Raw genomic sequence first — 72,089 nt, forward strand, 5'->3', positions numbered from 1 at the left:
CCTCACCCATTGCCCAAGGCACTGGAATACCTCCTTTGGGTAACATAAGGCAAGCACAAATTTCACAGCTACCACCACTGGTGCTGTTTTGCAAGTGCCACGTCGTGGCTGGAAGCCAACTGCCTCCAGTCTTTTACAACATCTGCAGGAACAATCACACAGAGCCCTGGAGAAAGAAAACTTTTGTGTGACCTCAGCCTTCACCATTGCCTGCATCACCCTAGCTAACCAGTAGGTCTTGAGTCTGTCCACATGCCCTGTACATTACTACTACTGCTGACATTTGAGAAAGCCAACACACTAAGGCTATTTATAACTAAGGAAATCTCAGAGTCTACGTCACTGCCCTCCTACCTCCATCAGAGCTGGTGCTGGTGCCCGCTGCTGTGAGACTAGAGGACATGTCACATCACTGGATCCCTTGCAGACATTCCCTAGTACCAGCCTGAAGTGTGGCAGCCCCACTGGGTGGCTAGACCCAGTAGAACAGCAGCATTCACAGCAGTCTTGTTCTCAGAGACTCCTACTCTTAGAGGGAGGGGGAGTGCACCACATTAAGGAACACCCCATGGGACAAAAGAAACAAGACTGCAGGCCTTGAGTCCCTGAACCTTCCACTTGTGGGAAGTTTCTTTCAGCAGAGGCACAGGTACAGTTCTGGGCTTAGTGAGGAAAGTCTGTGGCTCTTAACCCAGCAGTCAGGCAGCCCTTGTACTCATGAAGGGTTGTGGAGAAGGGGACCTCTTCTCCCTCTCATCTACCATTATAGACACAGCTGGGGCAACTCCTATGGGAGCATGGCATGGGTAGATCTGTAGACACCCTTTCTGGAACATTTCAGGACCATTCCTGAACATTTCTGGAGCATTCTTAAAGGAACATTCTCAAAGGAAGAGTGCCATCGAGGCTTGTTTGAAATGTAGAGTCACAAGCCCTCTCTACATGGAGCGTGAGCCTTCCTGCAGATGAAAAGAGGTGCCTGTCTGATGTGAACAGCTGGAACACTGAGTTAGGGGTGTGATGGGAAGGTGGATCACTTTCCTGCTGGCCTGGAAGCAGAGCTGTGGCAGCTCCCTATCTACCCTTGAAAAGACCTCAGTGCATCTCACTGATAACTTCCCCAGCCACTGCTGTAAAGGCTGGGATCTCTGCCTATACTGGGGTTTGTATTTATCCGCCTGCTTTAGCCATAGCTGGTTTTGACCTGTGGGCACCTCAAACTGGCCAGAAGCCTGAATTGTTCAATCCAGTGAATAAAAAATACTAGGGAAAAAAAATTTTCAGTGCACATCTCTGGGGAATGAGATAAGCTTCATGAGACCCCTGCCATTCCAGCCCAACAGGGGACAATGAACCTGCTCACACACCCAGCACGTCATTACGGCAGCCAGCATCGAAGAAAGCCATCACACAAAGATTCTCCATAACCAAGGAACTCATACAGAGTCTTCACCACTGAAAGCACTCAGAGCTGAAGCTAGGTGACAATAAACTATAAACATTAAAGTCACATCCTCAAGGGGAAACAAGAGATATAAAAAACCACGGTCTAATAAAAAAATAAATTCAAGAATAATAATAAATAGTTTACCCAAATAAGAAGGAACCAGGAAAATAATTCTGGCAATATAAATAAATAGGGTTCTATAACACCCCCAAAAGATCACACTGACTCTCCAGCAGTAGATCCAAATCAAAATGAAATATTTGAAATACATGACAAAGAATTAAAAAGGTTAATTATTAAGTTGTTCAAGGAGATACAAGAGAAACAAACATAAATAAATTAAATCAACATAAAGAAATTAAAACCAACTTAAATTTTAAAAGCCAACATAAAAAATTATAGAAAATCAGGATATAAATGAAAAATTTTCTAAACAGATACCTATTTTAAAGAAAATCCAATCAGAACTTCTGGAAATGAAAGACACATTTAGGAAACTACAAAATGCAGTGGAAAGTCTTAACAATAGAATAGACCAACTAGAAGAAAGAATTTCAGAGCCTAAAGACAAGGCTTTTGAATTAACCCAATCAGATAAATATAAAGGAGAAAAGAATTAAAAGCAATAATCAAAGTCTCCAAAAAATACGGGATTATATAAATTGGCAAAACCTAAGAAATATAGGTGCTCCTGAGGCTGAAGAAAAAGTTAAAATTTGGAAAACTTATTTGAGGGAATGATTGAGGAAAATTTCTCTGGCCTTGCTAGAAATCTAGACATCCAAACACGAGAAGCAATTTTTTTTTTTTTTTTTTTTTTGAGACAGAGTCTTGCTCTGTCACTCAGACTGGAGTGCAGTGGCATGATCTCACTGCAACCTCTCCCTCCCGGGTTCAAGTGATTCTTCTGCCTCAGCCTTCTGAGTAGCTGGGATTATGGGTGCCCACCACCACACGGCAAATTTTTGTATTTTTAGTAGAGACAGGGTTTCACCATGTTGGCCAGGCTGGTCTTGAACTCTTGACCTCAAGTGATCCTCCCACCTTGGCCTCCCAAAGTGCTGGGATTATAGGGCTGATTCACTGTGCCTAGCCCAGAAACTCAATGTCAAATGCAAATAGTCTAAATGATCAACTTAAAAGATACAGATTGGTAGAATGGATTCAAAAAGGGCATCACCAAGGCATATAGTCACCAGGTTATCCAATCAATGTGAAGGAAAGAATTTTAAGAGTAGTGAGACCAAATATCAAGTAACATATAAAGGAAAACTTACCAGACCAACAGCAGACTTCTCAGCAGAAACCTTATAAGCCATTAGGGACTGGGGTCCTGACTTCAGTCTCCTCAAACAGAAAAAAACTGTCAGTCGAGAATTCTGTATCTAGCAATACTAAGTTGAATAAATAAAGGAGAAATAAAGTCTTGCTTAAACAAGCAAATGCTGAGAGAATTTGTCAACAATAAACCAATTCTACAAGAAATGCTAAAAGGGGTTCCAAATCTTGAACCAAAAGGTGTATATACACCAGAATGGAAACTTCTGAAAGCATAACATTCACGGGGCTTATAAAACAATAACACAATTACAAAATCAACACATGGCTGGAAGAATATTTCACATCTCAATATTAATGTCAAATGCAAATGCCCTAAATGATACACTTAAAAGATAGATTGGCAGAATCGACTTAAAAAAATCAAAGACCAAATATCTGCTATCTTCAGGAGACACAGCTAACATATAAGGATTCTTATAGACTCAAGATAAAGGTGTGGGTAAAAGTATTTCATGCAAATGGAGACCAAAAGTGAGTGGGAGCAGCTATTATTATATCAGATAAAACAGACTTTAATGCAACAACAGTAAAAAAAGACAAAGAAGGGCATTATAAATTGATGAAAGGATCAATTCAACAAGAAGATATAACAATCCTAAATATATATGCATCTAATGCTAGAGCTCCCAGATTCATAAAGCAATTACTACTAGACCTAAGAAAGGATATACAGCAACACAATAGTGGGGGACTTTAACACTCAACTGACAGCACTAGACAGATCATCAAGGCTGAAAGTCAAAAAAGAAACACTGGACTTAAACTATACTCTAGAACAAATGGACCTAGCAGACATTTACAGAACACTCTACCTAAGAACTACAGAATATACATTCTTCTCATTAGCACACAGAACATTCTCCAAGATAGACCATATGATAGGTCACAAAACAAGTCTCAATAAATTTTAAGAAATAAAAATCATAGGCCAGGCACGGTGACTCACACCTGTAATCCCAGCACTTTGGAAGGCTGAGGTGGGAGGATCATGAGGTCAGGAGTTCCAGACCAGCCTGGCCAACATGGCAAGACTCTGTCTCTACTAAAAATTAGCTGGGCATGGTGGTGGGTGCCTATAATCCCAGCTACTCAGGAGGCTGAGGCAAGAGAATCACCTGAGCCCGGGAGGCGGAGGTTGCAGTGAACCAAGATCACGCCATTGCACCACTCCAGCCTGGGCGACAGGGTGAGACTCCATCTCAAAAAAAAAAAAAAAAAAAAAAAAGAAAAAGAAAAAAAAATCCTATCAAGTATCTTCTCAGACCATAGAGGAATAAAACTGGAAACCAATTCCAAAAGGAACCCTTAAAACTACAAATATACATGGAAATTAAACAATCAACTCCTGAATGATTTTTGGCTTAACAATGAAATCAAGATGGAAATTTAAAATTTTTTTGAAATGAATGATAAGAGTGACATAAGTTATCAAAACCTCCAGAATACAGCAAAAGCAGTAAGAGGAAAGTTTACAGTGCTAAACGCCTACATCAAAAATTATTAAAAGTCACAAATTGACAACCTAACATCCTAGCTAGAAGAACTAGAAAAATAAGAACATACCGAAGCCAAATCTAGTAGAAGGAAATGAATAACACGGGGTCAGGGGTGGTGGCTCACGTCTGTAATCCCAGCACTTCAGGATGACTTCAGCTCAGCAGTTTGACACCAGCCTGGGCAACATGGGGAAACCTCATCTCTACTAAAAATACAAAAATTAGTTGGGCATGGTGGTGTGTGCCTGAAGTCCCTGCTACTTGCTGGGGCTGAGGTGGGAGGATCGCTTGAGCCTTAGAGGTTGATGGAGGCTGCAGTAAGCTGAGATTGCACCACTGCACTCCAATCTGGCTCACAGAGCAAGACCCTGACAGAAAAATAAATAAATAAATAAATAAATAAATAAATAAATAAATAAATAAAAAAGAAAGAAAGAAAAGAAAAGAAATAACAAAGATTAGAGCAGAGCTAAATGAAATTGAAATAAAACATATACAAAAGATAAATGAAACAAAAAGCCGGTTCTTTGAAAAGATAAACAAAATTGATAGACCACTGGCTAGATTAACCAAGAAAAGAAGAGGAAAGATTCAAATAAGCTCAATTAGAAGTGAAAATGGAGACATTTCAACTGACACCACAGAAATACAAGATCATTCGAAACTACAATGAACATCTAAATGCACACAAAATAGAAAATCTAGAGAAAATGAATAAATTCCTAGAATCATACAACCCTCTTAGCTTGAATCAGGAAGAAATAGAAATCCTGAACAGACCAATCACAAGCAATAAGATTGAATCAGTAATAAAATAAATTGCCAACAACAACAAAAAGCCGACAGCCAGACAGATTCACAACCAAATTCTACCAGACATTCAAAGAAGAATTGGTACTAATGTCACTGAAACTATTCCAAAAGATTAAGAAGGAATCCTCCCTAACTCATTCTACAAAGCCAGTTTCACCGTGATAACAAAACCCAAGAAAGGCCATAATAAAGGAACGAAACTCCAGGCTAATTTCCCTGATGAATATAGATGCAAAAATTCTTAACAAAACACATGCAAATCAAATCCAATAGCATATCAAAACAAAAATAATTCTCCACCATCAGGTGGATTTCATTCCATGGTTACAGGGATAGTTCAACATATGCAAGTCAATAAATGTGATTCAGTTGGGTGCAGTGGTGCACACCTGTAATCCCACCACTCTGGGAATCTGAGTTTGAGACCAGACTGGGCAACATAGCAAGACCTTGTCACTACTACTACTACTACTACTACTACTACTACTACTACTACTACTATTACTCTTACTACTACTACTACTACTACTAAACTAGCTGGGTATGGTGGTGTGCACCTCTGGTCCCAGCTACCTGGGAAGCTGAGGCAGGAGGATCTTGAGCCCATGAGGTTGAGGCTGCAGTGAGCTGTGATCATGCCACTGCACTCCAGCCTGGGCAACAGAGTGAGACCCTGTCTTAAAAAATGTGATTCATCACATAAACAGAATTAAAAACAAAAACCATATGATCATCTCAACAGATGCAGAAAAGTCATTCAATAAAATCCAGCATCCCCTTGTGATAAAAACCTTCAACAATCTAGGCACAGAAGGAACATACCTCAAAATAATAAAAGTCATATATGACAAACCCACGGGCAACATCATACTGAATAGGGAAAAGTTGAAAGCATTTCCCTTAAAAGCAAGAACAAGACAAGGATGCCCACTGTCACCACTTCTATTAACATAGTACTGGAAGTCCTAGCCAGAGCAATCAGACAAGAGAAATAAGTAAAGGGCATCCAAATTGGAAAAGAGGAAATCAAATTATCTCTGTTTGAAAGTGATATGATTTCACACCTAGAAATCCCTAAACATTCCTTCAAGACTCCTAGATCGTATAAATGAACTCAGTAAAGTCTCAGTTTACAAAATCAATATACACTAATCAATAGCACTGCAATACATCAACAATGACAAAGCTAAGAATCAAATGAAGAACTCAATCCCTTTTAAAATAACTACAAAAAATAAAATACCTAGAAATATACTTAACCAACGAGGTGAAAGATTTCTACAAGGAGAACTATAGAACAGTGCTGAAAGAAATCATAGATGGCACAAACAAACAGAAATATACACCATGCTCGTGCATTAGAAGAACCAACATTGTGAAGATGACCATACTGCCCAAAACAATCTATAGATTCAGTGCGATTCCTACCAAGATCAGTTTTCACAGAATTAGAAAAAAAAAAAATCCTAAAATTCATATGAAACCAAAAAGAGCCAAATAGCCAAAGCAATCCTAAGAAAAAGAATAAATCTGGAGGCATCACAGTACCCAACTTCAGATTATACAAGGCTATAGTGAGCAAAACAGCATGGTACTGGTAAAAGATCAATGGAGCAGAATAGAGAATCCAGAAATAAAGACAAAAACTTACAACCAGCTGAACTTTGGCACAGTGTACAGAAACATAAATTAGGGAAAGGATACCCTATTAAACAAATGGTGCTGGGAAAATAGAATAGCCACATGTAGAAGAATGAAATCGGATCCCTGTCTTTCACCATATACAAAAAGTAACTCAGGATGGATTAAACACCTATATTTAACATCTGAAACAAACAAACAAAAAATTCTACAAGAAAATCTAGAAGAAACTCCTCTGGACATTGGCCTGGGCAAAGAATTTATGATTAAGACCCCAAAAGCAAATGCAACAAACACAAAAATAAATACATGGGGTGTAAGTAAACTAAAAAACTTCTGCATAGCAAGAAGAAATGATCAGCATAAGCAGATGACCTACAGAATGGGAGAAAATATCTGCAAGTTATGCATCTGACAAAGGACTAATATCCAGAATATACAAGGGACTCAAACAAATCAGCCAGAAAAAACAAATAATTCTGTAAACAAGTGGGCAAAGGCCACGAATAGACATTTTTCAACAGAAGATATACAAATGTCCACAAACATGAAAAAAATGCTCAACATCACTAGTCATCCAAGGAAATGCATTTTAAAACTACAATTAGATACCACCTTACCTCAGCCAGAGTGGTCATTAAGAAAAAGTCAAAAAAAAATATATTTCCATATGAAAATGGAATGCTTATACACTGCTGGTGGGAATATAAATTAATACAACCTCTACGGAAAACAGTATGGAGATTTCTTAAATAACTAAAAATAAAACTACCATTCAATCCAGAAATCCTACTACTTGGGTATTTACCCAAAGGAAAAGAAGTCACTATATCAAGAAGACACCTGCATGCATATGTTTATCACAGCACAATTCATAATTGAGAAGATATGGAATCTAATATATATTATATTATCCACTATATATATATATATATATATACACACACACACATATATATTATATATATAATATCTCCCATGGAATACTACTCAGTCATTAAAAAGAATGAAGTAATGTCTTTTGCAGCAACTTGAATGGAATTAGAGGCCTTATTCTAAGTCAAGTAACTCAGGAATTGAAAACCAGATACAGCATGTTCTCACTTATAAGTGGGAGCTAAGCTGTGGGTATGCAAAGGCATACAGAATGATATAATTGACATTGGAGATTCAGAAGGAGGGCAGGATGGGAAGGGCATTTAGTGTGAAAAACTACCTATTGGGTACAATGTGCACTACTTGGGTGACAGATACACTAAAATCTTAGACTTTACCACTATACAATTCATCCACGTAACCAAAACCCACTTGTACCACTAAAGCTATTAAAATTTAAACAATTTTAAAAATGTTAATCTCATTATTATTTTGATCAATTGTATATTAATTATTTTAACTATGTCAGATCCACTTAGACCTTATGAAAAACAAAATTCAAAATTCAATGTGTGTGTGTGTGTGTGTGTAGTGTGTATACTTGTTGCAGAGACCTATAATCTTAAAATTCACAGAAAAATATTTAGAATAAAATTCTGTAGAGGAAGCAATTATGAGTTAAATGATAAAACAAAACAATACAAAATTTCTGACTCTTGAGAAGGACCATGTTCTCGAATTTTAAAGTGGTTCATAAAATGGTTATAGTATTTATCATCCATTGGACATTTTTAAAGCCAATATTGAAAATATACAAAAGTAATTACTTTGTCATGAATTTAAACTTATATATATCATATTTAAACTTAAAAATATGAGAGGGGTATGGCAGAAATAGCCAGCTCTCCACCAAAGATAAATACTTACCTTTCCAAAGGGTAGCGCTGTTGCTGGAAAGTGGGTTTCCAGGCAGAATTTACATTTCCCAGCACTAGAGCCCAGCCTTGCACCCAGGTGGGGCCGTTTAAGCAGCTCTACGAAGGGTATCTGCACCCAGGTGGGGCCGTTTAAGCAGCTCTACAAAGGGTATCTGCACCCAGGTGGGGCCGTTTAAGCAGCTCTACAAAGGGTATCAGAAAAGGCTGAAGTGATTAAGGAGCAGGTGTGCCTTGTCCGCCCTCTGAGTAGATCCCAAGGCTCTGAATGATAGTGGAGCTATAAAATGTAAAGGACCTGAATCTTTCAATCACCCACCTTGGAATGCTGCCCACTCTACACCTGCATTGAATTCTTGCATCTGAGAGTAATAAATTTTTATTTTGTTAAGCCCCTGCGATTTGGGGAATTATCTCCTATAATACCGAGCATTACCTTAGCTAATACAGATTGATTCCAGAAGTGAAATGCCGCCAAGCAACAACAAACCTAACGTATCCGGCATTGGCTTCCCAGGTGAGTTGTGGGCAGTGAGGCTAGAAAAGTGGAGGACCCTGTTAAGCAAAGATAAAACATTTGGTGAGTATGTTACCTCCCATGCCTATCAAGACCAACTCCTCTGTGAAGGGGTTCAAAGATAGAATGATGATGGTATGTTTTGGTGTTCTCTGATTACATCTAGCAAATTATAGAACCAAGAGGTGAGCTCAGGCTGGAATTGGCTTGTTTGCAATTAAAACTTAAAGAAGAGATAATCCAAAAATGTGGAGCTTTTTGGGTTGGAAAAGTCAACTGCTTCTAGTCTCTAAGCACAGAAAGATAAGACTCAGAAATGTTTTCCGCATGAATGATCCATTAACCCTTAGTTATGACACAAATTGCAAGTGTGAGTTCTATCCAAGTCTGCTTTTCTCAGTGTACTCCCATTACGTTGAAAGAAGAGAGGAATAATGAGTGGGTAGGGTGCAAAATAAAATATCAGGCTTGAAAATTATGACTATTAATGACTTAATTGTGACTTTAAAAATATTTCAGGGTTTTAAAGCAAATGAAATTCACTAGAAGTAAACAGATCAGAGCCTACTAATTTTTTAATACGATGCAGAGCTGAAGAAATCCCAAGTCAGAATTTAAAAGCTTTTAACTAGGCCCGGTGCGGTGGCTCACTGCCTGTAATCCCAGCACTTTGGGAGGCCGAGGCGGGCGGATCACAAGGTCAGGAGATGAAAACCATCCTGGCTAACACGGTGAAACCCCGTCTCTACTAAAAATAAAAAAAAATTAGCCCGGCGTGGTGGCGGGCGCCTGTAGTCCCACCTACTCGGGAGGCTGAGGCAGGAGAATGGCGTGAACCCGGAAGGCGGAGCTTGCAGTGAGCCGAGATCGCGCCACTGCACTCCAGCCTGGGCGCAGAGCGAGACTCCGTCTCAAAAAATAAATAAATAAATAAAAATACAAAAATTAGCTGGGCCTGGTGGTGCGTGCCTGTAATCCCAGCAATTTGGGAGGCTGAGGCAGGAGAATAGCTTGAGCCTGGGAGGCGGAGGTTGCAGGGATCAGAAATCGCGCCATTGCACTCCATCCTGGGCTACGGAATGTGACTCCGTCTCAAAATAATAATAAAAAAAAAGCTTTTAACTGTTTAAGACTTAAGCCTTGGGTTTCAAAGCAACTTGCAATGATAGGACACAGTATGTGTAAACTCCACAACTTCCCAGAAGATTTGGCACCAAAAGATGGAGGATAAGAGACAAAGAAAAAATTCACTAAGTTAGAGAGAGAGGCTCCTGGGCACCATGGTAAAATCACGAATCCCAAACTGAAGATTTCAATATCAGCAAGGAAACTCCCCACTGCCACGGAAGAGAGACCTCATAATGCCTACAAGGTAGGACTGTCTCATTGCTATTGACCACAGACTGCTGTGTATCCCATTCTTTTCTTTTCCAAATGAGGTATTTTACTGCAGTTTTTCTCTTCTCGCTCATCATTAGAGTGTCCGTGTTTGTGTGTGTGGACACACATAGCAGATAAGATAAATTGCCTTTTAAGTTCATAGGTCACTAGATCATGAGAAGCCACGTGCATCCTGACAGGGAGGACTGTGCATGTGTTGGTGATTCTAAATCTAAATTGAGGATAGTAACTACATAGGATTTTGGGATGTTACCCTTGAGTAGGAGTAAAATGTATTCAGTGTGAGGAGCAAGGGATTTATAGGGATATTAAGTGTGGCAAAGACAAATGATTTGTCGATCAAAAACTCAGCCTCCCTGTAGTGTGTAGAGTTGTTTCTGGGAGGCATCACCCACAGTTTCTACATTTCCCAGTATCCCTTGCATTTAGATAGGGCCATGGGACTAGTCTCACCAGAGGACTATGAGTAAAAATAATGCATGTTACTTCCAGGCTGAAATGTTCAAGAAGCAGGTATGCCTGCCCCATTCTTTCTTCTTCAGTTCACTGGCTGGAAGTAAATGATTCGAAAGCTATAGACAGGGGAGCTACAAGGTAGAAGGATCCTGAACAACCTCATGAAAAGCTGCTCACTGAATACAGCACTACATTCTTGTGTGTGTAAAGGAAAAAAAAACTATTGTGTTAAGCCATGAATTTCAGGGGTTTATCTGAATTCTCTGCTACTCTTACTCAATGATTACAAAGAATACATAGTTATAAAAATTATTTTGTGGGTATAGGAGCAAAACATTTGAAAGCCATTGATCTAGTTCAGTTCTACACACACACACACACACACACACACACACCCCACACACGAATTTAGGGGCAAATAAAAATTTAAGTAAATGTATACATTAAATTTTAAATAATGGTATATCATTAGCATGAAATTACTTTAGGGCAACCTAAATGCAGGAATTTACCAGTTTATCCTCTTTCGATTTAAACCTAGCAGATTGAGCTTAAAAATGTAGTAGGATCTAACAAGACAGTCAACATGTTTTATTTATTTATTCGTTTATTTATTTTTGAGACAGGGTCTCACTCTGTCACTCAGGCTGGTGTGCAGTGGCGTGATCTCAGCTCACTGCAGCCTCTGCCTCCCAGGTTCAAGAGATCCTCCCACTTCAGCCTCCAAGTAGCTGGGACTACAGTCACACACCACCATGACCGGCTAATTTTTCTGTATTTTTTGGTAGAGATGGGGTTTCACTATGTTGGCCAGGCTGGCTTCAAACTCCTGACCTCAAGTGATCTTCCTGCCTCGGCCTCCCAAAGTGCTGGGATTACAGGCATGAGACACTGCGCCCAGCCCAACATGTTTTAGTAGCCTTGTTTCCTTCATAGCACTTGTAAGTGAGAATGAGACAGTGTTTTTTTTAACACATACTTAAAGTCATGGTAGTAAGACAAATGATTTTAAGGATTAGTGATAGGAATTAGTAATAAATCCATACATCTGGATAGCAAAATGCATAGGCTGTTAGTTACATGCAAATGACTACATGACCATTAGCTACTGTGGGACTAGACCCCAGAAACATCACACCATTGAATAACTATGGAGTTAGAGTGATATCTTTACTCACGATTCCTAAAAACAAGCTTTAGGCTAGGCACGGTGGCTCATGCCTGTAATCCCAGCACTTTGGGAGGCCAAGGTGGGTGGATCACCTGAGGTCAGGAGTTCAAGACCAGCCTGGCCAACATAGTGAAACCCCATCTCTACTAAAAATACAAAAAATTAGCCAGGTGTGATGGTGGGTGCCTGTAATCCCAGCTACTTGGCAGGCTGAGGCAGGAGAATCGCTTGAACCCAGGAGGCGGAGGCGGAGGTTACAGTGATCACAAAGGCCAAGATCACACCATTGCACTCCAGCCTGGGCAACAAGAGTAAAACTCCCTCTGAAAACAAAAGAAAACGAAAACAAAAACAAGCTTTAGAAGGGAGTAAGTGGCAAGTCCAAATCCTTATTGTAGCAGGGAAAAATGTAAAATGTAAGTCATCTGCCTGTTTGTTCTCAAATCCACAGCCTTCCCTTGTGCTGCTCTGCTGTGTAACACAAAGGGCTGGCCCTGAAAATGACGTTTTTCGTAACTCCCTTCCTAGCTGAGAGATACTTAATAGGATATTGCAGGGGGAGATTTCAGGGTATTTCCTCCCCCTCCACTCTCTTGGGGTGGCATCTCTGACAGTGGCTGTCTCCTCCAGAATTCCACCTCCCACCTGACAGCCCCTGCTCTGTAGCCCCAGCTTTGATTGGCAGCCTCCCATCGGTTCCTTGGCACTGGTAGTACCCTGAATTGCACCAGTTCTTGAGGTGATAGAGCCTTCCTGCTTTTGCTGGGTTGCCTCATTACCCATGTTTGGCTCTTTAGCTCTTCCAGGATCTTTGCAACTATTAATAGTTCCCCATATTACATTTCTTCAGGACTCAAATACTGTTTTCCATATTGGACCTAATAATTGATACATGTCTGCCCTAACATCTACATAGAATATAATATACTTAAACATGTATATATAAATTTACCAACAACACAATTTCTCAATAATTATTTGTGTTTGTTTTGTTGTTTGTTTTGAGACAATCTTGCTTTGTTACCCAGGGTGGAGTGCAGTGGTGTGATTTCGGCTCACTGCAGCCTCCACCTCCCGGGTTCAAGCAATTCTCCTGCCTCAGCCTCCTGAAAAGCTGGGATTACAGGCACCCGCCCCCACATGCAGCTAATTTCTGTATGTGTTTGTTTGTTTGTTAGTAGAGACGAGGTTTCACCATGTTGGGCAGACTGGTCTCGAACTCCTTGCCTCAAGTGATCCACTTGCCTCAGCCTCCCAAAGCGCTGGGATTACAGGCAGAAACCACTACACCCAGCCAATTGTTATTTGTTGAATGAGTGAATGTTATGTGTGGAAATATTACTTGAAAACTGTGGGGAAAAGACAGTTTCATAGTTCAAAGATAACCTTAGAAATCTTGTAAAATTTAATGTAATTGTCAGGCCTCTGAGCCCAGGCCAGGCCATCGCATCCCCTGTGACTTGCACGTATACATCCAGATGGCCTGCAGTAACTGAAGATCCACAAAAGAAGTAAAAACAGCCTTAACTGATGACATTCCACCATTGTGATTTGTTCCTGCCCCACCCTAACTGATCAATGTACTTTGTAATCTCCCCCACCCTTAAGAAGGTACTTTGTAGTCTCCCCCACCCTTAAGAAGGTTCTTTGTAATTCTCCCCACCCTTGCGAATGTACTTTGTGAGATCCACCCCTGCCCACCAGAGAACAACTCCCTTTGACTGTAATTTTCCATTACCTTCCCAAATCCTATAAAACGGCCCCTCCCCTATCTCCCTTCGCTGACTCTCTTTTGGGACTCAGCCCGCCTGCACCCAGGTGAAATAAACAGTCATGTTGCTCACACAAAGCCTGTTTGGTGGTCTCTTCACACGGACGTGCATGAAAGTAATTATATGCTGACAATGAGATTTTAGTAAGAAGAATTAGAAATGGTACTAATACCAAGGCAGGAGGATTTTTAAAAATACACAAAAACTAGCCAGGCATGGTGGCGCACGCCTGTGATCCTAGCTACTTGGGAGGCTGAGGCCAGAGGATCACTTGAGCTCAGGAAGTTGAGACTGCAGTGAGCCGCATCATGCCACTGCACTCCAGCCTGAGTGACAAAGTGAGACTTTGTCTCAGAAAAAAAGAAGGAAAGAAGGAAGGAAGGAAGGGAGGGAGGGAGGGAGGGAAGGAAGGAAGGGAAGGAAGGAATGAAGGGAAATGAAAGAGAGAAAGGAAAGAAAAGAAAAGGAAAGAAAGAAGGAAAGAAAAGGAAAGAAAGAAGGAAGGGAGGCTAATAAGCTTGAATGTAATGGTAGAATTAAGGTGGTCATATATTCAGAATCTCAAAAACAAAGCAAGTCTAGAGGCAATGATTGCAGTTTTGCAGTCAATATTAAATCAAGTAGCTTTTGAACCTTTTTCGCTGTGATTCACAATGAGAAATATATTTTATATCAAGAATGAGTACAATCATATATGCATGAGATGCCTCCTATACTTTCCATTCATTGTCTCCTCTTTTATCATATCCTATCCAGAGTGATTCAGTTTTTCACACACTTTGAAAACATGGATCTAGGCATGTTATAGGAACCAAGATAGCTTGCAAACTTATCCAAAGGATTAAGACATAAGTCATCTTTTATCACTCTGTCTTTCTCTACAGTGGCTATTGTTTTTGTCACCTCAGCATGCATTCACCTACTTTCTGGTAATGACAGCATAATTTTCCTTTTGGAAATTTTCCTTCTCCTTGTCTTAGTCCATATGACTCAGGTCAATGCCCTGCCCACCTCTCCTGTCTCCCTCCCACTCCATAATTCTGCCAGCTCTGGGGAGGCATGCCATCTCCTTCTGGGCAGGCAGAGTAGCTATCTCTCTGACCGCAAGGACTGTCTCAGTAGTGGGCATATAACCTAGGCAAGGCCAAATCAGTTCTTGTTTTGGTGGACTGCAAGCTGCTGGGAATCAGGCCTGTAGATCCGGGAAGTGATCATGTGAAAGAGCTGCCTAGAAGGGACACTAACAAGAGAAAAGGAGATGGAGACCTTATGACAGCAACTGTGACCCTGGATCCAATCACCTTTTCCTATGCACCAGTAAATTTCCCTTTTGAAATTCTAATTTAAGAAAAACCATCTGATGATGTTTAGTATGTGAAATACCTTGAATATTTTTCAAAATTTGCATTCTCAGATCTCTTCAGTATGCTAAATTTATAGAGAGCAAAAGTAAGGAGAAATTGTCATATAATCACTTGAATGTTAAATGATATTACAAGTGTCTAAATTTATTTTTACATGAGAAAATAAAATTTGTAGGACATTTCAATGTCATTATCAAGTCTTGACCTTTTTCTCAATGTCTACGTATTTCTAGTGTTGCTGTTCTGAGAGTACCAACTTCATTTTACTAAGAAAAACACATTGGAAAAATATATATACCATTTACATTAGGATATTCACTGACAAATACAAGAAACCAAGGTCCCCCTCCCCTACACTTCAATTTAATTATTTTTTCATCAGTATACACCAGAGATATCATATAACCATATGAATTTATTTAGAGCTACCTATAGAAGGTAAGATTTAAAGTAAGTTTTTAACTTATGTAACTCACATTTTTCAATTCTACTCGATATTTGATTTTAAATGTCTACATAATTTATTGATTTGAAAAAATTAATTCAAAGCAGAATGTATATTGAAGGCTACTAGTCCAAAAAATTGTCCATAAATGAAAAGCTTATACTATTTGCACGACAGAGGAAAAATACAGAAGATAAGTGATACTGGGCAAACCGACATCATTTACTGATTAGTCACTGCCAGAACATACAAACAAGCTTATGCCTGATTACAATTTATCTCTATCAGATGTTCATTGATGTTCACTACTTTGTCTTTAATACATTATATGAAAATCTAGACCAGAGTTATTAATATTCAAATTACTCCTTAAAAGTGAAGGCAATTGTTTTCTATAGCAGAATTAAAATAGGGCAAGATATGACAACATTCCAGTACTTCTAGGAAATCCATATCAATCTCACGTGGAAAGATTTTGCTTCAAGCTGGGAGGTCTGGAGTTAGCAGACAGGATGAGTCACTTATACGATATTTTTTTGAGAAAACGACTGATTTGGAAATCTTGTGCTTTCACTGTTACTAGTGTTAATTACTGCTTGCAAAGAGTGTTACCCAAAGCAGGTGTATTTAATGATCCTTAAGATAGCTGACAACAAAAAAAGCAAAACCTCACAGCTATTTTTATGTCTGTGTTGTTACGAGTTTCAGCATGGGTACAAAAACATTTACAGTTGTGGCTGTGGCAAAATTGGTTTCGTTTCCTTGATAGCTATACATAGAAGACTAAGTAATTTATGGAGATCAGAATAAAAAAGTTTTATTGAAGGGTAGGCACTTTTGAAATTTGGACAAGTCAATAAAGAAGTAATTTGAAAAAAATATTACATTTGCATTTTTTTCTTGTTGAGCATCTTAAATATAATATTTTTGGAGTACTAACTATTCTTTATTGCTGTAACTGTTAAAAGTTTAATTCCTGAGATTTTTGGAGTCGGTAAAAGTTCTTAAAGTGAGCAGAGGAAAGAAATGTCTTTCCCAGATAGGAGGCTGAACTGTGAATCAACAGTGTCAATCAGTTACTTTCTGTCATTTTTCCATACAGCAGTTTTCATCTGGGATATGTTTACACTGTAGTTTATTCCTTAATGACTGCCCCCAAAATATACTACTCTAAGAAGCTCTTGGAAGAACTGAAATGTTCAGTTGAAAGATGGTATATAAGTAGAAATTATTATTGTGAAATATTTGTCATTGTTAAGTAGCTTTCCTCTTTTAAAGTATGAACTTGTATGTGAGTGTTTTACATCTGGTTTGATTTAAATAACAATTCAAGTATCTCCTTTAAAATGATGTTCTGAAGAACATTAATATTTATGAAGCACAGATATAAATACACTTTCTGAAAGGCAGAATATTGAATATTCCTTGAAAATCATTTGTTTTGATCATTTTTTAGACTATCAAGATTATAACCTAGCCTTTGGTCCACATCACATTTTTAATAGTTCATAACTTTTTATCCATATACTTAACTAAAAATTTAGAAAACGTTTATCACCAAGTGCATGAAGGAAAACTTCAAACTGTAACATTTCATTTAAAAGCTATATTCAAATGAAGATAGGATAGGATCTGATAGGATCTGTGCTTATTTTCAGCTATGGCTAACACATAAGCTGTTCATTGGGTTTTTGCTTGAAATGGAGTTGTATCATAGTCTTGAAAATGAATTCCCTTAGAAGTTGTGATCTTCATAATAGCACCATTTAAAGCATCATCTTCAATGAGTGTTATCAATCCATTGGCAATCAATGGTGGGCTAAAAATAAAGAAAATAGTATTTTGAAACGAAAGAATGAGGCATATTACCACTTCATTTTAAGTTATTTTCTGAAGAATCTATTAAGTTAAACATGTTATAGGGAAATGTGTGTCATTAAACTATTGCTACTTCCAATTTTTATTTAATTCCATATTAGATATCTAGATTAGATATCTTATTTATCTAATTTATTCAATTAGATTTCTTTCAATTGGATATTAACTAAATTATTTGATAAATTTAGCTGTAACCTTCCATCATTTTGGCAGGAGGAATTTATACTCATTATTTTCACTGAGCAAATGATCATTTTCTCATCTTTATTGTATCAGTAGATCTTAGACTTACCAGATATAGATGTTATTAGTGTAGAAATATGATTGGTAACAGCTAGCGTTTCCTGAAAATTTTATTTTTTACCAGTTACCGTTTTAAGTACCTTGTACATATCATTTTACTTAAGTTTTTCAAAGACCCTAAGTCTGTTGTATTATCTCTATTTTATATGTGAGAAAACTGAAGCATCTAGAGGTATGATGGGTAAGTTCATGGTTAGTGGTAGAGCCAAGATTTGATCTCAGGTCTGATTCCTTCAACATGATAACTATGATTCATGAAATCCTCAGTTGCTCGAATTCAGACATAATTCACTGAGAAAGTATGTGTCCATGTATGTGTGTGTATCAACTATTTCTTATAAAAGTGGTTGAAGTCATGGAAACTTGCCATATTTCACAGAGTATATTTGAATATTGCTTGGAATTTAGGCAGAGAAGGTATCATTGCCTTCAAAGGTGACTAAATATCAACTTTATGACTGAAGGTAGTAATGAAGCATTTTACATATTTCAAAGCAACATTCATAATGTATAAACTTACATTCTATTTATAAACCCAGGAAAACATATTTTCTCCCAGAGAGTTTGCCAAACCAAAAGTTTGAAGCTTTTGTTCATTTCTCAACTGTATAAGCTTATTTCTTCCCTTTTTATAGCTTGTCTAAATAATGCTTTGCTTCATCATTTAAAAGAAAATAGATATAGTTTTACTTACTCCAAAATTCCATAGTATTTAATCATATCCTTGATATGATCCTTATATTCTATATATTGTCCCATGTTTTCTTCTTTTTCAATTGATTCAAGGATGGCTGTGTTAACAAAGCCTGGACAAATGGCATTCAGTCTCACACCACTGTTCATAAGATTAGCAGCCAACTGCCAATTAGAAGGTTGTAGGTTTCAGCAGTTTCATAAACATATAGCACAGGACAAACTGATCATTAAAGCATCTTACAATTTTCTGATGTAAAAAATACTAATTAGATATCCTCCCAGCTATGTAACAATGCCTGGTAAATAGATAGTAAAATAACACATACATAAAGTATTGTATTAATTCCTGAAAGTCTCACCTAATTAATTTTTTTAAAAATCAGTATTACTGGACAACTCCTGGAAACAATTATGTAAGCTTCTCTTATCTACTGAACTCTGCAGGAGCCTGAAGCTAAGCAGCTGAGACTTAGAATTGATATCCCAAGTGTTCTTTCAAATATGGTGGTTGTATAACAATACTTAATTAAAAAGACTTTTAGTGAAAATGTTTAGAACTTTGATTCTAAAGACACTCTTAATAATCTGTCCTATCTGGAAGACAATTTAAGTATTTTCAGACTAGCATTATTTGGCTTAATTTACAAACTATTGATTTTATTTGCAATTATTAAAAAATTAGTCAATTCTCATTATTCATGGATTACATATAAACAAATTTGTTAAATTTGCTTGCTAAAATTAACTTGTAACCCTGGAAATCAATACTTGTGGAGCATTTGTAGTTATTTGTGGACATGCACAGGGCAGTGAGAAATTTGAGTCACCGATGTGCATGTTCCTGCTGAGGTCAAGTAAGACTATACTATAGTATAGTCTGTCGTGCCATGTTTTTCTAATTTTGTGCTTTTTTATTGGTGATTCTGCTGTTTAAAATGGCTGCCAAACCCACTGCAGAAGTGTTGTGTAGTGTTCTTTAGTGTAAGAAGACTGGTGTCCTGTACAGAAAATATTTGTGTTAGATAAATTTTGATCAGGCATGAGTAATAAGTGCTTTAGTAATGAGTTCAATGTTCATACAACATATGATAAATAGGGTTCTTTAAACAGGAATACACATAAAATAAGGTTATGTATTGACTGGTTGATTGGAGTTTTGTGACCAGAGGCTTTCAGGACCTTAACCCTCTTCTTCCCCTGAAAGCAATGGTTCAGTAGTCACTAATGTAGTGTTTGCAAGTGACTTCATGGAACATAACTACCATGCATACTGAGAATTGACTGTAGAAGTTTCCAGTCTTGTAATTTTAAATATAAAATTTCTGGTCTTTCAGGTTTACTTTGCTTTGTAAGAGAGCTTTATGTGTTTATAAGAAGTCTGTCTGAAGATTATGTCTTTGCAAATTAAGCAATAATTTCCAATAAATTTAAGAGTGTGAGAACTACTTATCTTCCATTTTGACTGAACAGTTAACATTTGTGCATCTGTTTTCTCTGTCTCCTACTAATTCTTTGATTACTAATATTTTTCTCTTCATCTCTCTAGCTGCTCTCTTTGTCTCTCCTAGATGAACCACCCAGAGACCCCCTACAACTGTTCTTTCCGCTTTTACACTTGTCTTTTGTAACACAATTTGCAAAAGCAGACAGAATGGTCTTCTTAAAAAGGAAATCTGATCTTATCACTCCTGTGTGTAAAAGCCCCATGGACGGTTGCCCTTGAAATAAAATCCAAGCTCACAACAGTGGCCCATAGCTGCTTTTGGTCTAGCTCCTGTGCTGGTGTCTTGAGTCATACCTCAAACTACATTCCCTTTGCTTGCCAGGCCCCTTTCAAGCTGCTGTTTTGTGAGTTATAAAAAGGCAGGCATTCTCACCTCATGCTGTCAATGCATGTGATCAATTAGGTCTAAAGTATTTTTCTAAGGTCTGTGCACCTTTCACCCTAGGCCTCCATGGAGACATTATCCTTGACCACTCTATCAAGTAAATGCCTGGCCCCACCCCTCCTTCCAGCTCCATGTTCTCACTCATTTTCATCGTATCTCTGGTGACAAATAATGGCTGGGGCCTTTTGCATCTTGCATTTCAGAAAAGCTGAAGTTAATAATATGTCCATTTGGGGTCATTTTTGGAAATAAGTACTATCGCCCCATTACTTATCCTTAATACATTTTTTTTAAATAACACATCTGTATTTAGAATCCACTTCATTTAAAAATGATCTGTTATTTATTTGGTTCTTTACGTGATCTGATAACTTTTTATAATTGAGATGGAGGTATGTTATTTTTCCACCTTTCATCCAAGTGATTTCTCAAGTGATTCCTCTCTACAGAATTCATGTTTTATAAATGTGTACAAAGAGAAAATGAGATATGACGGTTGTTGTAGCCTCACCGCTGCTGAGCGTGTGAATCCAACTATGCCATGCTTTGAAGCACAATAAACCGGCTGCTGTGCAACGGGCATGAGTCCTGAAACAAACAAATATAATATTTAAATGCTTTGATGAAAAAATAAGTAGACTATACCCAATAATGAAAATGCAAATGAATATTTTGTGATAATTTCAATTTAAGATGAATCTGAGTAACACAGTAACATAAAACCAGATAGCTTTGTAAAACTCAGTAGCCTAAGTGTAGTTTATTTGCTCCATGACCCACGCCGTCCAGAATTTATAGTAGCTAAGTTACACTGAGAGATACAGCCAAGAGTTATATGTGTTTTTCTGCCTCCCCAGGCCTTCTGGAAAGTCAAGGAAAGTAAATGGTATCTAAAACACAAAGAAAATCATCTTTAAAGTCAGTAAATTACCACCTAAGTTTCCATTTTTAAGTCTGGATTTTAAAAAGTATATATCCTACATTTTTAAAGCTTCCTAATGGCTGAAGGAATTTGAATCTTCAGAGAGTCTTGGAGATTATTAGTCTTCACTACAAATTAGTATGCAATTTCCTGTCACCAATCTGTCTTGAACAATGCCTCCAAAAGTGTAAGAAAATTAAAAGTTAACTTCTTTTTATTTGATCTATTGTAGATGCCTAGATCTTTTTGTCCTATGACTTAGGAAGACAGAAATAAACATTTGTGGTCCTATTTTATTTCCTTTCATAATTATGTAGTCAACTATGAAATTCAATCAATTACAGAATGTTTTATTTTGTAATTTTCCACATATGCACAACAGTAACTGATTAAATTCATGGTCTGGAGAGAAAAAGCAGTATTATAGCATATACCTATAGCATCTCTTCTCCCCCAACTCCAGCCTAGCTCAGCTCTCCAAAAAGACACAAAACAACAACAATAAAAACCTATTTTACTGTAGTAACTATTATTATCAAGCTTATTTCTCATAATTGTTAATTATCTAATCAGCAATGAAATTGAACCAGAGTCATTCTTGTATTTGTTTTTAACTAATTTGGATTAACTTGTTTTAATGCTTTTTAAGTTTGTGACTTCTCTGAGTCAAGAAACAGTGATCCCTGATTATTATACTATATTTAATATCAAATGTCATGCTAATAATACCAAATTATTCTGCTGAGACACGCTCATCTCCACCCAGCTAACTATTCCCAGAATGCCACCAATCATTTGAGGGTGTTGGGCCAAAGTTCAGCAATAAATGCAGACCATAACCACTCCCTGGGTGCCAGCCAGGTTTCAATTTATAAAGTATGTTTGCACAAGGGCAGTTTAAATCCCTGAGGATGGTAGATCACACCTAGTGTGTCCACCCAATGATTTCAAAGTATTGTTAATATGTTGCTTCTCTTGTTGTCATTGTTGTTGTTAAGTAAAATGTGTAAGTTAATTAAGTTTGTCAGTGTCAGTCAACAAGAATTTATGATGTTTCCACAGGCTACATAGGTATACTAGGAGTGGAAGATAAAGGGAATAAAAAAGTATAACCAGGAGTTGCTGCTTCTGGTTCTTGTTAGTCCCTGCTTTACCCATTCCTTAAATGTTTATGAGACAAAGGCAGTGGTTTCAGGACAATGTTCATATATAGCAGGAAAGGCAGCATGAACCTTAATCAGAGATAAACTAGTTCACACAGCCGCAAGAACTACAAAGACATTGTTCATAAGAGTTGTCAAAGATGAATTTGAAATGAATTTTTGTTGCATATGCAGAGGTGATGAACTTTGGAACCCTAGCTAGTTCAAGGTGTCATAGCGGCGAAAGAAATATACTGCTTTGTGGGTTCTGGTAATAAGCAAAGACAACATACATACTTTCCTTAAAGGTAGATTCGTAAATGCAACTGGAATGTGAAAGAAATTGCTTGCAGTTTTTAAATGGCAGTTGGTTTTATGAATCTTGTAACATTCTAATCACATTTTCACTGCTATTCTGCAAAATGTTTACCCTTGCATTGCTTTCACTTTCTTTTTCTTTCTTTCTTTTTTTTTTTTTTTTTTGAGACAGAGTCTCACTCTATCAACAGACTGGAGTGCAGTGGCCTGATCTCTGTTCACTGCAACTTCCGCCTCCTGGATTCAAGGGATTCTCCTGCCTCAGCCTCCCAAGTAGCTGGAACTACAGGTATGCGCCACCATGCCCAGCTAATTTTTGTATTTTTAGTAGAGATGGGGTTTCACCATGTTGGCCAGGATGGTCTCGATTTCCTGACCTCATGATCCACCTGCCTTGGCCTTCCAAAGTGCTGGGATTACAGGCATGAGCCACCATGCCCGGCCTCACTTTCTCTCTCTCTCTTTCTCTCTCTCTCTCTCTTCCCCCCTCCCCATACCTTCCCTCCCTTCCTTTCTGCCCCCTTCTCTCTCTTTTGAGACAGAGTCTAGCTCTATTGCCCAGGCTGGAGTGCAGTGGCAGGACCATGGCTTACTGAAGCCTTGACCTACTTGGCTCAAGCAATCCTCCCATCTCAGCCTCCTGAGTAGCTGGGACTGCAGGCATTTGCCACCACGCCCGGCTAATTTTTGTATGTTTGATAGAGATAGGATTTCACCATGTTGCCTAGCTAATCTTGAACTACTGAGCTCAAGCAATGCACCTGCCTTGGCCTCCCAAAGTGCTGGGATTACAGGCCTGAGCCGCAGCACTGGCCCCTCACTTTTTAGTATTAGATGAAAGCCTACACAAATCAATTTCAGACATTCAGAAACCAAGTTTCCTTTTTTCATTTTTTTTTTACAGCTTCATGGAGATCTAACTGACATACAATAAAACTGCATGTATTGAAAGTATACAGTTTGATAAGTTTTGACATATGTATATACCAATGAAACCATGACCAGTCAAGATAATGAACACGTCCATCACCCTAAAAGTTTCCTTGTGTCCCTTGGTAATCCCTTTCTGTTGCCCCTCTCCTCCCCACAGGCAACCACTGATCTGCTTTGTGTTACTATACTTTGCATTTTCTAAAATTTATATAATGTAATCATATAGTATAAATTATATTGTTGTCTGACTTTTCACTCAGGATAACTGTTTTGAGATTCATCCATGTTGTAATGTGTAAGGAACATTCTATTTTTTTCAATTGTTTCATTTAGTCAAGTTGTTAATTGAACAGTTTTTTTTTTCTTTTTTTCCCTAATATAGGTAGATTTTAACTGGTGCTTCTTATGTTTTGAACAGGCAGGGTGGATTAGTGATTTGCAGTGCTTTCTCTCCAACTTGCAAACTGACTCTCAATGTAGAAATTTACTACCTATACTTCAGTTTGTTGCTTTGAAAATGAAGCTGAAATGGAGGGAGAAAAGCTCTTGTTGTTTTATTATTTTTGACAATGATTTTAGTTGGGGGTGGACATTTTTTAGGAATCCAACATTTTCTACTGCATCTGATTCATTTTTCCTCTGTAGGTATAGTATATTGCTATTGTGGTGTAGCTTCAGGATTGGTTAACCATGCTTCCACTACTTACTGTAGGCCCACAACACCAACATAGAATTTGTTTCCATGTGCTTCAAATAAAAATTGTGTTCTGGGGCTGGTAATAAGGGTCAGCTCATAGAGTTAGACTAAGTGTGCACGGTATGACTCTGGGGACACAATTTACAAGGTAGTTGGTGTAAACTGTGCCCCTTATGTTCCTACAATTTACAACCTGCACAACTATACATGGTAGTCATCTCTTGGAGAGGAGGTGACTGAGCAAAAGGACAGAATAAACCAGCACAGGTAGGAAGAGAAGCAATTAAGTGTTGTGTAACAGAAATTAAGGATGAAAGTATTTTAAGAGACTTAAAATGGTCACTGATATCAAGTGCAGAAACAGAATCACTCTGAGATATAAACATATCTCAGTTATTACCCATCTAAAAATAATACTTTTTTCTCCAGCTACCACCTTGTTTCTCTTTTCAATGGAAAGTCCTCAGAAGAGTTATTATATGCCTTGCATTGTCTCCACTTTCTTGACCTCCTATTTGCTCTACAACTCATTCCAATCAGGCTTTCATCTGATCACTCCAGTCAAACAGATCTTGTGGAGGTTGCCAGTGAGCAATGGCTTGCTAAGGCTAAATCTCTGTCTCATTTTCCTTGATCCCTTCCTCAGCAGCAACTAGCACAGCCATGCTTTCCTTGAAACATTTCCTTCTCCAGGCTGGTCTCCTATCTCACATTCACTGGCAGCTTCTTCTTCATGTCTTTGGCTGGCTCCTCTTCCTTGACTAGACCCATAAACATGCTGGAAAACTCCAGAGATATACCTGGTCCTCTTTGCTTTTCTATGAACACTCTTTCCCTACATGATTTTATTCACTCCTGAGGATAAAAATTAATTCTCTCAATTTGTCTCTCTCAATCTTTGTATGACACACACACATACACACACACACATACACACACACACACACACTCAAATTTAAAATACTTATCTCAAGCCAAGACCTCTTACTCTGCCTTGAACTCTAGAGAGGGAGCCTTGGGTTACTTCTTGTAATATTTCCTAGCAGTTTTCTCTCCTTAAACTATAGTGGGTGCTCAGCCTGGGCAACACAGTGAGACTGTCTCAAACAACAAACGAAAAAGAAAATATGATAAATATCGGATGTTATAGGAAATTTCAAATTAAAACAACAATGAGATTCTACTACACACATTAGAATGGCTAAAATTTAAATGCTGAAGACACCAAATACTGATGAATATGTCAAGAAACAAGAACCCTAATTCATTGCTGGTGCGAATGCAAAATGGCACAGCCACTTTGGAAGACAATTTGGCAATTTCTTTCAAATGTAAACATGCAATACAATCCAACATTTAGTTCCTTGGCATTTACTCAAAGAACTGAAAACATGCTTGCACAAAAATCTGTGTGTGGATGTTTATAGCAGCTTTATTAATTGCCAAAACTTGGAAGCAACCTAGTGTCCTTTAGTAGTTGAATGAACAAATAAACTGTGGTATATTCTGATAATGGAATAATATTCAACTCTAACAAAGGGCTATCAAGCCATGAAAAGATATGGAGGAAACGTAAATGCATATTACTAATGAAAGAAGCCAACCTGAAAAGGCTACATACTGTATGATTCTAACTATATGACATCTGGAAAAGGCAAAACTATGGAGACAGTTGAAAGATCAATGGTTACCAGGAGCTGGTGGGAGGAAGGGATGAACAGGTGGAGAACAGGGTTTTTAGGGTAGTAAACCACTCTGTTTGATATGATAGTGGTAGATATATGTTATTATACCTTTATTCAAACCTATAGACTGTACAACATCAAGAGTTAACCAGATGAAACACCTCAAATAATTATTTTATTGACCTATTTGTCGGTTCATCCACATTGTACTTTTTAATGAAAATGTATCTTTTGCACTAAAATGCCACAAATCTGGTATAGTGTCCTAACTTGGTTTGATTTCTGAACCTTGGCAAACTGGACTGTTTCTAATCCTAAATCAACAGGCTCTACAGAAGTAAATTCACATAAGAACTATGTGTTTAGTTCCTTTTAAATGCAAAGTATAATGAAGTAATATTTTAAATATACTCAATTGAAATGTGTAAAACCAATGGGAGGACCCCTGTTGCAGGACGAAGGTGGAATTTTACCGGTTGAAGAGCCAGATACCAGTATAATGACTATAGGACCAGTTACTGTAATGAATATGGGTTTTTTTTAATCTTGCAAATTAATTCTCAAAATTAGGGAGCACATGGAAATATTCTGTCGCAACATTAAGGGATTTAAGAATAGCAACAACAATAAAACAAAGGATTGTGACCATGTGAGAGCAGTCTCTGCTTTTAAAGAAATGGCATTTTGTTTAACATTGTGAGAAATCCTGTGTGCTTAAAAATAGATACCTTATATTAAAACAGTTAAAAACAGTATTTTTCAGTACCTCTGATAGGCCCACCATTGTGCAAGTTTATTTATAGAAATACACAATGGCTCTTTTTAAAATATACCAAGTATAATTAGTAGCAGATTTATGTCTGTCATAACTGTAAAGTTACAGAAAAAAAAATCAGTAGAGGGAGAAATTCTACCCACAAAACAAAGAAATATTTTCTAAAACCACTCAGGATAATAACACTAAACAATTAGACTGACGAGATAATATATATAGCATTTAAAATACCTGAAAGCATTTAAAATATCTGAAAATTACATGTGTACTAATAGAACAAAGAAAGTCATTTAGAAAAATAAAATGTAAATTCCATCTCTACATTAGTTCTTCTATTCTTCATAATCTTTCTACCCATATTTACAAAAGGCAGTTTTAATCTCTTCATTTCACAGAAGGTAAAAAAGCTCAAAAAGATTTTTTTGCAAAAACAGAAATCTCCTCAGACAGGGCAGTCATACTAAATCCACAAACAGGATTTGCTTTTAAGGAGAGAGAAACCATGTAAAATGGACTATATAAAAATGCTGAAAATTCAACTTAGGGAAATAAATTGTGAATCTAAGGATGCTGATCCTCGTATGATAACCTGGAGTTCTATAACTACGCTAAAAAAGCAGGAATCTAAAGCTGTCACATTTTCTTTACAACCAACAACAACAAAAAAATGTGTACCCGTCTGTCTGTTTTAACCACCACTTCTCCAACTTGAAGAAAAAAGGGAGAACTAGCAAGAAATATTTATTTATGATTCGTGCATACAGCTGACCAAAGTAACTGGTGAACTTACTCATTTGTGATTTTCCGCATAATGGAACACCTTATCTGATGGCTGTTTTTTTTCTCATTCTTATGGGTGCCATTAAGTTATGCTTTAGAGTGTGACACGACATTAAAAAGTGACACATGCGGCCAGGTGCGGTGGCTGACGCCTGTAATCCCAGCACTTTGGGAGGCCCAGGTGGGCGGATCACGAGGTCAGGAGATGGAGACCATCCTGGCTAACACGGTGAAACCCCGTCTCTACTAAAAATACAAAAAATTAGCCGGGCGTGGTGGCGGGCGCCTGTAGTCTCAGCAACTCAGGAGGCTGAGGCAGGAGAATGGCGTGAACCCGTAAGGCGGAGCTTGCAGTGAGCCGAGATTGCGCCACTGCACTCCAGCCTGGGCGACAGAGCGAGACTCCGTCTCAAAAAAAAAAAAAAAAAAGTGACACATGCTTTCATAAAACCACTATATATTCTATAACAAAAATCTTCCCAGAAAGATATATTTAATAGCAATTCCTAGTGACTCAGACAGTTGCTACTAGTGTTCAGTCATTGCCTAGGCTGTGGTCAGAGGAAACTGACAGAAGTTCCCTTACCCATTCAAAGAATATCCATCCCTATGCATACTAGTGGCTGGCTTCTTAAAGTGTGGTTCAAGGAGCGGTATCACCTGGGAGCACAATTTCAGGAGCCATCTCTGTCCTACCGAAATCAGAATCTGCATCTGACAAAGTCCCTAGACATATTAAATCTGAGAAGCACTGTTCTAGAAGACTATTCGTTTCTCAGTAGCCCTCTCATTCCTATGTTAAGAAACCTCGAATCTCTCATCTATCCTTCAAATTGCCTCATTTACAAATATTTAATCATTCCTACTGATTACTTCTACTATGTGTCTTTTTAACTATTTTAAGCCAAAAGAGAGCAAAATGGACTCTGCAGAGTCCATTTGGGAGAACTTTGCCAGCACTAAGCAGGAAGGGTGGCTCCCATACTCATGACAGTTGGCATCTGAGCACTTATGAATCACAGCATAGGAACAGTACATCCACTCTATGACACAGGCTAAAATGGAGCAAAATAAAATTGCTTTTATTACCACTGCTAATTCCCACATTCTTCAAGATCTGTTTGAGATTCACTGTTCAACTGTAAATTGGAGATAATTAAATTGACCTCTATTGTAGAGACTTGTAAAAGTTAAATGTGGATGTCATAAAGCCAAAGTTTACCACAATGCCTGGAGCTTGGCAATTGCTAAATATGTGTTAGGCCTGCTTCCTTATCACGAGAGCAGTAGTGGAGGGTGGTGCCATGCGATTTTCTTACTTTTGGCCCAGAGATAGAAGAAGATGATCAATGTTTTATTTCACCTGGAATTTCTGGATATTCTAGTCCATTCTTCGGCTATTGGAGTCCCAAGGCCTTGCAACTTAAATATCATGCTTCTGGGTTTTTTGATTTTTTTTTTTTTTTTTTTTTTGAGAGACAAGGTCTCACTATATTGCCCAGGCTGGAGTGCAGTAGTGCAATCATAGCTCACTGCAGCTTTGAACTCCTGGGCTGAAGAAATCCTCCCACCTCAGCCTCCTGAGTAGCTAGGAACACAGGTATGCACCACCACACCCAGCTAATTTTTAAAATTTTTTATACAGATGAGGTCTCATTCTGTTGCCCATGCTGGTCTCTAACTCCTGGCCTCAAGTGATCCTCCTGCCTTGGCCTCCCAAAGCATTGTGATTATAGGTGTGAGCCATGACACCTGGCCAATGCTTCTGTTTAAATAGTTTATGTCATGGAAATTATTTGGTTCTGTCATCTTGATAAGAGACACTGATATACAGCTCTTGGGGTAGAAACTTTGCCTAGTTACTTTAATATCTCCATTTCCCTTCTGCAAATGCTCAACATATGTTTGATTAAGTTGAATTTTTTATTTAAGGTAGTAATTTTAGCACTTCTATCTTAACACAAACTATAAGCTAATTATATTATTATAGATAAAACTTATAGCACAAGAGGATATGCCACTGGGTTGTTACTTAAGACATGCTGAAAATTTTGTATGATTTTAAAATATTTTCTGGAGACTCCAATGTTTTGACTTCTGAGTAAATAAGACCCTCATGGTATCTCTCACAAAATGCTACTGAGTGACAGCGCATGTCCCGAGTGAACACCACAGCCTCACTAACTGAATATGTAGCAGGGTCATTAGGTAGGCTCCTTTTCCTGTGACAATAACTTTTCCTTTCCCACAGTCTGAAGCAATTAAATACTTAAGAAGTGCGCCTGTAATCCCAGCACTTCGGGAGGCTGAGGCAGGCGGATCACCTGAGGTCAGGAGTTCGATACCAGCCTGGCTAGCATGATGAAATCCCGTTTCTACTAAAAATACAAAAAAAAAAAAAAAAAAGCCAGACGTGGTGGTGTGCACCTGTAATCCCAGCTACTGGGGAGGCTGAGGCAGGAGAATTGCTTTAACCTGGGAGGTGTTGGTTGTAGTGAGCTGAGATCGTGCCATTGCACTCCAGCCTGAAACTCTGTCTCAAAACAAACAAACAAACAAACAAACAAAAAACGGAGTGCATTTGACTCATGAGATGTTTTAATGGAGCATAGCTGTTTGATTATCTGCATTAAACCAGACTTCGTTCTTCTATTGTTCCTTCCAACTTTGTTTTAATAGTTCAGGATGGATGTGGCAAAATTAGTGTCTGTTTGTATATTATGTTTATAAATAAAAACTGGTGTAGAAAAGTCCATGTGGGTTAACCGCACTCAGAACAACTGGTGGAACTCCAGACTAGAGCATACCCATCCCATAATCTGCTGAGGAATCATTGTCTACTTAACTACTCCTGTTTATTAAACCTATTAATTGCATTTGATACTCTGTCTGCGTCAGTGGTCATTACTCATTAACTTCTCTACTCAAACCAGTGTGCCAACTTAAGGTTTTACTGTGACAGTGAAGGACTCCACTGTATCCATGCTAGAGATCATGAGGATAGGCCCTGTTGAGTTGAATACTGAATATTACCCACAGCCATTCCTTCAATAGAGTAAGCAGTACAGAGAAAAACAGGAAAAAAAAATCTGTGAGGAAGCAAGGTTTGGAAAACACAGAGTAGGCAAATATTAGAAGTACTCTGATAACTCCTTAAAGATTACTTTTGTGCTCTCACCTCTTCCTACATGCTATGACTCAAGGGCATAAAATTGTTGATACCATTTCTGAGGGAATGATGAAGATGGAGGGGTCCTCTTTTGCCTTCTCCCATTATTACAATATCCTGAATTTTTATCAAACTAATTTCATTATGGGAAGAATTGGAGGCTGTCCGTTGGTGGATAAAATACAAGGCAATTCATTTTAAGACTTTGTGAGTTGAAGGCATGTTAGTGGGAGCCCTGGATGGGAAAGGAAGTAGACTGTCCACACTGGCCAGTGGCAACGAGGAAACAGTATAAACACAAGAGGTGCAGAGGCTGGAATTACGAAGGGAGGGTGCCAAGGACAACTTCTGCAAATGGAGAGAGTAGTAAGCCAAGCAGAGGGAACAATGACAAACTTAAGCTATTTAACCATTTTACATAGTGTTGCCTTGTACATGTGGAGGAAAATCAGAGGGAGAAGCAGTTTGTAATGCAATATTATTCATTAAATTGTACCAGTGCCAGGAAAGTAATTTAAAACCAAAGCAATCTCATCACTGAATTTATATCAAGTCATCGTTTTATCTGCATGAATAGAGAAATGCCCACACATGATTGCAAATGTCGTATCTGACATAGGTAAGAAGAGGATTAACACCCGGGGTTGGGGGGAGGTGGCGGTGAGCAGGATGACAAAGCAAGCTCCTAGCCAACAAAGCAAAGTGGACACCAAATTGCAAGGCTTAAACTGCTCTGCTCAATGGCATGTTTTGACTTGTGACACTGGTAAGCTCCCCAAATATTTTTAGGACTTTACTGGAAGTGTCAAATGGGGCAAAAGCTTAAGATTTCACTGAAGGTTTAGTAATGCAGCCATGAGATTAGAGCTGTGCCCATGAAGCCTGAAGAGACTAGCAAATTGCAAGGGTTTATTCAATTGAAACGATTTCAGTTGCTTTTACTTTTCTGTTAGGCTGGGATAAATACAGGTAGATTAACAAATAAATGCATAGATATTAGAGATAGATAAATAATCTAGTGGTTAAAATTCTAAGAAGACTTGTACCAGGCTATTTGCATGTGAATTCCAGCTCTGAGGCTTACTTGATGTATAAGCTTAGGCAAGTATTTCACACTTCTCCTGCCTTAGTTTCCTCATTTTCAAAACGGAAATTATAGAATTTACCTCACAGGGTTGTTGTGAGGATTAAATGAGTTAATGTACAGTGTTTAAAATGATATCAGGTAAACAGTGCTCAATAAATGATATTATATATTTGAATATTTTAATCAGATAAAAGGCAGTAATTCTACATTGCATTTCTTTATTCATGCTCTTTGGGGCAAGGAAGCACCCTCTTATGGTAAAGAAATTCTCCCAGATTGTCCTAAATTGATCCAACTCTGAGGCTTTCAGCCTTCCAAAGAGTGAAATCAGTGCCTCCAGTGACATAAAGGCCAGGGGCTCCCTGTAGAATATTCATGGTACTCTAGGCTTTGCTGACCCTCTTAGCTTTATAGAAAGAATACAGAGAATTATCAGTCTTGATCACAGCCCCAGGTTTTTAAATATTTAAACTAAATATCTCTTTTTAATTCTCCAGTCACTTGTTTTTTTCTTATGCTTTTATTTCAAAATAGTATAGATTTAGCTTTGCCAATTTGCTTTTAGGGTTTCAGTCTCCCACAGCCTAACATTTGGCCCTCTCTGGAACACATATCCCTTTCAAATATTGCCCGTGCGCTCACCTTTTAAAGTATCATTAGAATTAAAATGTTATAATTTATAAGTAGTTGTACCACTAGGAAAAAGAATCTGATTACCCTGAAAAATGTATAGAATTAGCTTTGTAACAGCTTTAGGGACATGATTTTGACTTTAAGAGACCCGGAAAATGAGATGCTAGTCTATTTTTGAGAACTTCTAAAGGAGATTTCTAAATCTCCTCTGGTGGCAGCTTTACAGTGATATAAAAGAACCATTTGATAATCATTCCTAGAGGGATGAGACAAATGCTGAGAATCAGATAGTGGTTCGATCACAGGTACCTCCAAACCCAACTTCCCAAATCACTGGAGCTGAGATGCCAAGGTTGGGGTGGGGCGTGGGGCTGAAATTTCTATTCTGAAATCACCACATTAACTAAAACCAAACAGATAATTTTTTAAAGTCTCACTTTTTTGGACAAGATAGCTTAGATTTGCTGTCCATATTGATCAGACTTCCTAAACTTCACAATTTCACTTGAACTATTCAAGAATCATTGATGATTTTTTCCTAGAGTTTTAAAAAGTAAAGTCACTTGACTCAGTTGCTCCAAAAAGTCCAGTCAGAGGTTTAAAGCTAGTACTGAAGGATAAGATATCAGGTGATACTAAATCATACTGCGCTGAAAATACTATAGTTTAGGATTGCATGCTGTGGAAAAGATGATTAGCTGCCCTCTGAAATCCATTCTTCTCTTAGGCACACAGCTAGACTGCATTTCCCAGACAGACTCGCTTATAGTTAGGTGAAACATGAGCTCAAGTTCTATATTGAAATGTGAGCAGAAGGTCTGCCATTATTGGGCTGGGGTTCTTAAAAGAGTAGCCATGCCTCCTCCATGTTTTTTCTCTTTCTGCTAGAGAAAAAGGAATCCAGCAGTTCTAAAGCAACCCTGGGAGCTCCCTGCTGAAAACGGCAGAACTTCTGCCAGCCAGGTTTTCAAATGTCTGCATACATAAGAGGTACCCGCAACAAGGATCTTGCCTCGGACTGATATACGAGTAAGGAATATGCTTATACTACATGTAAGTTTGGCTTTATTTATTAGTTTAGCATATCTTAACATTATATATATATATATATGGCTTTATTTATTAGTTTAACATATCTTAACATTATATATATATATGGCTTTATTTATTAGTTTAACATATCTTAACATTATATATATATATGGCTTTATTTATTAGTTTAACATATCTTAACATTATATATATATGGCTTGATTTGTTAGTTTAACATATCTTAACTATGATATATGCCATATTTTAAAATTACACACTGTTACTAAAATCACATGGGAGCAGAGACATCTTAACTTCACTTCAGTGCTTTTTACTTTGCCAAAGGTGCTTTCACATGCATTATTGCTTAGGAGTCTCACCACAACCTTTGAAAAATATTGGCTCTAAAAAAAATTATATATATTTTTTCAAATATTACTGCAGTAAGATAACTTTAAAAGCCACAAGTTAAATTAAGAGAAATAAACATATTTTTCAAACTTTTGATATTTTGCAATAGAAAATTCCATGGAACTATAAAACAATCAGATTTTTAATTTCAAACTTGAGCTGATAATAAATATGCTTTGAAGATTTGTTTTTGTGGTCCAAATTACCAATAAGAAAATGTTACATTTAATGTAATAATTGCCCTTACCTGCTAAAGATGACATATTGATAATGATGCCGCCTTCACCTCCATTTTGCTTACTCATGTAATCCAAACCAAGATAGGTTCCACTGATAACAGAAACCTAATCCAGAGGCATAAGTGAGAAAAGGAATACAGTCATTATCCTTTCCCATATTTTCACACACCAAAGTTTTTATAGCTATTCCAGATACCTAGGGAGATTTCTGCAAATATTATCAATGAAAGGTTTTAAAAGAGCTTTGTTTCTAAAGTTAGTCATTAAACCTGGATTCTTTGGGTTTGCCTAATCATTGTGGAGCTTGTCATATATCTGCAAAACTTCACTTAGTTGCCCAATATGAGATTTTATGCTACAGGTTGTATTCCAAAAATGTCTATTACTTTCACTCAATTCTCAACATCTTCAATAATTCCATATATTCTTTCTGTTTTCTAAATGTTGGATGCAAAATTTATTTACCCTTCTTCTCTGCATATGGTTCTCATGTCTCAGTATTCCACACTTAACTACTCTGTTTAATTCTCTTGGATCTTGGAATATAGAATAAAGCTTACTCTTGATTTCCTAGAGGTTTTATTTTCTCCTTTTTTCTTTCTAATAAAAGTTCTATTTTGCTCCTGTATCTACCTCCTCTCCATATAATACAGAGGAAGGTGATCTCCCCAAATTTAATGTAGACACTGATTAATTAATTTAATTCTGTCATGGAAATCCCATTCTCCTTGACAGTGGCTGGTTTCAGAGCCAGCAGGTGACCCAGTTTTGGTCAGTGAGACCTGGGAGGCAATCAGCTAGAGATGGGAACAGGATGGATGCTGCTGAGAAATTTTTTGTTGCTCTTAAGAAAACCTGAAGAAATGGTTACATTGCCTGCTTTATATGAATGTCGTAACTTAAACGGACAACCCCTATTTCCTAGTATCCTGAAGATGAAACCAACATAAAGAATGGTCGGTGGGAGGGATGACACAACCCTGGGCCCGATGATATCATTGACCTGTAAGATCAAGCAATCCTCAACTCCGTGTTGTGTGAAATCACATAAATGTTTTATCCAGTTTAAGTGGTGATTGTCAGTTAGCTGGACATCTGGTCTTTAGTAATGTCTATAACTAAATTTTATTAATCACTGCTTACAGCTATCCTTTTGATAGTTCACTGTTTTGCCACTTATATCCATGTGTAGGCACTTTGCCTGTTTTTGTTCAAATCACTACCAAAAAAAAAAAAAGAAAAAAAAAACCTGTGCGATCAAATTGATATTTCAAACCTCACTTTTCCTTTTGGATTTAAGAATTCCTATCCCTTCCAGCTCAGACTTTTAAAAAAGGAAAATTCTTTTTTGACATCTTAATTCCTATTTTTTTCATGCTTTACAATACTGCAAAGAAAACGATACAATAGGTAATGCATCTGAAACGGAGGTTACACATGTATTTACCTTCTTTTTCTCTTAAAAATTTCCTTTTGAAGTTTTCTTTTTTTTACAAGGATTCGGATATACTTCTCCTACCTAACAGTAGCTCTTGAACAAAAAAGGAAATTGGAGGTTCTATTCACTTAAGCCATGTGTCAGTTTGACAGTAAGTAGGCTTAGGGAGAATGAATAAAATCTCCACATGATTTTCTTTAGAAAGGAAAATCAAAACATTGTTTATATAAGAAGAAAAAGATGTAGATGGCTGAAATTAATGAAGCCAGTTAGATTCTGTTAGTTTCTGCAGAAGGCTTCAGCATGTCTGAACAGAATTTCTGTTCATGCGTATTGACACTATGCTTTTATTCTCAGGTATTACAGCTTTGCTGACACCCCACTGTTGTGTTTTCGACATGAACAAGATGAAGCCAGATAGAAAATTTGGGATTTTTTAAGATTTATTTTTAATTTTTTAAAAAAGCAATATTTATCTTTAGGTCTTTGGTGGAGAAAGGCAAGGGATTATTTTTCTCATCCATTATCAGGTTAAGAACTGGGTAATTTTTCAAATGAAAGAGTTCAAAAGATGAATCTACAAGACAGGGTCTAATGCTTTGGCTGTGTAGAAATGATATTTTTCACTTTTCCTCCTTTACTATAACAATGTAGTCCTTATTCTAGATTATATATGCATGTGCGTGTGTGTCTATATATTATATATTTCACCATGTTGGCCAGGCTGGTCTCGAACTCCTGACCTCAACTAATCCGCCCACCTCAGCCTCCCAGAGTGCTGGGATTACAGGCCTGAGCCACCGTGCCTGGCCAGAAAATGTAGATTTTGATGCTCTGGAAGGGAAGTGTAATTTATTGAATAAATTCTATGCAGTGGCACTGTGCTGGATATTCACATAAACTATGGTTTATTTAAGCGTAACAGTCCTTAGAGATACGGAGTTTACCTTCCTCCCTGGGAAGCTCAATATGAGAGAAATAAAATAACAGTTTATAAATTACAGAGTCAAGACTGGATTCTAATTTTGACTCATCCCAAAGAAATGTATTTCCCAGGGCAAATCTTTAGTCAATAAGTGCATTTCAGAAAAAAAAAAAAATGACTAGCAACATTCATTTATTTTGTTTAAATCTTATTTGAATATATTGACCCACTTATACCTAGTGTTCCATTATTGGAATACTAAGCACGTGAGAGTTATTTATATCCTACTGTTCAAGGTCATTGCCAAGGTCTAATTTTTAACTCATGCAAAAATTCAAAATATTGCAACCTCTGGCATAAATGGGTTAAGGAATTCAACATATATTAGTTAAATGTCAAAATTAGACTGTAAGTTCCACATCAGTGGGGATGAACATATTTAAGTTTATAGAAACTAAAGAAAGTTACAAAACTACATGACAGAATTACCATTCCAATCAATATTCAAAGTTAAGTTTACCTCTGCCCAATTGCCAGCATGAGTGTTGATAGTTTTGCAAAGACTCATTCTTTCCTGAACATTTCTTTTTTTTTATTTTATTTTGTTTTTGAGACAGAGTCTCGCTCTGTCGCCCAGGCTGGAGTACAGTGGCGCAATCTCGGCTCACTGCAAGCTCCGCCTCCCGGGTTCACGCCATTCTCCTGCCTCAGCCTCCCGAGTAGCTGGGACTACAGGCGCCCGCCACCACGCCCGGCTAATTTTTTGTATTTTTAGTAGAGACGGGTTTCATCGTGTTAGCCAGGATGGTCTCAATCTCCTGACCTTGTGATCCGCCCGCCTCGGTCTCCCAAAGTGCTGGGATTACAGGCCTGAGCCACAGCTCCTGGCCTGCTGAACATTTCTTCTGTGTTCTGAACAGCTATAAATAATGCTGCTGTTGTTGGCTTCAGACTAAGGAGGAAGTATAAAATAGCCTAATGGAAACCAAAGACTGGGAAAAGGTTTAGTGGGAAGAAGGATGAGATCAGCAAAGTGAAAAGTAAGGAGTAAATTTGATAAGGAGTAAAAGTAGAAGGTCAGATGATACTGTTTGGAAGAACTAATGTATTTGGAAAGCAATGTACTGAGACATAGAAGTGAATACTCTCATGTATGCAAAATATCATATACAGGTAATGGCAGGTGACCCAGTAACTATTAACTAACATCTGTAAGGACACAAGACAATAGTTTTCTGCCTTGAAAGAACTTGTGGTTTACTAGCATGAATAGCATGAATTATGTATATATTAAAATAATTCTAATAAAATTAAAAAACTGGTAAGCCCTATGAAAATGGTATAAATATGTTGTATAATATTTTAGAAGAAGGAGAGATATATGGTAAAGTCCTTTAAGAGGTTACTCTCTGACATGAGCAGTAATACAGAAAAACATGCAAAAGAACAAACATGGAATTGTATAAGACCCAAGGAGGCAAATTAAATCCAGAGCAGAGTTTCAAAAAAGAGTTATATAAACTACACACAAATATTTGCATTACAGTAACAGAGATAATTAAGTTGGAAGTTAAATTATTGGTCAGATTCTACTCTTGCAACGGGTTTAGGTAGGAGGGGAAGTAACATATTTTTAAGTAATACATTGGTAACAAAGGTTCCATGATGTTTTCTCCATGTAAACATATATCATCAGTTCCTGATGTTAAGCTAAAAAGTGGCCTATGTCAGCAGAGTCCCAAGAAAAATAAAGGCTGGATAAATTTCAACGGAGAAGGAACTAGGCCTGTTAGTTGTAACTAAAGGATCACAATAAAATTCCCCTGGTCTTCCAGAATTTCCTATTTGCCCATGATATTGGCACTTTCCAGCTCAGAGCAGGTATTCACACAGGCTACATTAAAGCAAACATGCCCTCTCAGCTGGATGAAGACATCAGTCGAATTCTGTAACTTTGTAATATTTGCCTCAATATTTCCATGTTTCTTTACGTTAGCTGTAATCATTGCACACTGTTTCTGACAGCTGATTTCTCAGAGAAAAGACACAGCAAGTGTCCATTAGGAAGTCACCAAATACAGGAACTATATACTCTATTAATTTTGTCTGTAAAAATATCTGTAGATATTACCGATGAAGCTATTACAAATATCAGTAGTAATGTTAAAGAGAGAAAGCTGTTGTGCAATTTGTGCTTTTTCACTGGGATAGCCTGGTTCAAAGAAAATCTCATCATTTAATGTGGTTTTGGAAAGTGGCATGAGTCTATATTCTTAAAAATCCTTGCAGTTCCCAATTAGCTATATTTTCAAAATTTTTGTTTTATCAGGCTACCAAAAGATGTAATGAAATACAACTCTTAATAAGTCAGGGGTATCCTCCAAAGAGTAAATATAAAATGCATAGTTTTTTTTTTTTTTACCAGCATAAGAAAATTAAAGCTATATAATGCATTTAGGTAAGGAACAGAAAAAGAATAAAAACAAAAAGAAAACAGTAAATATTAAAGTATAAAACGGAAGAGTAAAAATAAAGATAAATGGCTTAAACTCACAAATATTAAAAAGGCAGATGTTCCCAGATGTGTCTAACTACAGATTAAAGGATTCTAAGATCTCACAATAAACCATCAGCAACAACAAATTTAACATAAAAGGTTACTTATATTTTTAAAATAAAGTAATGGAAAAAGGTAGGTGAATGTGAATCCAAAGAAAATGATAGGGTACTAATTTTATATCTGAAAATATAGAATAGATTAAAAAATCACAGACAGCAAATCAGAAGTTTAACTTTAAAAAAAATTTAAAAATCAATAAATTGCAATCATTAGCAACTTATGCTCTGAATATTATAGATTTATAATATATAGAGTCTAAACTTACAGAATTACTAAAAGAGGTAGGCAAACTGACATTTGCCATTTGAGATAAGAATGCCTCTGTTGAGAAACGAACAGATCAAGGACATAAAAGGAAGCCAAGATATAGATGACACCCAAACCAAATAAGAACATTATAAGAAAAGAAAATTAAGGATAGTACAATTTATAAGTACAGAAGCACAAATACTAAATTAGGAATTAAAAAAATTCAATGGTATATTAAACATTCATATACCATAATAATGGAAGATTTAGCCAAGAGATGTAAGTATGATTCACAGACAGAATATCTCATTTCAATACATTTCTACCCTAAAGTAGAAGAAGATCACAGAACTGTCTCAACTCAGGAAAATCAGCTATCAGGTCTCTCCAAACACACGTATGTGTATTTGCAATTAGAATCCCAAAAAGATTTTGAGGGAAGCTTGACAGTTTCAAGTTATTTTCAAATATAATGAAAGAGGTACACTGGAGAAAAAGTTTTAAAAGAACTGCAAGGAGGGTATCCATACTGTAAAATAGAACCTTCTTTCTTAATTAAAAGATTTTAGGTAAAATTCAACATCTTTCCATGTTAAAAAATCCTCAACAACATAGGCATCGAAGTAACATAAAGCAAACATCTTACTGAGTGGGAAAAAGCTGGAAGCATTCGCCTTGAGAGCTGAAACAAGACAAGGATACCCACTCTCACCACTCATATTCAACATAGTACTGGAAATCCAAGCCAGAGCAATCTGGCAAAAGAAAGAAATAAAGGGCATCTAAATAAGAAGAGAGGAAGTCAAACTATCTTTTTTTGCAAACGATATGATTCTATACATAGAAAACACCATAGTCTCTGCCCAAAGGTTCCTAGAACTGATAAACAATTTAAGTTACGTTTCAGGATACATAACCAATGTACAAAAATCAGTAATGTTTCCAAACACCAATAATGTCCAAGCTAAGAGGCAAATCAAGAATGCAATCCCATTTACAACAACCACAAAAAGAATAAAATACCTATGAGTACAGCTGACCAGCAAGGTGAAAGATCTCTACAATGAGAATTGTAAAACACTACTGAAAGGAATCAGAGATGTCATTATTAAATGAAAACACATTCCATGTTCATGGATAGGAAGAATCAATATTGTTAAAATGGCCATACTGCCCAAAGCAATTTACAGATTCAATGCTATTCCTATCAAACTACCATCATAATTTCCACAGAATTAAAAAAAACTATTTTCAAACTCATATGGAATCCAAAAAGAGTCAGAATAGTCAAAGCAATTCTAAATAAAATGAACAAAGCTGGAGGCATCACACTACTCGACTTCAAACTATACAAGGCTACAGTAACCCAAACAGCATGGTACTGGTACAAAAACAGATATGTAGACCAATGGAACAGCATGGAGAAGCCAGAAATAAGGCTGTACACCTACAATCATCTGATCTTTGACAAAATTGACAAAAACGAGCATGGGGAAAGGATGCACTATTCAATAAATTGTGCTGGGATAACCAGGTAGCCATATGCAGAAGATTGAAACTGGACCCCTTCCTTACACCATATATAAAACCTAAAACTATACAAATTCTAGAAGAAAACACAAAACACCCCATTCTGAAGACATGCCATGGCAAAGATCTCATGATGAAGTCTCCAAAAGCAATTGCAACAAAACCAAAAATAGACAGATAGGACCTAATTAAACTAAAGAGCTTCTGCACAGCAAAAGAAACTATCAAAGCAGTAAGCAGATAACTTACAGAACTGGAGAAAATATTTGCAAACTATGGATCTGACAAAGGTCTAATATACAGATTATATAAGGAACTTTAGCAAATCAACAAGCAAAAACCAAACAACCCCATTAAAAAAAGGGCAAAGGACATAAAGAGACTTCTGTGAATACTTCCCAGAAGAGGACAGACACATGGCCAACAAACATAAAACATGCTCAATATCACTAATCATCAGAGAAATGCAAATCAGAACCACAATGAAATACAATTTCACAGCAATCAGAATGGCTATCATTAAAAACTAAAAAATAAATAAATAATGGATGTTGGCTTGGCGAGGTTGCAGAGAAAAGGGAACACTTACATGCTGCTGGTAAGAAAGTAAACTAGTCAGACACCATGGAAAGCATTTTGGAGCTTTTCTCGAAGAACTTACAACAGAACTACCATTCAACCCAGCAACCCCATTACTGGGTACATACCCAAAGGAACATAAATCATTCTACCAAAAAAGACACAGCGCTAATATGGTCATCACAACACTATTCACAATAGCAAAGACAGAATCAACCTAGATGCCCATCAACGGGGGACTGGACAAAGAACATGGGTAGGTATACAGCATGAAACACCACACACCCATAAAAAAGGAAATCATGTTGGTTGCAGCAACATGGATGCAGCTGGAGATCATTATCCTAAGCAAATTAATGCAGGAACAGAAAATCAAATACCTCATGTTCTCACTTACAAACAGGAACAAAACATTAAGCACATATGGATACAAAGGGGAACAACAGTCACCAAGGTCTACTTGAGGATGAAGGGTGGGAGAAGGGTGAGAGTGGGAAAACTATCTATGGGTTGCTATGACCACTATCTGGGTGATGAAATCATCTGTACACCAAACCCCAGTGACACACGATTTACTCAGGTAACAAATCTGCACATGTACACCCTGAACCTAAAATAAAAGTTGAAAAAGAAAAACCAACAAAAATAATTTAAAAATTTAAAAAATTAAAAGAAAACTGTATTTTAGTTATCTGTCAAGTTTAGGGAGCAATTTTGTACTCTTCTCAAGGTAGGACTTACAGATTTGGCTCTTTTGTGAAGAAGTGTCATCCTCATTGCCTCTATCAAGTTATTATAGCAGTTAGGTAATTACTCATCGGCATTTCAATTTAAGTAAAAAATGTATTGACTAAGCACTATCTTCAAGATATTATGTTGATTACTGAGAGAGAAACAAAGAAAAACACAACCCAGTTCTTGTTTTTATGGAGTTTATAATCTACTAGGAGGATATCATGAAGTAGGAGGTCACTCCCTGTACCTTTATACATACACAGTGGCCAAATTGTATTCTACAATTACCTGCCTTGTAAGATTGGTGAGAATGACCTTAGCAAGGTCAGGGAGACCCCAGGCACAGCCTATTTGACATTTAGTTTTAGTTAACGTTTGATTTTTACTAAACTCCAATATCTTATGTCAAGGGTATTTATAGAATGAGGTAACCCACAAACTCATGACTTAATGTATAAAAGAGAAAATTTTATTTCTTAATTCTACCATTTTTAAGAGCTAAGTCATTATCAAACATTATGGAAATCACACACACACACACACACACACGAACCACGAACTTTCAGGATAAAAAGTCCTACTAATTACAAGTTCAATTGTCACTTTAATTTTGTTTTCTGTTACATTCTGGCATTTAATTAAGATTTACTTTTAAATAAATAAGTCAGCGGTTGACCAGCTTTTTCTGTAAAGGGCCAGATTGTAAATATTTTAGTCATTGAATGCCACAGGATCTTTTACAAATATTAAACTTTGCCCCTGTAGCATGAAAATAGCCAATGACAATTCTTAAATGAATGACTGTGGCTGTGTTCCAATAAAACTTTATAGACACTGAAAGTTGAATTTCATATAATCATATTATTCTTCTTTTGAATTTATCAACCATTTAGAAATGTAAAATGGTATTTTTAGCTTGCAGGTCGTACCAAAAGAGTTGGCAGGCTATTTTGGCCTGTGGGTCATAGTCTGCCAGTCTCTGAGTTAAGCAATCACTTATATTTTATTCATGCTACTTTCTAATATTTTAAGATAGACTTACTTTCATAATTAAATGTCTTCCTTTTTATAAAAGAAAATGCTTTTATCCAGCTTTCTGTAACTTCCCTTTTTCAATATTGTAGGTCATTGTTTTGTTTCCTTGACTCCAAGAACCTTTTTTTCTTTATAAACATCATGTTATTAAATAATTATAGACACGAAACATAGCTAAGATAACTCACCAAATTAATTTGCAGAGTTTTTTCCCAGTTTTTCTCATTATTCACTCCAGCATTATTGACCAAAATGTCCAGTCTTCCAAAGTGGTCTACAACTTTTCTAAAAGTGTCTAATTATAAAACAAGATATTAGTGATACATTCTTATTTTCCATGTATACATTTAAATCATGTCCTATGCCATGAGAGGAATTTCAGTTTATTTACCCTCATAGTGAAAGTTACTAAATTCATGGGCTGAGTGTAATTAATTCCTTGTTTCTCAATGTGTGGTTTGTGGACTAGAAGCATCAATCTGGCAGCTTGGTAAGAATGCAGAATTTTGCAGACACCACAGACTAACTGAATAAGAATCTTAACTTTAACATATTCTTACATGATTTGTATGCACATTGAAGTTCTATAAGCAGTAACTTAATGGGGTACATTTTAGAGAACTGAGCTAAGATCCTAAGCTAAGAGCTCGTTGAAGTCAGTTAGGGCAAGCAATGTCTCTTAGTCCCTGAGAAGCTACTGAAGCTCTGTAGCTTAGACTATTGGTAAACATCCTTTTCCATAAGCCATATTAAATTCATAAAGTGTTATGTTAATACAAATATTCTTATGTATTCAGATCTATTATGCATGTTTGGGGGAGTTTTTATATCTTAGTAGAAGTCTACTTTTCATTCAGTTGATTTTATTTGATTACTGAAACTTCAATGTTTACTATTTCCTTCTTCTTTCTCACTATTATTACTACTTCAGATTACTAGGATTACTAGTTTGTATAAAACTATGTTCAAACAGGATAAAGTTGGCATGGATTCTGAGGCCTGAATGTCTTTCATTACACTGTCCAATCACATGTCTATTGTTTCTCAAAGCAGCCTTTGGCATAGTTCTAATTGATTTAAACTGTTTCCCTGGGCCTTTGATCATTCATTCTACTTCTATTATTTTACACTATGGATAAAAATTGTGGTTGTTTTTCTACATGACGGAAATATATTCTCAGGTGTCCAGAACAACATATCAAGTCCTTAAAAAAAGTAGGTCAGCATAAGCTTTATTTTGATTGAAATAAATCCATATAATCATTAACAACCACCAGACATATTGGGGAAGACATGGATTAATCAGTTGCCATATAGATAAATTACTATGCTAGTTGTTTACTAAAAACATTTTCAAGATTTCCTAATATGTACCTTTTACACTCACTGTACGGGAATGGAAGAACAATAAACACAAACTGTTTATTTTTCATGGATTTTTTTTTTTTTTTGAGTCAGAGCCTCATTCTGTCCCCCAGGCTGGAGTGCAGTGGCCTGATCTCAGCTCACTGCAAGCTCCGCCTCCCGGGTTCATGCCATTCTCCTGCCTCAGCCTCCAGAGTAGCTGGGACTACAGGCGCCCGCCACCATGCCCGGCTAATTTTTTGTATTTTTAGTAGAGACGGGGGTTTCACCGTGTTAGCCAGGATGATCTCTGTCAGGCCTCTGAGCCCAAGCTAAGCCATCATATCCCCTGTGACCTGCACATATACATCCAGATGGCCTGCAGTAACTGAAGAATTACAAAAGTAGTGATACTTAAATGGCCTGTTCCTGCCTTAACATGACATTCCACCACAAAAGAAGTGAAAATGGCCGGTCCTTGCCTTAGCTGATGACATTACCTTGTGAAATTCCGTCTCCTGCTCATCCTGGCTCAAAAAACTCCACCACTGAGCACCTTGTGACCCCCACTGCTGCCCACCAGCGAGCAACCCCCCTTTTTCCTTTACCTACCCCAATCTTATAAAATAGCCCCACCCCATCTCCCTTTGCTGACTCTCTTTTCCGACTCAGCCGCCTGCACCCAGGTGAAATAAACAGCCTTGTTGCTCACACAAACCCTGTTTGGTGGTCTCTTCACACAGACGCGAGTGAAAGTCTCGATCTCCTGACCTCGTGATCCGCCCGCCTCAGCCTCCCAAACTGCTGGGATTACAAGCGTGAGCCACTGCACCCGGCCTTTTTTCATGGAATTTTAAAAATGTTTCTTAAAATCTCAAATTGGGTCCAGAAAAGGTCCCCCAGTATTTTTTTTTTCTCCTTCCATTCTGAGTATGTTCTAACTCTTCATAACTCCACAGAAACAACCTTCACCTTTTGGAAAATGAGGGTTTTAAATATGTATGTCTAATTGCCGCTTTAATTTTCTTTCCTCATTCTGTTCTCCACCGTATTCCTTACACTCTGCCCTTACCAATGTATAGTATACCATCTTGTTTTCTGACATCCCATTGAATTCCAGGCTCAAGCAACGTACAGTCTACCTCTTGCTGACATTTATATGCTATGGTACTCTTTGTAATTTACCTAAACTCTCTTGGCTGTGATTTGTTCACTTGGAAAATAAGTTATGTTTAGATTATCTCCAAGAAACTTTTCATCTCATATTTTTATAATTTCCACACTGTCTAAACAATTTTAAAAGTTATAGGCAACATTAAATCCTGAAACTGGAAGAATCAATGTCATGTTTTCTTTAGATGCAAGCAAATGCTCATGTCCAGACAACATGTGGATTTCTCATGACCAACATGCCTTCCCGGGTCACTTATGTGTCTGAGTTTTTTTCCTTCTCCACAATCATTTATCCTTAAGGAATGTGTTTATAGCCAAGGTATTAATTTTAAATACTGAGAAAAAAACAATTGTAGTTAAATGTCATTTATGAAACTATATAAATTGAGAGAGAAATGGCTTTCAGATTGTTTATACTGTTCCTTATTCCATCAGCATGAATGTTGAGATCGGACCTAGCTCTATCCTTGATCCAAAATATCATGTGCAATCAACATAATTGTCCTCTGGTACAAGATGTTCCTCTTGCATTATGTTTACAAATCTGTTCTGCTCATGCTTCTCATCTGTGTTATAGGTCTTTATTAGCATTTTCAGATTTCGGTTATGTAATTTCCTTTACAATTTCTCTTAACTGTGGGTACACCACTTCCTTCTAACACGTCAGTTCATTTTCATTCTCTTACAGAATATTTTAAAATTTTAAAATAAATGTACATTTGATGTCCCTTTAAGAACAGGAGCACTGGAATAAGATTTGCAAAAGTTTTCAGACCCCTTGATTAAAAAGTGCCTTACAATTTACTCAGTCTCTTTGAATAAAACTTTGTGAAATAAAAATATTTTACTTTTCTAGTTTTTCTCCAGAATTTTTGTTTCCTGTAAGTTTATTGGGGCACTCTCAAGTTCTCCAATAGATGTACAAAAAAAAAAAAAAAAAAACAGCTTTATAATCAAAGCTGTTTATTGCGTATGCCAATATTGTCCCTGATACTTCACAAGTAGATTGGTCTATTTGAAGTGAGTAGCCGGAAACAGGAAAGCATTGAGGAAAGGCTGATAGAGATGTTTCTACTACAATTCTAACATTGTATACTTTATTATGATTACTATTATTATTATTTTAAAGTACTGTCTCATTGGGGAAAAAGCCGGAGAAAACATATGGTCAAAAGCATCTAGCACTTCTGTGGTGATGCTCCTTGAACTTGTATTCTGATATGTTTAAACGAAAAACTGCCACATTTGATTGTCATTGGACTCCAGCTTTCTGGGAGAAGTTGTTTGTCAACAGTTCCTTAACCTACTTTTATTTTCCAAGTTTTGTCTGCAATTTCAATCATTTAATAATTACTGCAGCAGCACTGTCTTTGAATACATAAAGGAATTTTGATTACATTAATGCTGCCAAATGACCACAAAAAAAGGATTTCTCCAGCAGTCTTGCCTTTCTTTCGGTTTTACAGCTATTGGGCTGTCAGAAGGAAACGTATCAGTCCAGACTGTCTTTTGGAGCTTCAAGGTAGCTGCTCTCGAGGAGGCAGCGGAGGCGGCACCCAGGGCCCCCTGGCCGGGCTGCCTTCATGTTGTTGCTTGTTGAGAGCACGTTCCCAGTTGACAGATTGATTCCCCTGTCTTACCTCTCAGTTGTTGCTGGTCAGCCACATCGCACTGGATGAAAAGAGTCTTCTGAGGTTCAAATTGCTCATCCAGGGCAGCTTTACACTGCACACCTGCTTCAAGATTCCAATCCACCAGCGCTACCTATAGACAAGAGGAGAGGAATCGCGGGCCTGCGCAGCTCACGAAATAGACGGACAAACAATAAACACACAAGAGGCTCCCCTCCTGGACCTGAAATGTGGCAATTAGGTTTGGGTTCCCTCCCAGCCACTTCTGAGGTGTGCTCACAGCCTCAGCTTCAGCAAATTTTGGAAGTGGCAAAGTGGGCACGCCGGGCGCGGCCTCCCTGTCTCCGCCCGTGCACCTCGGGCGGCGGGGCGAGTCTCGGAGTGTATGGGCAGAGAAATTTCCGCGGCTGGGCGCCGGGCTTACCTTGGCGCCCTTAAGCAGCAGCGCCTCTGCAAAGGCTCTGCCTATGCCCTGAGCCGCGCCGGTCACCAGCGCCACTTTGCCGTTCACGTGCATGGTGCAGCTACTGCTGGGGCGGGCGGTGGGCGAGCTCCGCGTCTCCGCGCGGCCGCGGCTTTTATGTCCCCCCCTGCGCGCGCGCGCGTGCAGCCCGGCGGGGCGCTCCCCTGCCAGTGGGCGGGGAGGAAACTGTCAAGCCAGCGCCCGCCGGGGAACCCACGGCTGTGTCACCTGCCCCCTGAGCGTTCTGGAGCGCCAAGCTTCGCGATCTTTGCCTTCCGGACTCGCAGACCGGCTCAAAGCCTCCCCTCAGCCTCTGGCTCCGTGATTGGCAGGCAGCTGACAGAAGAAAAGTTAAAAGGTTATTTCTGAAGAAGAGTTTCCTTCAGTGCCCTAAAGACCAACTGGATAGAAGGAGAGCGGAGCAGAGGCTTGGAAGCTTGGATTCCTCCTCCTGCACTCCCTCCCGGCCCCGACTCCGGAACCAAACAAGCAAACAATAAAGCAAACTCGTTGCTCTTTTGTCTCAAAGTTTTGTGTGAGTTCCCGTCCCGTAATCAGTGGGGTTGAGGGTGACGGGGAGCAGAAATAACTAATACCATTGTGTTTTCTTAGTTACATTTTGGACAAATTTTTACGGATACTGGAGATGAGAAGTGGACTCTGCTCTGTCCTGAAAACCTGGAATCATAACATTTCATGGCTAGGACTAGAGTCTCCTTGGCGCTGTGTTTCTGATCAGTGTCAACTGTGTGTCATATTGAGATGCCCCCACAAAAACTGTCATCATCAACAGGCCCTCCAGAGCCGCTGGTAGCCTACCAAATTGTTGGCTCAATGGAATGCTTACTTGTTGAAATACACCAACTTTGGAAGCTCTGAGTCAAGTTTGGGACAGAGGTTCCTTGCTCTCCAGGAACTCCAGGGCTAGCTGTATGCGGACTTGCATAAATAGCAAGGGCTATTCCACTGACTTTGTCTCTTTTTCTCAGGTTGTCAGCGGCAGGCAGCAATTTTAATTCTGTAAACGTAAGTGGTTGGCTATTTTTTTTTTTTTTATCTTGAGACAAGATCTCGCTCTGTCTGTTTGGCTAGAACGCAGTGGCATAATCCCAGCTCACTGCAACCTCAATCTCCAGGGCTCAAGCGATCCTCCCACTTTTGACTCCCAAAAAGTGCTAAGATTACAGGCATGAGCCACTGTGCCCAGCTGGCATTTATTTTCTTAAAGAAAAAAAAAATCTAAATACTTGGGGGAAATGGGAGTTGAGCAAAAGACTGACACTAACAGCAGAATGAATCATTTTTATATCTTCTTTACCTTCTTTACTGGGAAAGGTGGCTGGCTCAGCAGGGAAGGAGTGTATGAGGAGACTGTGTAAAATGTGTCCTGTCGCGTTGTTGGTAAGCCGCTAAGCAAATGTCTTTAACATTAATTTGAAATTAGGTCTTGACAAAATCTTGAGAAATTAAAACAAGAAAATAGATATTTGTACTCTGGGATGATAACTAAAATTGTAATATGAAGAGTAAATTGAGGGGTCATATTGAAAGGGAATAATAGAAGACAAAAAGAAAACAAGGAACCAAACAAAACTTCAGCTCCTCTAATGGCATGCACAGAACATAGAAGTTTCTGATGAAGGAACTGGCAAAAAAGACAGAAAAGGAACTGCTGGGGTAACATGGCAACATGCTGGGAGAACACAGGTTTGCAGCTCTTGTGGGAGAAATAGTTTCAAGAAGAAAGAAGTAGTTAATAATGCAAAATACTCAGGTGAGCACCAGGGAATAAAGGATGGAGAAATATTTTGAATTTTTCAGGACAATATTTAGTGTGAGTAAATTTAGAAGGCACAAAAACTGAACAGCTGAAATGAAAGGAGAAAATGATCTGTGAGAAGATAGATATTGTCATGGACTGAAGACCAAGGTTACATGGAAAGAGAAATGGACTGGATAGTAGTTGAAAAGATTAGACAGCAAACATGTTTTTCTTTTAAGAAAAGATAAGAAGATTGATTGAGGTCAAAGTGCAACAAGTCAAGGATAGTGACAACTGGAAGAACAGGAAGCAGTTTGGCGGTGGCGGATAGGTGAGGCACAAGGGCGTCAGCATTGGATTCAGACAAACCGGCATTGGATCTTGTGTCTGCTACTGACCAGCTGTGTAACCTTGGGCAATTTGCTTCAACTCTGGGTCTCAGATTCCTTATTATAAAGTAAGCTTTTCTAAAAAATAAAAAGGTGAAAATTAAAATAGGTAAAGCATATTAAACACTATTACAGAGCCTGCCACAAAGTATTAATACATTAATATTAGTCCCAACATATTACTTCTGAAATATTAATGAATAATAAATGTGAGATAGAGAAAAATGTGAAGAATAGGTTTTTTTAGTAGATAGCAAGGACTGAGGTCTAGAGAAAACTTAGTACCCCTTCATCCCTTTCCCTCCTCTCAATTTCCACTGCCACCGTCCAGATTCATATTTTCTCCTATGATAGTAAACAGCAGTTAGCTTCTCATTACCTCCAAATACGCCCCCCCTTTTTTTTTTGCATTGTGAGATGCTTTATTACAGTGAATTAAACTGCTTACCAAACAGTGATCTTTGTAAGGAAGGATTTTTTTCCCTTTTTAGTTGACATGGAATAACTGTGCATATTTATGTGATCTATATATACAGAGTGATATGTATGTACAGAGTGATATATCAATACATGTATACAATGTATAGTGACAAAATCAGGATATTTGATTATTAGCATATTTATTAACTCAAATGTTTATCATTGCTTGTGTTGTGTACATTCAAAATCCTCTCTTCTGGCTTTTAGAACCTATACACTAAATTATTGTTAACCATATTAACCCTACATGTGTTCTAGAAAACACTAGAACTTATCCTTTAATCTAGCTGTTTCTTCGTATCCGTAAACCAGCCTCTCCCTATACATATCTCCCCTTACCCTTCCCAGCCTCTGATAACCACAATTCTACTCTCTACTTCTATAAGGTTTTTTTTTGGCTTTCACATATGACTAAGAACATGCAATATTTATCTTTCTGTAGCTGACTTATTTCATTTAATTGCTCCACATTTCTTAAATCCAATTTACCTTCTGCACTTCTCCTAGGAAAATTTCTAAAACTGATCTGATCGTGTTTAGATATTCTCATGTTTAAAATCCTTAAAATATCTAAACTCCTGGGCATCACATCTGAGGTGTTCCATGCCCCATGTCTTTCTTGTGGCCCTTCTTTACATGCCAGGAAGCTGTGTGTCAGTCACAGGTTTAGCACCCCTGATCTAAAAATCTGAAATCCAAATTGCTCCAAAATCTGAGCCTTCCTGGACTGTGATGTAAGCAAGACATAAACTTCTAATCTGTTGAGCCTTTGCATGTTTGTTTCTATTTGCTATCACAGCCTAACCTAATATATCTCCCAATAGAAAAAATCCTCCCAAATGTCCCTGATGACTAAATCATGTAGAACACGGGGCAAATTAAATCTTTTTGGTAGATAGCAGTCAGGGCAACCAAATTGGCTAACCTACTAGATCATTTATTGCCATAAAGTCTCCAAATAGACATAAATTACTTACTTATCTAGCAAAATAAAGATAGTGTCATTATACACTGCCTCCCTGGCCCCCACTCCTAAGCAATAATCTTTTTTAAATGAAAGTTTTTGTTAAAAAGTGCTCCAACAATCTGAAACATGACAAGTGGAAAATTCCACATGTAAGTACTAGATACAAACTTGGTTTCATGTACAAAATTATTAACGTACAAAATTATTAAAATGCATAAGATTATTTTCAGGCTATATGTATAATACGTATGTGAAACAAATAAATTTTGTGGCTAGACTTAGGTCTCAGTCCCAAGATATCTCATTATGTACATGCAAATACAAAATCCCCCCAAAATTCTGAAATCTGAAATACTTCTAGTCCTAAGCATTTTGGATAAGGAACACTCACCTGTATAGCCTATAAATAAGAATGTTCTTACAAAATTATATGGATGATGGTTTATCTCAAATTTAACTTTGTTTTAGCTGAGAATTATGTTTTTAATAACACAAATCACTGTGATGACAGAAATATATAGCTGATGTAATATCCTGAACATAGAAGCTGAGAAATGCATATAAAAATCAGAGGAGTGGGGAGATGTTGACTGGGTAAGCAGCCCTTTTTTGGTTTTATAATATACCACATATAATGTTCTATAGATATTTTAAATTCAAAATAGACTTTTAATATAAAATATGGGAACATTCTTCTCCAAAAACCCATTATCAATATATTTCTGTTATATAAAAAGATAATCACAACATATGGGAAATCTCACCATCCTATTAAAATTTTCCATCTTCTCTTGAACACATATCTCATATTTATATATACTTTTCTTTGGTCAGCGTGTATTGTGCATGTACTTTGGGTGGCCCTGTGCTGCATCAGCTGGAAGGGATCCAGAGAAAAAGACACAGCCCTCTTTGAAGACATCCAGAGAGAGTAAGCTCCTTATGATCCTGTGATTGGTAATTCCATGGTAGAGATCTGATAGCTGCGTAGGAAAACAGTTGAAGAAAGTGGGAGGGCAAAGATACTCAAGAGGAGCGGGTATCAAACGGCAAAGGCCTGAGGGCATGGAGAGTGGGTATGTTTTCACTGACACATGGCTTCCTAGCATGTAGAGAGCTGTATTTGATTTAGTTTTGCAAACGAAGTTCTCTTAAAAACAAATGCAGCACAATGATGCAAAGTTAAGAGAGGTGATTATTCCTTTAATGCAATTACAAGTGTTGAGTGTTGAACATTTACTCAGAAGCAGCCATCTCTTACTGTTTACACATACAGCCTCTGGAATCAGACCGCTTGGGTTTTAATCCAGCTCTACCATCTACTAGCTCTGTGACTTTTGGATAGTTACTTAATTTATCTGAATCTCAGCTTCCTCATCAGTAAAATGAGGATAATAGCAGCACCTATTTCATCAAGTTGTTGTGAAGACTACACTAAGTTAGATACAAGTCAAGTGCTCAGACCAGTGACCGGCACATAGCAAATGTTATATAAATGCTATTATCATTAAGCACTATACATATATAATTGCATTTATTATTTACAACCGAGCTGTGAGGTAGTTATTATTGTGGTCATTTTACAGATGAGCAAAACACGTTTAAGGAGTTTGGGGAATCTGGTCAAGGTCACTTATCTAGAAAATGAAGGAGGAGGCTTTGACACAAGGTGTGGCTGACTACTGAGTATTACTTCTTTTTTGAAAATTAAACTCTTAATTTTGAGATAACTGTAGCTGAGCAGTACTTTTAGCCCTGTCTGAATGGCGATTTATTTAAGAAATACAAGTTGAATATAGACTGAAATCAGCACTCTGAGCAAATATATATTTTCCCATACCCTAGTGTCTGTCAGTTCAGTTCTGACCTGTTAGGCCAGGCTAGTCTTAAATTGATTTTTCCTTCATCTCATGCACACTGGTGAGCACAGACATTCCAAGAAGCACTCAATCACAGGCCCAGGCTCAGAGGCAGGCCAGTCACTCACCTGATAGAGATGTTTACTGAATTGTAAAATAATGACATATAAATCAATACAAAAATAAGCTTTTTCTTTATTGAAACAAACAAACAGACAAAAACCACTGCTGGCATAAGACAGTTACTGCTAGTACTGGGGTCTGGGGCTTGTTTTGACTTTGCTACCACAAGCTACAATAGAGGAGCTGACTTTTTAAATAGCTGCTATGTTTTTGTTCCTTTGTAAGTTATTTCATTTAGTTTTCTTACTAACCCTGCAAGGTAAGTAGTAGTATCCTCATTTTACAGTTGAAGAAAATGAGCCTCATGGAAGACAAGGGACTGATACCAGAACTTAGCAACAAACTTGGGTACACATCCAAGTCACATGGCTCCAAAGCCTTTGCTTTGTCTACTCCACTGAATTCTCTTAGATCTACATTCAAATGCTGTCTCATCCCCTTTGCTAATTGTATGATCTTTGGGTGATTACATAACCTCTCTGATCCTGTTTCCTGAGCTGTTAAAAGGGGAACAAAATGATTCCTTGAAGCACCCAGTACAATGCCTGGAACAAATTTGGTGATCAATGAAATATTCTTATTAAGTTTCTTCCTTAATATTCATATTTATTTCTGGAATAAGAGATACTTAGTTGAAAATGGAGAAAGAACAACGATACAGATAGATTTTCAAGTCCAGAATATGGTGAGATATTTCTAACTTTTCTTGGTGTTTCCCAGGGCTGCTATAACAAAATACCATAGACTTGGTGGCTTAAACAGCAGAAATTTATTGTCTCACAATTCCTGAGGCTGGAAGTCCAAGATCAAGGTGTTGGAAGGTTTGGTTTCTTCAGGCCTCTCTCCTTGGCTTTCAGATGGTCACTTTCTCGCTGCATCCTCACACGGCTTTTTCTCTGTGAATGTGTGTCTGTGTGTGTGTCCAAATTTCCTCTTCTTATAAGGACACTAGCCAGATTGGATTACAGTCCACATGGCCTTATTTTAACTTAATCACCTCTTTAAAGGCTCTAACTTCAAATAGAGCTACATTCTCAAGTATTAGGTGGCAGGGATTCAATGTAAGGATTTGTGGGGGAATACACAATTCAGCCCACAAAACATAGATTTTCCAATCTGGAAATGGAATTCTGTTTATTGACTAAACTATATTGGGGAAACCAACAGATGGATGCATTAAGGATTGAGCCAGTCTTGTGACTTGTACTTAACAAAACACACATTCCTGCAAATGGCAAGAACAGAAAGGCAGTTCAGTTCAGTAACGGGAGAAGAATCTAATGGTCAAAGTTATTCAGTTGCCAAATGGTCAAGTGGTGGTAATCTTTGACACAGAGAAAGAGGAAGAGAAATTCATCACTTACAGGTGGACCTGAAGACTGAGGAAGAATTTTTTTTTTTTTTTTAGCTTAGACTCTATTTTTATTTTACAAACATTCCATTTAATAGATGAACTTAACTGCAGACAAAGAGACAGAAACAGAAACGAAGGAATTCCTCAACTCCCGATTACAGTTAGAGAGATATTTTTCTAAAGGAATCTTCTAGGGATAAACATACACTAAATTAAGTAGAAGACATTAAGATTTGGAGTGGTTTTCTTTTCTTTTCTTTTTTTTTTTCAGAAAACAAAAATTGATTTTATTCTAGCTGGATATTGTTACTAGTTTGAGGCTCTGAGCCTGAAGCTTGAATTCTCTTTGCTAAAAAGAGTTAGGTCAAGGTCATGAAAGACTGAGAAACTGTTCCAGATTAAATGTGAGTGAAGAAAAATGACATATAAATGCAATATGATTGCGGATTCGATCCTGGATCAGAAAAAACTAAAATGACTGAAATGACTTCATTGAGACAATTGGCAGACTTTGAATATGGATTGTATATTGGGTAATGGCATGGTACCAGTATTAAATTTGCTGAATTTGGTAACTACAGTGCGGTTATGGAAGAGAATGTCCTGTTCTTAGGAGATACATGGAGTATTTAGGACTTTTTCTTTTTTTTCTTTTTTTCTTTTTTTTAATTTTTTTTATTTTTTATTGATCATTCTTGGGTGTTTCTCGCAGAGGGGGATTTGGCAGGGTTACAGGACAATAGTGGAGGGAAGGTCAGCAGATAAGCAAGTGAACAAAGTTTTCTGGTTTTCCTAGGCAGTGTTTGTGTCCCTGGGTACTTGAGATTAGGGAGTGGTGATGGCTCTTAACGAGCATGCTGCCTTCAAGCATCTGTTTAACAAAGCACATCTTGCGCCGCCCTTAATCCATTCAACCCTGAGTGGACACAGCACATGTTTCAGAGAGCACAGGGTTGGGGGTAGGGTCACAGATCAACAGGATCCCAAGGCAGAAGAATTTTTTCTTAGTACAGAACAAAATGAAAAGTCTCCCATGTCTACCTCTTTCTACACAGACACGGCAACCATCCGATTTCTCAATCTTTTCCCCACCTTTCCCCCCTTTCCATTCCACAAAACCGCCATTGTCATCATGACCCGTTCTCAATGAGCTGTTGGGTACACCTCCAAGACGGGGTGGTGGCCGGGCAGAGGGGCTCCTCACTTCCCAGTAGGGGCGGCCGGGCAGAGGTGCCCCTCACCTCCCGGAGGGGGTGGCTGGCCGGGCAGGGGGCTGACCCCCCCGACCTCCCTCCTGGACGGGGCGGCTGGCCGGGCAGAGGGGCTCCTCACTTCCCAGTAGGGGCGGCCGGGCAGAGGCGCCCCTCACCTCCCGGACGGGGCGGCTGGCCAGGCGGGGGGCTGCCCCCCACCTCCCTCCCGGACAGGGCAGCAGGCTGGGCGGTGGGCTGACCCCCCCACCTCCCTCCCGGATGGGGCGGCTGGCCGGGCTGAGGGGCTCCTCACTTCCCAGTAGGGGCGGCCGGGCAGAGGCGCCCCTCACCTCCCGGACGGGGCGGCAGGCTGGGCGGTGGGCTAACCCCCCCACCTCCCTCCTGGACGGGGCGGCTGGCCGGGCGGGGGCTGGCCCCCCCACCTCCCTCCCGGATGGGGCGGCTGGCCGGGCGGGGGCTGGCCCCCCCACCTCCCTCCCGGACGGGGCGGCTGGCCGGGCGGGGGCTGGCCCCCCCACCTCCCTCCCAGATGGGGCGGCTGGCCGGGCGGGGGACTGACCCCCACACCTCCCTCCCGGACGAGGTGGCTGCCGGGCGGAGATGCTCCTCACTTCCCAGACGGGGTGGCTGCTGGGTGGAGGGGCTCCTCACTTCTCGGGCGGGGTGGCTGCCGGGCGGAGGGGCTCCTCACTTCTCAGACGGGGCGGTTGCCAGGCAGAGGGTCTCCTCACTTCTCAGACGGGGCGGCCGGGCAGAGACGCTCCTCACATCCTGGATGGGGCGGCAGGGCAGAGGTGCTCCCCACATCTCAGACGATGGGTGGCTGGGCAGAGACGCTCCTCACTTCCCAGATGTGATGGCGGCCGGGAAGAGGCGCTCCTTGTTTCCTAGATGGGATGGCGGCCGGGCAGAGACACTCCTCACTTTCCAGACTGGGCAGCCAGGCAGAGGGGCTCCTCACATCCCGGACGATGGGCGGCCAGGCGGAGACGCTCCTCACTTCCCAGACGGGGCGGCAGCCGGGCAGAGGCTGCAATCTCGGCACTTTGGGAGGCCAAGGCAGGCGGCTGGGAGGTGGTTGTAGTGGGCCGAGATCACGCCACTGCACTCCAGCCTGGGCACCATTGAGCACTGAGTTAACGAGACTCTGTCTGCAATCCCGGCACCTCGGGAGGCCGAGGCTGGCAGATCACTCGGGGTTAGGAGCTGGAGACCAGCTCGGCCAACACAGCGAAACCCCGTCTCCACCAAAAAAATACGAAAACCAGTCAGGCGGGGCGGCGCGCGCCTGCAATTGCAGGCACTCGGCAGGCTGAGGCAGGAGAATCAGGCAGGGAGGTTGCAGTGAGCTGAGATGGCAGCAGTACCGTCCAGCTTCGGCTCGGCATCAGAGGGAGACCGTGGAAAGGAGGGAGAGGGAGAGGGAGAGGGAGAGGGAGAGGGAGAGGGAGAGGGAGAGGGAGAGGGAGAGGGAGAGGGAGAGGGAGAGGGAGAGGGAGAGGGAGAGGGAGAGGGAGAGGGAGAGGGAGAGGGAGAGGGAGAGGGAGAGGGAGAGGGAGAGGTGAGGAAGAATTTTTGAAAAATTTCTACACATGTGTTCCAATATTGGGTGGTATCAGTTATAAACAACTACTCTAAAGTAACTTCTACTTAATAGGTTGTGCTCATATAATTTGTACAATTTATTCAACAAATGTGTTTTGGCCACCACAGATATGTCCTGTACTAGGGCATGAGTACATGCAGTAAATAAAACAAATGATCTTACCTCCATGGAGCTTGTAGCCTCTTTGGGGATGCAGACAATAATTTGGTCACAGGCAGGTATATGGGAGCCCATGTCAGAGGGGCTTAACATGGTGAGGTAGAAGAGGCAAGTCTCCTGTAGGAAGTGCTATTTCTCCTGAAGTCTGAAAAATGTTTATGGGTAGAACAGAAGTTAGGAGAAGGGAAGAAGGGGTAGTGCAAACAGAAGGAGCTGAAGATTCTAGCATCCAGGAGAAAGGGAGAATACTGTGTATCTGAACAATTAAAAGAAAGGCTAGAACATGCGATGCTGATGCGGGATGAGGGAATGGCAGAAGATGAGGCTGGAGAAGAAGAAAGGAGGCACATCACTATGAACATTTTAAGCCATAAAATGGACTTCATATTTCACTCTCAGACAATGGGAAGTCACTGAATGGCTTTAAAACCTAGGGAGACCTCTAAGCTTTGGGTGTTTGAAAGATTATCTTGGTTTAACTTGGAGAATGAATTGCAGTCAGGGGCAATGGAACCACAGCAACTGTATTTTGCCTGTTTTATTGTTAAAGGATCTAGGATGTTGGGAAGGAACAAAGAAATTCAGGCATCTCTCCTGAGAACAGAAAGGGAGTAGAATGCTCCATCATGATACTAACCACAAGAATTGACTTGACAGGACAGAATCAAGGGGAAGAACGTCAGTGAAACTTCTGGTGACAATCACCCACTTAGGTCTTTATTTTCCATTTTTGCATTTGTCATACTTTTCATAGTAATAAAAACATATATGTTGTGTATAATATTGGATGTCAGCCTATACATTTGGTTTTTAAATTTGGGGAAGGAAACTTCTTTCCACTCGATTGAGCAGTTTCATCTTTGCAATGTATTTATTCTTTCTGAACTTTTGGGTAGTGTCCTCGTATTAGTCTGTTTTCATGTTGTTGATAAAGACATACCCAAGACTGGGTAATTTATACAGAAAAAGAGGTTTAATGGGCTCACAGTTCCACGTGGCTGGGGAAGCCTCACAATCATGGCAGAAGGCAAAAGGTCTGTCTTGTGTGGCGGAAGGCAAAAGGCCCGTCTTATGTGGTGGCAGAAAAGAGAGAATGAGAGCCAAGTGAAAAGGGAAATCCCTTATAAAATCATCAGATTTTGTGAGACTTATTCACTACCACGAGAACAGTATGGGGGAAACTGTCCCTGTGATTCAATTATCTCCCACCAGGTCCCTCTCACAACACGTGGGAATTATGGGAACTTCAATTCAAGATTATATTTGAGTGGGGACACAGCCAAATCATATCAGTCCTAGAAAATTCTTCAGGACTGGCTCTTTTTACTTTTTGGCAATTTCCTGGTCATGAACGAGTTGTCAGATTAGCTTCTCCTAATTTCACACTATGATGGGGAGAAGGAAATGCAGGTTTTCTGCTCTTAAAAGATTCCACATACTGTTTGGACCCTCCCGTGCATAGTGGAGAGAATAACTTTATTCATTCTGTGAGTATCCAGTAGGAAGTCTTATCAGACAGGAGGCCCTCTGGAGGGTCCTAGCAAAACTGACCTAAACCTCAGAGCACTCGAGTGAACACCCAAAGTCCTCTGTGGAGAAATGATGTAGAGTCTTGAATGGGAATATGTTGCTAATGGGTCATTAGTAATTTGAGTGTCTTTTCAGCTGGTGTCAAAACAGGCCCTATTCCTCAGTACCCGGTATCAAGAGAAGACAACTTTCAGAAGCCCATTGCCTAGACTTGGAGGAGGCTCTTAATATGTTTTTTTCCACATTTCATAAATTCTTAGGATTTTTTAAATTTAACATCCTTCATGAACTAAGGTCAACAAAACTTTAATCAGTGAATATATTTTTGGTTCTGAGAGTTAGAACACTCCTCCCTTTTAAAACAAAAAAGTTTTTAGAATTTTGTTTTTAAATATATCTGGACATATGAAGAAAACTGAAGTTATCAGCCTTTTCAATTGAATCCTGACACTGAAATTGTCTTTTTAAACTTACTTTTGTGTAACTATCCTGGCTCACTGGCACTCTGCTCTGGAATTAAATTTCCCTAATTTCTGTCAACTTTTTGAATCTGCAACAGTGGGAGCATATAATATGCTGTATGAGTAACTGCACAAGTCATTGTTAGAAAAATTCCTACTGATAAGCCCTATGAGTTTTATCTGTAACTGTGCAAGTAACCTAAGTATCTTGTGGAATTAGAGGCAATAGTCTGTTTTACAAAGAGTAGGAGAGAGAGAGGTAGAGACAAAGACCAAGACCAGGAGAGGAAGAAGGAGAGAGACAGAAAGGGAGGCAGAGGGAAGAAAGGAAAGAAGAAAGGAAGAAAACATTAGCATAATTTTCCAAGAATAGGCATCTCAGTGTCTTGCCTAGAAATCAAGGTCTTCATCTGCTCAGAAGCACAGAAACTGTCCAGGAGGGGAAGCTCTAAGTAACGATAACAACAGAAACTGACTGGCTTGACAGTGAGATAAGACCAGGTATGTTCCCGGCGACCCACACTGAAGGAAAATTCAGTTTTTGCACAGTTTCACTGTGTGGAGAGAATATAGCACCATTACAAAACTTCTTTTAAAGAAAAGACACTTTGGGAATTGGCCTCATCTGTTTTTTTGTAGGCAGTTCAGATAGGAATAAAGGAAAGAAGAAAACATCTCCTTCCTTATTCCCTATCTGTTTATCTCACTGTTTCTCATCCTCCTTACAGACACTCAGGTGGAGGTTCACAGATCCAGTTTCTTGTAGATTGCTCCTCAATGTTGTGGGTAATTTTAGGCAAAATATGCAAATTTCTTGTTTGGCATAAGGTTTTTCTTTCTCCTGCTAAAACAAAAATGTTTCTGCTACAAACCGTTTAAATACTTTGTAGGGATTTTGTCAGGATTAATGAGGCAACAGACAGTCACAGGTGATTATACTTATTTCAAGAATGCATTATTATAGTATGTCTATTTGGCATTACACTGATTTTTTTTTCAGGTCATTAGCTTATTAATTTCTACTAGACAGCAGAGCTGCTGTGTCTTGTTATTTTTGGAGTTAAAATGGTGTAATATTCTCTGAGAGCTAGACATCAACTTAGTGAACTGGAACTGGAGAATAATTTATTCTTTGCTACCATAGATGTTAATTATTTACCACAAGACAGAGCTGGGCAAGAAGAAATCTCAGAACTTTAGTTTGGATACAGACTTTGCTTTTTATGGTCTGTTTCAATCCCTTTATTTTACAGATAAGTAGATTAAAACAATTATGATTAAGTAGCTTCTCTTATGTCACACAGCTGCTATTGATTGGTTTGTACTTAGGAGCTAGAGCAAGTGTTCCCAGGGAGTACATTTTGTACTGAATATAGTTGTCTTTGTGAAGAGAAAAATAACAAGATTTATAGGTACTGAAAGTTACCCAGAAATCTCACATTAGTCTAGGAAGAGGTATGTATTATGATGCTCAGGGTTACTGTGGCTTGATATAATTAAACAGATGTCTATTCGTCTCCTAGAGTCTTCAAAATAATGATAGTGGTGACGATGACGATGATGATAGTTAGCAGTTTTTAAAGGCTTACTCTGCAACAGGAATTATACCTAGAGGTTTATACACATTATCTCATTTATTTCCTAAAATGATGCCATGAGGTTGGATCTATTATTTCTTCCAGTCTACAGAAGAAGAACCTGAAGCTTAGAGATATTTGGTAAATTGTTCCAACTTCACTCTGTAAGTAAATGTCAGATCTGACCAATATGATGCCACCCTATGCCTTGTCACAGTATTATTCTGCTATACGTTTGAGAATCTGCCAAATTTTCTTAGGCTCATTATCCACTACCACCATATTCTGACTTGTGGTGGAATTAATAATATTTCTACAAGAAATATTTGCAATATTTAAGCAAATTTTAGAATTTTTATACTAGAAATAAGTTCTTGGACATAATGTAACTATATGTCTAGGTGGTGCTAAGTAACAAGACTTTCTGCACTGAGTTTTAGAATGAAGAATGGGAAGGAAAGCTCTTTCTAAATAAAGCAGGAAACATGGATACCAGCTTACCATTTGTAACCAGAGGTGTTTCTTAACCTTTTTCAGATCAGTTGTACAAAACTTAAGACAGCAATAATGGTTTTTATAGAATGTTCTCATGACGGTTAAATATTAAGATGTATGTGAAGTACATAGCCCAGTACTAGAAAGATCTGGCGTCTCTTCTGATTATTTATTGCCTGTGCCGTACCAGTTAATGTTTGGAATATCAGTACTGTATTCAACAGATATCTATTTGATATCTAGTATGTGATTGGGTCAGTAATAGGCCCTAAGGGGACAGTACTATTTTTATCTTCATGGTGCTCACTTTCTAGTTGAAGGAGGTAGAAAACATAATTATTGCAGGTAGTGATAAGCGAAACAAAAATAATAAGACAGGATTGGGGTAGAGTGACATGAATTGGGGAGAAGGAAGGATTCCATGAAGGAATCCTTGTGAAAGGAGGCTTCTAAGGAAGCAACACTGGAGTTGAGAAGGGAATAAGAAAGAGCCAACTACCTGGAGATTGGTAGAAGGATGCAAAGACATGCACAAGATTTGAAGAAGAGTTTATGAAGGTGAAGGCTTCCAATGAACTGAGATTTCTACATCATGGGGAGGGTAATAAAAATGCTCTTTAAAATATGTTAAACAAGATATCTGTATCTATGTCTACATGAAAGTAGAGAGGAGACAGAATAGCTGATGCAACAGATGACAGTGAATAATCGAGTATCTACAGCTTCTACAGTGATCATCAACCAGGTTCTTTCTGCCCAACTGCAGCAAGTCAATCACTGAGATAATGGGTTTTGCAAAAGAGAAGACTATTCATGAGGCAGCCAGTGAGGAGGTGAAGAACAGGTCTCAACTCCAACTCCCCAAAGATAAGGCTTAGGGATATTTATAGGTTATAGAAGTGGGGTCAGCTAAGATGTGGGAAAAGGTGATTGTCAGTGGGGGAAAAATGAAGCAATCAGTGATCTATGCAAACATAGTTGGGATATATGGCATTTCATAGGACACATTTGCAGAAAATGATGGTATTATGATCTGAGGGTGGAATTTTTGGTCCTCTGATATCAAAATGCTCTCCGGCATTTACACAGGCCCAGCTGAAGAGTCAACCAGTTTGAACTGGTCAGGAGCTGTCCCACATTCCTGAAAAATAACTGAAGTGACCATTACCATGGTGATTTATAAATGTTCAATTTATTATGCCGCTAATGAAGGTTAAGTTTCAGCGTTCAGTGGTGCAGCCTTCACTTACTGTGGCTTTCAGCTTCATGAAAAAAAAAAAAAAAGAAAAGAAAAAGATAAAAAGCAGGTAACCAAAAGCAAGCAGGGCATGCTAAATTTGGCAGACCTAATCAGATGAATCCTCTGTTTCACAGTGCTATTTTGTTTATAATCTTTATCCAGGAGAACATTATTTGAACTAAAAAGAACAAAGCAAGAATGGTCTGAAATCACAAGGGGTTCAGAAGAATGAAACAGATGACCTGGATACTTTTAGAATGAGTAATAATTATTAATCCCAACAAATGACATTCTTCAGTGTCTAAGCATTTTCTTTTGTGATTAAAGAGCTGCCGTGAACAAACCTGGAGGAGAACGTGATGGGTACCAGAGACCAGAAATTTACACATGGCTATGTTTTCAAAGGACAGGTCAAGATGGTGAGGGGAGTGGAGCTGAGGAAGATGTTATCATATATAAATTCCAGAAATTGTACTGAGGTGACGTTGATATCCATCTGCAGCATAATTCTATGCTTAAATATTGAACCAATTATTTTTGAGCTCTTAGTAAGGCAAGGTGGTGGAGCCAGGATGGCTTCAATAAGAATTTCTCATGCTAAACTAACCTCTTTTTTGATAAAATTTCCAGACTTTAAAGTCAAGTAGACAAAACAATTCTAGATTTGAGTAGGGCATATGAAGAAAATATGTGGCTTAATAACTTGCTTTTTAAAGTTAACATTTTGAAATGGAATCTAAAAAAAGAATGTTGATCTTATAGAATTAGAGAGTAGAGCAGTGGTTACTGACACTGGGGAGAAAATGAGAGATTGGGGAGGATGGGAGAGGTTGGTCAACAGGTACAAAGTTACAAGAAGATAGAAAGAAGTTCTGGTGTCCTTTTGCATAATAGGGTGAAAATAGTTAACAGTAAGGGATTGTATATTATAAAATACCTTGAAGAGAGGTTTTGGAATGTTCTCATTACAAAGAAATGAAAAATGCACAAGGTGATGAATATGCTAGCTACCCTAATTTGATTATTATACAACATATACATGTATCAAAACATCAAATTGTATCCCATAAATATGTACAATACAATGTGTCAATTAAAAAATAGAAAACAATATAATTATGTGGTCTACAAAGAGAACATAATTGACTAAATGTTGATTGGGATTCACAGAATATTGCCAAAATATTCGTGACTTTGCTAACCATATGAAACAAAATGTTCACATTTAAATATATAAATAAGTTGATCTTAGTTGTATTTATGTAATAATTATTATGATCCATAATAAACCATACATATTTTGCTAATTTTATTATTTCTGTCCATGACAAGTGAAGTTATTAATAAGATATTATAAAATTTGGCACATAAATTAAAATGTATTTGTTATCCTATTAACAGTATTATTTTAAATGACAAAACTGTATTCCATATGTATTCCAATATGCCAAAATTTCATAAGTTAATTTACCAATATCCGTTTTTGGGACATTTAGATTATTTGCATTTCTTACACTTTTTTGAAGTATTCTAGTTATGTCCTTAGGTTAAATTCCTAAAAGTAAAATTTCTGAGTTATGAGGATATGCCAGATTACCTTCCAAAAATGTGGTATTCGCTGGGTGCAGCGGCTCATGCTTGTAATCTCAGTGCTTTGGGAGGCTGAGGTAAGAGGATGGCCTTGAGGCTTGGAGTTAGAGACCAGGCATGGGCAACATAGTGAGACTCTGTCTCTACAAAAAAAATTTTTTTAATTAACTGGGCATGTTGCTGTGCACCTCTAGTTCCAGCTACTTGTGAAGCTGAGACAGGATATCTGCTTGAGCCCAGGAGTTCGTGGCTGCAGAGAGCTGTGATCACACCACCGTACTCCAGCCAGGGCAACAGAGTGAGACCCTGACTCCAAAAGCAAAAACAAAAGAGCAAAAACGAGATTCCAATGTATACTCCCACCAATTAATTTGAAGGTGACCATATCCCTTCTAACTATCAAATACTGTCACTCATTTACATCTTTGCCAAATGTGGGTAAGAAAAGAAATAAATAGTTTTTTTATTTAAATGTGTATATCTTTATTGTTAGTGAGGTTGAATATTTTTCATATGCTTATTGATCACTTATAATATTTTTATTTGGTTATCAACTCATTTGCTTATCTGTTTTTAATATTTTAAAATATTTTCATTTTGTATGAGAATTATTAGAGTTATGACAGAACACTTACATTATAGAAGTGCATCCTGAAAAAATTATGCATTAAATGACATGATGTCCGGAATTGTAAGTAAAGTCACCTAGTAATGTGGTGGAGCCTGATGAAACAAGAATGGCTATGAAATGATATAATGATGGAAGACTGGGGAAGGGCTTCTAGAGTTTCATAATACATCCCTCTCCATTTGTGTCTACATATAAAATATCCATTACAAAAGGTAGACTAGGTCCTTGTAAAAATAATTTTATATGTTGCAAGCGCAGGAAGAAATTTTTCAGTTTCAACAGTTTAAGCATGTCAAATTGTATACTTCAACTATGCCATTTTATTTGTAATAACCCAAAACCAGAAACAGCCCAAATATCCATTAACAGATAAATGGGTAAACAAATAGTGATAATATCCATAGAACAGAATGTGACTCTGCAAGAAAAGAATGAACTATTCACATAAGCAACATTAATGAATATTAAAATAATTATGCAGCATAAAGAAAACAAGAATAATAAAAAACACTTTATAATTAAAATCATATAAAATTCCAGAAAATATTAACTAATTTATTTTGAAAAAAGGTAAATCAAGGGTTGCCTGGAGGGCAAGTGAGAGTAGGGAAAGATTATTAGAAAGGTATACAGGAGTAATAGATATTTAGGTATGTTCATTAGCATAATTGTGACAGTTTCATGAGTTTATATGTATGGGGAAAGTACCTCAATTGTACACTGGTTTTTGTTTTTTGTTTTTTTTTTTAAAGAGACAGTGTCTCACTGTGTTGCACAGGCTGTAGTGCAAGGCTGTGATCATAGCTCACTATAGTGTTGAACTCCTAGGATCAAGGGATTGTCCCCCCGAGTCTCTCAAGCAGCTGGGACTAAGGGCATGCTCCACCAAGTGGAGCTAATATTTTTAAATATTTTTATAGAGATGAAGGTCTTGGTATATCATCCAGGCTGATAATCAACTCAACAGTACACCTGAAATATGTGTAGTTTATAGCTGCCAATTATGTTTCAATAGAACGTTAAAAATGACTTAAAGTCTGGATCTACTTTTTAAAGGAAAACATAAAGTTTCGCAACCCTATATTGACTCCACCATGCCTTGGGAAAGGCAGCCCGCATCAGTGGCAGGAAATATTGGTAAGCAATAAACATCATCTCTATATGAGTCAACAGAAATGTTAGAGGGGTGACAAAAGCCACAGCCCTGGACTATGAGATCTCTCATTTCTCTATTTTCATTTTCTTGACTGTGCAGCAATGGCCTTGAGGTCATTACATGAGTAAACAAAACCTTATTTGCTCTGACAGTGATGTCAGTTCCAGGAAAAACACCAGCATGGAGTGCACCCACCCATGCTCATAGCCATAGCCACTGAAACACCTATGGAGACACTGCAGAAGAGGTACCATTCTCGACCTTGATGCAGTCTCCTCCAGACCTCATTAATCACACTCAGTGTTTCTGCGCCAATTATGGTTTCAGCCTGGCCTCTTACAAATGACACCAGAAACTTGAGTTTTGGACATCCAGGCACATGGTTCCTCTGCAGTGCCTGGAGTCTTCTCAGGGGTGCTAGGAGTTATGTGATATCCCCCGAGAAAAAGGGATTCATCCTTCTTCCCAGAGTCCTACAGGATGTCACAACAACTTTCCCCTCCTCAGGGTGAACTCTGAGCCTACAAAGAAATCCTGGCATTCAGGCCACAAATTAGGATCATAAAGTGAAATACTCTTTCCTAGGTGGGTTTTGACAGCAAAGCAAATTAGACCAAAATTGGAAGAAGGGAAAATTATTTGCAAATTGCCGGTAATACCCAGGCTAGAGCAATCTTTTTAGACAAGATTGGGTCAGGATCGTGCCTTAACTAGTCAGAGAGGAAGGAATGACATTCCCCTAAGGGCACAGACTATTTGTGATTTTTCTCCAGGGAATGAGAGAGAGAACAGAAACATCTGCTTTCCTTTATTACACTGAGGTGACTAATATATACTATGGGGAACCTGTCAGGTGGTAGAGGTGAAATGGCTTATGCCACAGAAACTGGCAGTGACCTAAATCTGGCAAGGGTCCTGGCCTGCACAGGTTAGAAAGTACAATGCAGCTCCTTAAAGCTTCCCACTTACCTGGAATTTGTGGGGAACCTCTCCACTGTGGATGTTCAGATGTATGGAGTTCGATGCCTCCTTTACATTCACAGAGGCTTTCCTCCTGAGTTGTTATAGTGAATATGGAAGCCTTTCTCCAGCATGCACTCTCCAGTGTTGATTGAGTCCAGGGCTTTCTGTTGAAGGGATTTCCCATATTTACCAAATTCACAGGGCTTTGCTCCAGTGTGAACGCTCTGTGATTAACTAAGGATGGAGCTCTGGCTAAAGGACATCCTATATTCACCATACACATGAGGCCTAGCTCTAGTGTGAATTCTCTAGTGTTCAATGAAGCCAGAGCTTTGGCTAAAGAAATTCTCCACATTCACCACACTCATAAGCCTTTCTCCAGCTTGAATTATCCAGTGACAAATGAGATTGGAGTTTTGGCTAAATAATTTCCCACATTTGCCACACTCCTAAGGCCTTTTCTCCATTGTGAATTCCCTGATGTTGAACAAGTTTGTATTTGTACCTGAAAGCTTTCCTGGTTCACTGCACTTGTAATGACTTTTTCTGCTGTGAAAGGCCTCCCCACATTTGGTGCTGATGTGTGGCTTCAATGCAGTTGTGAGTGGCCTATGTTGGAGAAGGTACAGTTGCCAGGAAAATCCTTCCCAACTTTCCCACAGGCGAAAGGCCTTCCTGACACTTAAAATCTGCAGCATTTCACAGAGAAAGCATTGTCCACGTCTCTATTCCATTGTGTTCCTTCTGGTGCTGGTGCACGTTTGCACTAAACCAGAATTGTTTCCCGCATGCCTCACAAGTGTACTATTTCTGCCCAGATAGCGTTCCTTGTTGCTCAGCCAGATACAAAATGTCCCTTAAGACAAGAACACACATCTCACAGGGATGAGCCTTCTGGATGAATGGACCTAGCTGTGACACTTTCTACTGAAACACTTCACTGAGGGTGTCTGCTCTCCCTTTGCTCCACACCAACAACCTGGCGAGGTTATATATGCAAAGTTCTCCACATCACGTGGCACAGCTCTCTCTGAGGCTCATCAAGGAAACTCCATTCTTCTCAGAAGTCATTAAAGGTCGGCTATGTTCATAAAGATCATACGGAGATGGCTTCTCTTTCTGTAGGTGGAGCGAGCTGGGACTTGCAGGTGACCAAGAAGGGGGATCCCGGAACCGGAATTGTCTCCCCTGGCGTTCCGGAAGTAGAAGCAGAGTCATTGCTGGGTGGCGCCAGCCCTCAGACTCGCCTCTTTGCAGTAGGAAGAAAGCCTCCCCACATACCTTCCCACACTCATCACCTTAAGCCAGACTCGGTGTCCAGTGAATATGACCATCTCTTGCCCATTTTCTAATGAGTGTTTTCATTAATGAGTTATAAGAATGTGGTGGGTAAATCTACGGGCTTTGAAGCTAGTGAATCAACTTGGTTTCAGAATCTGGCACTGCTACTTACTAGTAAATTTAAGCAAGGTATTTCACCTTTCAGAGTGTCAGTTCCCTCATGCATACAAGGAAGATAAAAAATGATGTATACAAAAGTATTGGAGTAATTAATACATGGAGGACTACATGTAAAGCGTTTAGCATGATGTCTGACATATTAAGCATCCAATAAATATTAGTTGCTTGCAGAATTATTAGTAAAAGAGATTGCTTCTGAAAGCCATTCCAATTCTTAAATTTTATAATACCACATTTGAGGTCACCTGAAGTACGTGTATAAAATGTGTACATTTTTGCGATTTATTTTTTCAATTCCCAAATTAGAGGCGTAGAGATATCCTAGCAAGGACTCCAAGTGTGTAGATCTGTCAAAGATATGAACATGAAAGAACAGCTTATTTCAATAAAGCCACTTTACATACCTTGTGTGCTTGTTTTTAACAACAATAAAAATTGGAAAGATGATTAAGGAACTGAAAAACTAGAGGGTAAATTCTACAGTTTCCTTAATTTAAAGAGTAATTGTTTTTAATTCTGATTCACTTAAGAAGAAGGCATTTAACATGTAGGGCTTTCTGTATTTACATGTATTATATATTAAATCCTCACAATTGTTTGCAGTCATTATTATTATTATTATTATGCCCATATAATATGTTAATGTGGAAACTGAGGCTCACAAAGCTTAATTAAATTGCCCAAGTTCCTAAAATTAATAAATGTATTTTGGGTTTGAACCTGTCTTCTGACCACAAAATTCATGATATTTCACCACAGTGTTTTCATTCAGCCTAACCTAGTCAGCCATGACCACATGGTGGTGTTTAAAGAAACAAAAAAATCTGAAGAAATAAAACAAACTTTTAAAGGTTTAAATCGATTTTCACTTTGAAAGAAATCTAGCCTACCTGTGCCTTAAAAGATAAAAAAGTACGATGGTAAAATGGAAATCTTTTAGAGAAAAAAATCACATAAGCTGATTGTCAATTAAGATTCCTGAACTGGCCTCTGTACTCTGGTTTATTAGGAGCGTTGAATAAGTGCTTTTGGACAACATTTAGATGTGAACATAGTCTTAAATTCTCTTTATTCCCATTTTTTAAAAAAATGTTCTTGAGAGTATTGCAGTACAAATTACATATTGACCAAAATTTTGTCCCTTTTGAAAATCAAGTTTATTTTTAAGTTTGAAAATTCATACCCACGATAGTAAAAGAAAGAGACTATTACAAGAGATAAGAAGACATAGTTCCTAAAATAGGTTATCAGTTAACTAGCATAGGGATTTTATGCTGGGAAGTTACTAAGCAAGGAAATGGCATGATATGCTTTAGTGTGATTTTGAAATAATCACTCTGGCTGCTGTGGAAGAATGGGTGTAAATGGCAAGAGTGGACAAAGGAATACCAGTTAAAAAGTTATTGTAGGCCGGGAGCAGTGGCTCATGCCTGTAATCCTAGCACTTTGGGAGGCCGAGGCAGGCGGATCACGAGGTCAGGAGATCGAGAACATCCTGGCTAACACGGTGAAACCCCATCTCTACTAAAAATACAAAAAATTAGCCGAGCGTGGTGGCGGGCGCCTGTAGTCCCAGCTACTCAGAAGGCTGAGGCAGGAGAATGGCGTGAACCCGGGAGGCGGAGCTTGCAGTGAGCTGAGATCTCACCACTGTTATTGTAGTTGCCTAGCAGAAACATACACTACATTGTAGTAAAAATGACGATGGAAGGAAGTAGATATGAGAAATATTTATGATTAGATAAAGGACTCAAAAATATTTTTGAAATGAGTGTGGTGTCTTGGTGTTGGTGAGGATTACTATGGGGTAGAAAGAAATATTGAAAATAAATCCGAGATTATTAAAATGGGGAAAATACAAATACCTGTACTGTGTTTTCCCCATGGATATGTGGTAGTCCTTGGACATCTGCACACTTATCAAGAGATCTTCATGTATTTCTGATCCAGTTAATAAAATGGACTGGAAAGCACTGATCTACTGCCTAGCATGGCAATGGTGCCCAGTGCCTGGTCCTCTGTAAATGATTCCTCAGACATTACTGAGGAAAGAATCTCTGAGCTTAGAGACATTTCAATAAAAAAAATTTCCAAAACTGAAAAGCAGAGAAAAAAAAAAGACTACACAACAAAAAAGAGTACTGAAGAACTGTGAGACAACAACGAAAGGTTTAACTACACATAATGAGAATACCAGAAGGAAAAAAGAGAAAGGAAGAGAAGAAATATTTGAAGCAAAAACAATAATGACTAAGAATGTTTTCTAGACTAATGTCAGATACCAGACTACAAATCTAGGTAGCTCAGATAGTTGCAAAAAACAAAAAGAGAGGGAGAGAGAAAAAAAAAAAAACCAAAAGCAAAACAAAACAAAAAACCCAAAACACAACAAAAACTACACGTAGGCATATTATATTCAAATTTCAGAACATCAAAAATAAAGAAAAAATTTGGAAAGGAGCCAGAGGAAAAAACATCTTACCGATAGAGGAGCAAAGAATTACATAGTACTTTTTCTCAGAAACCGTGCAAGTAAGAAGAGAGTGAAGTATTTAAAATGTCACGGAAAAAAGCCCACCAAATTAGAATTCTGTACCCTACAAAATTATCCTTTAAAAGTGAAGCAGAAATAAAGACTTTCTCAGACAATCAAAAATTCATGGAATTTGTTGCTAGTAGACCTGCTTTGCAAGACATGTTAAAGAAGCTCTGTAGAGAAAAGTACAATTATATAGGTCAGAAACTTGAATCTACATAAAGATAGGAAGAGAATGAAAGAAGAAATAAATGAAGATAGAATAAAAACTTCTATTTTTAATTCCTAATTCATCTAACAGATAAGTTTGTTCAAAATAATAATAGCAACAATGTATTTGTGTGTATATATACATATATATGTTTATGTATGCTTATGTATAAGTGTAATGAATGCCAGCAATGATATGGATAAGAGAGAGGAATTAGAATTTTTTTTTTATTATAAGGTACTTACACTACCCATGAAGTGGCATAGAGTTATATGAAAGTGGACTCAAATTACTTCTAAATCTCTACTGGAAATTTCATCTAGCAATCTTGCTCTTTGG

At 38.3% G+C, this 72,089-nt stretch overlaps 1 protein-coding gene across 1 annotated transcript; it reads right to left on the reverse strand.

The window, feature by feature from the left end:
* Positions 1–15,573: 15,573 nt before the first annotated feature.
* Positions 15,574–48,460, reverse strand: HPGD (15-hydroxyprostaglandin dehydrogenase). The gene is made up of 7 exons (XM_004040646.5): positions 47,948–48,460; positions 47,533–47,656; positions 43,564–43,670; positions 34,273–34,369; positions 20,953–21,029; positions 18,551–18,714; positions 15,574–17,494 (listed from the first exon to the last, which is right to left on the reverse strand). Exons 1-7 carry the CDS (start codon positions 48,038–48,040, stop codon positions 17,356–17,358), a joined length of 801 nt encoding a protein of 266 aa, XP_004040694.1. The 5' UTR covers positions 48,041–48,460; the 3' UTR covers positions 15,574–17,355.
* Positions 48,461–72,089: the final 23,629 nt, after the last annotated feature.

This window comes from Gorilla gorilla, chromosome 3 (assembly GCF_029281585.2).
Source record: "Gorilla gorilla gorilla isolate KB3781 chromosome 3, NHGRI_mGorGor1-v2.1_pri, whole genome shotgun sequence".
Taxonomy (NCBI): Eukaryota; Metazoa; Chordata; class Mammalia; order Primates; family Hominidae; genus Gorilla; species Gorilla gorilla.

Bases quoted from the DNA above. Each gene is read 5' to 3' on its own strand.
- HPGD (XM_004040646.5), bottom strand. From the start codon at position 48,040: ATGCACGTGAACGGCAAAGTGGCGCTGGTGACCGGCGCGGCTCAGGGC. The intron at 47,657-47,947 runs GTAAGCCCGGCG...TCTTGTCTATAG, and splicing joins TGCTGCTTAAGGGCGCCAAG to GTAGCGCTGGTGGATTGGAA. The intron at 17,495-18,550 runs GTAAGTAAAACT...CTTTATTTTTAG, and splicing joins AAATACTATGGAATTTTGGA to CCCACCATTGATTGCCAATG.